The following is a 53527-nucleotide window of genomic DNA, read 5'->3' as shown; positions in this document are numbered from 1 at the left end:
ACGTTGGTATTAAATTTTTGCATCTGAGCTCCAAGAGTGTGCGGCTCTCTTTTATTTTTATTACCATGCCTCAGGACTACCTGGCATGATGACTCCTTGCTGTCCACAGTCCACCTGGCTGTGCTGCTTCTCCAGTTTCAACTGTTCTGCCTGCGGCTATGGAATCCTGACCTGTTCACCGGATGTGCTACCTGTCCCAGACCTGTTGTTTTAAACTCTCTAGAGACAGCAGGAGTGGTAGAGATACTCTTGATGATTGGCTATGAAAAGCCAACTGGCATTTACTCCTGAGCTGCTGACTTGCTGCACCCTTGACAACTACTGTGATTATTATTATTTGACGATTATGGTCATTTATGAACATTTGAACATCTTGGCCATGTTCTGTTATAATCTCCACCCGGCACAGCCAGAAGAGGACTGGCCTCCCCTCATAGCCTGGTTCCTCTCTAGGTTTCTTCCTAGGTTTTGGCCTTTCTAGAGAGTTTTTCCTAGCCACTGTGCTTCTACACCTGCATTGCTTGCTGTTTGGGGTTTTAGGCTGGGTTTCTGTACAGCACTTTGAGATATCAGCTGATGTACGAAGGGCTATATAAATACATTTGATTTGATTTATTTGGTGGCATTGCCTTTAAATTGCTTAACTTGGGTCAAATGTTTTGGGTAGCCTTCCACAAGCTTCCCACAATAAGTTGGATGAATTTTGGCCCATTCCTCCTGACAGAGCTGGTGTAACGGAGTCAGGTTTGTAGGCCTCCTTGCTCGCACATGCCTTTTCACTTCTGCCCACAAATTTTGGATTGAGGTCAGGGCTTTGTGATGGCCACTCCAATACCTTGACTTTATTGTCCTGAAGCCATTTTGCCACAACTTTGGAAGTATGCTTGGGGTCATTGTCCATTTGGAAGACCCATTTGCGACCAAACTTTAACTTCCTGACTGATGTCTTGAGATGTTGCTTCAATATATCCACATAATTTTCCCTCGTCATGATGCCATCTATGTGCCAGTCCCTCCTGCAACAAAGTACCCCCAGAATATGATGCTGCCACCCCCGTGCTTCACGGTTGGGATGGTGTTCTTCAGCTTGCAAGCGTCCCCCTTTTTCCCCCAAACATAATGGTCATTATGGCCGAACAGTTCTATTTTTGTTTCATCATACCAGAGGACATTTCTCCAAAAAGTACCATCTTTGTCCCCATGTGCAGTTGTAAACCGTAGTCTTGCTTTTTTTATGGCGGTTTTGGAGCACTTTTGTACTTGTTTCCTCCAGCGTCTTCAAAACGGTCCTTTGCTGTTGAACAACACTTCTCGCACCAGTACGTTCATCTCTAGGAGACAGAACGCGTCTCCTTCCTGAGAGGTATGATGGTGTTTATACTTGCATACTATTGTTTGTACAGATGAACGTGGTTATCTTCAAGCATTTGGAAATTGCTCCCAATGATGGACCATATGTTTTTTTCAGAGGTCTTGGCTGATTTCTTTTGATTTTCCCATGATGTCAAGCGAAGAGGCACTGAGTTTGAAGGAAGGTCTTGAAATACATCCACAGGTACACCTCCAATTGACTCAAATTATGTCAATTAGCCTATCAGAAGCTTCTAAAGCCATGACATCATTTTTTGGAATTTTCCAAGCTGTTTAAAGTTACAGTCAACTTAGTGTATGTAAACTTCTGACCCACTGGAATTGTGATACAGTGAATTATAAGTGAAATAATCTGTCTGTAAACAATTGTTGGAAAAATTACTTGTGTCATGCACGAAGCAGATGTCTTAACCGACTTGCCAAAACTATAGTTTGTTAACAAGAAATTTATGGAGTGGTTGAAAAACGAGTTTTAATGACTCCAACCTAAATGTATGTAAACTTCCGACTTCAACTGTACGTTTGGTAAGTAGGCTTCAGGGGTATCCATATTTTCATATTGTCATTGCTGGCATAGCACACAAGGGGGATGCTAAAAACACATGAAAAGCCCATTGGGCCTCTATTTACCAGAATGCTAACAACATTAGCACAAACTAATAGCTAAATCACAGACGCTGTTAGCTAAATGTTAACGTGCGAAAAGTAACATAACTAATTGCAGAGACAGGCAAATCCATCTCATAAAGTTATTTACGCATAGCTAGTGGCTACTGCATGTCCTTTTCGTTGTGTGGACATTTACGATAAATTGTGCAAATGAACAAAGTTGTGATGCATGCTTTTTTGAAGGAACAGCAGTGTGTACACAGAGCAGAAGGGAGAAAAAGGGAGGAGAAAAAAACGCTAGTCGGAAGCACAGGGGAAAAAATGGCAACTGTACAGCTAAATCATCCATAGTACTTTGACTTCTTGGAGAAAGCCATTGTAATATATCTGATGGTAAACATTTAGTAGTGAATTGCATACAAGTGTAACTTCATCACCTCATGTGTGCCTCACAGAGACTCACCGATAGATATAGAATGCTATGGACTCACCAGCTCCTGCTTGCTCCCGTTGTGGGGAACTACGGTAAACTTCATAATGTCAAAGAATATATCAGGTGAAATGAAGAATGCAATCTGCTTGATCTCCTAACGTATTGCACCGGTTGACTGCAGGTATTAATTTAAAAATATCTACAAATATTCAAATGTATTGAAAAACTTCAAATAAATAGTTGATGTATTGATGATATTGAAAAACCCTCCTGTGGATTTTTCAAAAACCCCTTGTATACGGTATACCGCCCAAGCCTATTGAAAAGCACACTAAATCCAATGTTATGGTGGACTAATAGACTAAAGCGTTCCAGTTCCAATTTGAATGTGCTCTCTCAGTAATCTGATGCAGTAACAACATAAAGTAAGATTAGGGCCAATATTGCTATATTGTAATTACTTTGCCACTATGGCCTATTTATTGCCTTAACTCCCTTATCTTACCTCATTTACACTCATTGTACATAGACTTTTTGTTTTCTTTTGTTCTACTGTATTATTGACTATGTTTTGTTTATTCTATGTGTAACTGTGTTGTTGTATGTGTCGAATTGCTATGCTTTATCTTGGCCAGGTCGCAGTTGCAAATGAGAACTTGTTCTCAACTAGCCTACCTGGTTAAATAAAGGTGAAATAAAAAATGAATTAAAAAACTATATATCCTGTGGAGGGTTCAAAGAAATCACAACCCAGGAGGAGATTATTTTTATTTTACTAGGCAAGTCAGTTAAGAACAAATTCTTATTTTCAATCAAGGCCTATGAACAGTCAGTTAACTGACTGTTCAGGGGCAGAACGACAGATTTTGTACCTTGTCAGCTCGGGGATTTGAACTTGAAACCTTTCGGTTAATAGTCCAATGCTCTAACCACTAGGCTACACGGCTACACTGCCACACCGATTGCAGACCAGGCAGCGTGTGTAAAAGGACACCATTCACAGAGGTCTTCGCAGTAGAGCTGCCTGCCTGCAATTCAGCCTCATGTTAGTTTGGCCAATTGGAAGGTTTCTCATTCTCAACGTGGTTTAAGCCTCTTTTACCTACTTTCAAGACTGATGAGAGATGGGGATTCTGCCCCAGGCCCAGAGAAAGTTAATGACATTTCTAGATGGATGGGAAAAAAGAGAAGCACAGCAGAGAAAAGCGCTAGAATAGGTGATCAGTCAGACTGCAATATGTCAGGACCTGATAGAAAATGTGGTTTCACTTTTGAGGCTTTGAAATAGAATAACATCATGAACATGCTGCAACAAGCCCACCATGCTGGAGTCAGGAAGTGGAACAGAAGGTAAGAGGGCTAACACATTTGAATTGAGATGAGTAAAAAGAGACTCACCCAAATTATGATGAATGAAGAAGATCTCGCCGATGTTCTTATTCACCTATTTATTGCAAATATCCTGTCCTAATATTCAGACTTTATTTTTCTAAAACACCAAGAGGTGAGACTAACAGACAGTATTTCAACCGAATGAAATAAACCCCTTGATTTTGAAGAATATGACCTACCTTAGAGATTAGTACAACGGTTTTAACCTTGGTCATATTCTTAGGACCTATGACAGGATGCATTTGCTCCCTTGTTTACATTTTGCTGGTTGGTCCACTTGGTAGTATGCTATTTTTTGCTGGTGTTAGTATTCAGTGTTTCCCCTATATTCATTTAGCAGTGCTGCAAAAAAACATGTATACAGTGCTTTCGGAAAGTATTCAGACATTTGACTTTTCTCACATTTTGTAACATTACAGCCTTATTCTAAAATGTATTAAATCGTTTTTTCCCCTCGTCAATTTACACACAATACCCCATAAAAAAAACAGGTTTTTATACATTTTTGCAAATGTATTTCAAATAAAAAACTGAAAACACATTTACATAACTATTCAGGCTCTTTACTCAGTAAAGTGTTGAAGCACCTTTGGCAGCGATTACAGCCTCAAGTCTTCTTGGGTATGACGCTACAAGCTTGGCACACCTGCATTTGCGGAGTTTCTTCCATTGTTCTCTGCAGATCATCTCAAGCGCTGTCAGTTTGGACGGGGAGCGATGCTGCACAGCTATTTTCACGTCTCTCCAGAGATGTTCGATTGGGTTCAAGTCCGGGCTCTGTCTGGGCCACTCAAGGACATTCAGAGACTTGTCCCGAAGCCACTCCTATATTGTCTTGGCTGTTGTTATGATGGAAGGTGAACCTTCTCTCCATTGAGGTCCTGAGCGCTCTGGATCAGGTTTTCTTCAAGGATCTCTCTGTACTACTCTCATCTTTCCCTCAATCCTGACGAGTCTCCCTGTCTCTTCCGCTGAAAAACATCCCCACAGCATGATGCTGCCACCACCATCCTTCACCGTAGTGATGGTGCCAGGTTTCCTCCAGACGTGACGCTTGGCATCCAGGCCAGAGTTCAATCTTGGTTTCATCAGACCAGAGAATTTTGTTGCTGATGGTCTGAGAGTCTTTAGGTGCCTTTTGGCAAACTTCAAGCGGGCTGTCATGTGCTTTTACTGAGGAGTGGCTCCATCTTGCCACTCTACTATAAAGGAATCTCCACAGAGGAACTCTGGAGCTCTGTCAGAGTGACCATCGGATTATCCGTCACCTCCCTGACTAAGGCCCTTCTCCCCCAATTGCTCAGTTTGGCCCGGGCGGCCAGCTTTAGGAAGAGTCTTGGTGTTTCCAAATTTCTTCCATTTAAGAATGATGGAGGCTACTGTGAGCTCAATTTCGAGTCTCATAGCAAAAGGTCTGAAAACTTTTTAGTTTTTCCTTTTTAATACATTTTCAAACATTACATTTTTTTTCGCTCTGTCATTATGTGGTATTGTGTGTAGATTGATGAAAAATGTATAATTTTTATAAAAAGTTGTGTTGTGACATGGTAGGGGTGGTATACAGAAGATAACCCTATTTGGTAAAATAACAAGTCTATATTATGGCAAGAACAGCTCAAATAAGCAAAGATAAATGACAATCCCTCATTACCTTAAGACATGAAGGTCAGTCAATACAGAATATTTCAAGAACCACCACTAAAGGACACCAATAATAAGAAGAGAATTGCTCAGGCCAAGAAACACGAGCAACTAACATTAGACCAGTGGAAATTAGACCTTTGGTCTGATGAGTCCAGATTTGAGATTTTTGGTTCGAATCGCAGTGTCTTTGTGAGACGCAGAGCAGGTGAACGGATGATCTCCGCATGTGTGGTTCCCACTGTGAAGCACGGAGGAGGTGTGATGGTGTGGGGATGCTTTGCTGGTGACGCTGTCAGTGATTTATTTAGAATTTAAGGCACACTTAACTAGCATGGCAACCACAGCATCCTGCAGCGTAACACCATCCCATCTGGTTTGCACTTAGTGGAACTACCATTTTTTTTCAACAAGACAATGACCAAACACACTTCCAGGCTGTGTAAGGGCTATTTGACCAAGAAGGAGAGTGATGTTGTGCTGCATCAGATGACCTGCCCTCCACAATCACCCGACCTCAACCCAATTGAGAAGGTTTGGGATGAGTTGGACCGCAGAGTGAAGGAAAAGCAGCCAACAATTGCTCAGCATATGTGGGAACTCCTGCAGAACTGTTGGAAAAGCATTCCAGGTGAAGCTGGTTGAGAGAATGCCAAGAGTGTGCAAAGCTGCCATCAAGGCAAAAGGTGGCTACTTTGAATAATCTCAAATATATTTTGATTTGTTCGCTATTATTATACAATGTAAAAAAAAATAAAAAAATCCTGGAATGTGTAGGTGTATCCAAACTTTTGACTGGTACTGTAAGTATTCAGACCCTTTGCTATGAGACTCAAAATTGAGCTCAGGTGCATCCTGTTTCCATTGATCATCTTTGAGATGTTTGTTCAACTTGATTGGAGTCCACCTGTGGTAAATTCAAATGATTGGACGTGATTTGGAAAGGCACACACCTGTCTAGATAAGGTCCTACAGCTGACAGTGCATGTCAGATTCAAAACCAAGCCATGAAGTTGAAGGAATTGTCCATAGAGCTCCGAGACAGGATTGTGTCAAGGCACAGATCTGGGGAAGGGTACAAACAACTGTCTGCCGCATTGAAGGTCCCCATCATTCTTAAAATGGCAGAAATTTGGATCTACCAAGACTCTTCCTAGAGCTGGCCGCACGGCCAAACTGAGCAATCGGTGCGAAATGGGTCTTTGTCAGGGAGGTAACCAAGAACCCGATGGTCACTTTGACAGAGCTCTGGAGTTACTCTGTGAAGATGGGAGAACCTTCCAGAAGGACAACCATCTCTGCAGCACTACACCAATCAGACCTTTATGGTAGAGTGATCAGACGGAAGTCACTCCTCAGTAAAAGTCACATGACAGCCCGCTTGGAGTTTGCCAAAAGGCACCTAAAGACTGAGAAACAAGATTGAACCCTAACCCTAACCCTAACCCTCTCTAGGAAACTTGGCACCATCCCTATACTCAAAAAAATTAGAGGTTCAACAAGGGTTCTTCTAAGATCCTCAAAGTTCTTCGAATAATCTTAGGGTTCTTGGCATTAAAATGGCGCCCAAAAGGTTCAACCAAGAACCCGATAGGAGGTGGGGTTCATCGAAGAATTTCATTAGTTTGTAGGGGGTTCTTGCAAGAACTGAACTGCCCAACTGAAACATTTGGATTTGAAAGGACAGAAGGTGCAAGCACTTAACTGAAAAATGTAAAGATCTCCTCAATTTCAGGTAAGGTTTATCCCTTGTATGATCCACATTTATATTGTTTTATGGTGATACCATCACTTTTCATAATTCTGCCAATCTTTCTAAAACAGAAAATGGACACAATTCAATGGATATCAAATCAACAAAGAGGTAAGAATATGTTGGGCTATAAGAATTATGTTAAAGGCTGGCTGTATTGGGTGCAGATGACTGAACTGCTCCCTTTTGTGTCTGCAGGTATACAGACAAGGAGATATACACAGGGTGTCAATTGGTATTGGTATGTTACGCAGATCACATGTACCATCCACCATTACCTCTTCAATGAAAATCCCATAGGTCTCTACATTATGGACAAGGTATGTGTATGAAAACCATTATCGAAACATTCAACACAAAAACCAAGGTATTAATTCTGTTGTGGGCATGTTTTGTTAATCATCTGTATTTACTATTTTTAGATTCAGACTCACCCTCTCTACACCTCTGAATATAACAGGAAACCTGTTCGCTCACCATACACTGCAAAATCATTTTGGCTATGGATAAGGAGAACATCAACCCGCCAGAGGATATATCCATTGGACCTGGGGCTCTACTGCGAGTTTACCTCATTTAAGACCTTTTTATTCTGCTTTGCCACTAAAATCATAATAAACACTGAACTAAAATATTATTGTTATGATTATTATTAATAATAGGGGAGGGGGGTAGTTCAAAAATTAACACCAAAAGGTTCTTCGAGGATCTATTAAATGGTTATTCAAAGAACTTATAGGGGTTACCCCACATATTCAATTTTAAGAACCCTTAAATGATACTCCAGGGACCTTTTCTTTTGTAGAGTGTACGGTGAAGCATGGTGGTGGCCGCACCATGCTGTGGGCATGCTTTTCAGCGACAGGGACTGGGAGACTCGTCAGGATCAAGGCAAAGATGAACGAAGCAAAGTACAGAGATCCTTGAAGAAAACCTGCTCCAGAGAGCTCAGGACCTCAGACTGGGGCAATGGTTCACCTTCCAATAAGACAACAAACCTAAGCACACAGCCAAGACAATGCAGGAGTGGCTTTGGGACACGTCTCTGAATGTCCTTGAGTGGCCCAGCCAGAGCCCGGACTTGAACCCGATCTAACATCTCTGGAGAGACCTGAAAATAGCTGTGCAGCAACACTCCCCATCCAACCTGACAGTGCTTGAGGGGATCTGCAGAGAACAATGGGAGCAAATCCCCAAATACAGGTGTGCCAAGCTTGTAGCGTCATACTCAAGAAGACTCAAGGCTGTAATCACTGTCAAAGGTGCTTCAATAAAGTACTGAATAAAGGGTCTGAATACTTATGAAAATGTCATATTTCAGTATATTTAGTTTTGCTAAGATTTCAAAACATGTTTTTGCTTTGTCATTATGGGGTATTGCGTGTAGATGAATTAGGGGGGGAAACTATTTAATCAATTTTAGAACAAGGCTGTAACCTAACAATGTGGAAAAGGTAAAGGGGACTGAATACTTTCCGAAGGCACTACATATTGCAGCTTTAAATCTACTTAAGTCTATGGCAAGACCTGAAAATGTTTGTGTAGCAAAGATCAACAACCAATTTGACAGAGCTTGTAGAATTTTGAAAATAATAATAAGTCTTAGAGACTTACACAAAACAGACTCACAGCTGTAAGCGCTGCCAAAGATGCTTCTACAAAGCATTGACTCAGGGGTGTGAATTTATGTAAATTATATATTTCTGCATTCCATTTTCAATAAATTTGCAACAATTTCTAAAAACATGTTTTCACTTTGTCATTATGGGGTATTGTATGCAGATGGGTGAGAAACATTTGACAATGTAAAACATTTTGAATTCAGGCTATGACACAAACAAATGTGGAATAAGTCAAGGGGTATGCACTGTATATATTCTTGCTGAGGCGGACTTTTTTGGCTCATTGACTGGAAGTCTATGGGAACAGCTAGCTAACGCTAGTGGAATTCGTAATATATCATACAAATTTTAATTCGTAACATATCATACAAAATGGATGATGGGCATCCACAAATCAAGACATACCATATGAACTGCAACACATGATACTAAATGGAGTGAGACAGATTTACATTTCCTATGTTACGTCTACCCCTGAGTCCAGGTTGTTTGAGTGGTGTTTTGGGAAACGTGTCACATCTTCGGCAGTTGTCGTCAATGAGCCAGACTCCCAAATTGGGGTCATCAGGCTAACTTGGGAAGACAATGTCTCTGTGATTTTTTTGAAGATCCATGTCCCTAGAGTTGGAAAATGTGTGATAGCTGGTGCTGCTATAACTATTTTTTTTAAATCGCCCATATTGTGCCATTGACATGAGAATGTTGGCAGCTTAGCCATAGAATGCCATGTAATGGGGCAGCTATGTTTTGGGATTGTACAGTCGTAGCCAAAAGTTGAGAATGACACAAATATTAATTTCCACAAAGTTTGCTGCTTCAGTGTCTTTAGATATTTTTGTCAGATGTTACTATGGAATACTGAAGTATAATTACAAGAATTTCATAAGTGTCAAAGGCTTTTATTGACAATTACATGAAGTTGATGCAAAGAGTCAATATTTGCAGTTTTGACCCTTCTTTTTCAAGACCTCTGCAATCCGCCCTGGCATGCTGTCAATTAACTTCTGGGCCACATCCTGACTGATGGCAGCACATTCTTGCATAATCAATGCTTGGAGTTTGTCAGAATTTGTGGGTTTTTGTTTGTCCACCCGCCACTTGAGGATTGACCACAAGTTCTCAATGGGATTAAGGTCTGGGGAGTTTCCTGGCCATGGACCCAAAATATCGATGTTTTGTTCCCGAGACACTTAGTTATTACTTTTGCCTTATGGCAAGGTGCTCCATCATGCTGGAAAAGGCATTGTTCGTCACCAAACCGTTCCTGGATGGTTTGGAGAAGTTGCTCTCAAGAGGATGTGTTGGTACCATTCTTTATTCATGGCTGTGTTCTTAGGCAAAATTGTGAGTGAGCCCACTCCCTTGGCTGAGAAGCAACCCCACACATGAATGGTCTCAGGATGCTTTACTGTTGGCATGACACAGGACTGATGGTAGCGTTCACCTTGTCTTCTCCGGACAACCTTTTTTCTGGATGCCCCAAACAATCGGAAAGGGGATTCATCAGAGAAAATGACTTTACCCCAGTCCTCAGCAGTCCAATCCCTGTACCTTTTGCAGAATATCAGTCTGTTCCTGATATTTTTCCTGGATAGAAGTGGCTTCTTTGCTGCCCTTCTTGACACCAAGCCATCCTCCAAAAGTCTTCGCCTCACTGTGCGTGCAGATGTACTCACACCTGCCTGCTGCCATTCCTGAGCAAGCTCTGTACTGGTGGTGCCCCGATCCCACAGCTGAATCAACTTTAGGAGACGGTCCTGGTGCTTGCTGGACTTTCTTGGGCACCCTGAAGCCTTCTTCACAACAATTGAACCGCTCTCCTTGAAGTTCTTGATGATCCGATAAATGGTTGATTTAGGTGCAATCTTACTGGCAGCAATATCCTTGCCTGTGAAGCCCTTTTTGTGCAACGCAATGATGACGGCACACATTTCCTTGCAGGTAACCATGATTTACAGAGGAAGAACAATGATTCCAAGCACCACCCTCCTTTTGAAGCTTCCAGTCTGTTATTCAAACTCAATCAGCATGACAGAGTGATCTCCAGCCTTGTTCTCGTCAACACTCACACCTGTGTTAACGAGAGAATCACTGACATGATGTCAGCTGGTCCTTTTGTGGCAGGTCTGAAATGTAGTGGAAATGTTTTTGGGGGATTCAGTTCATTTGCATGGCAAAGAGGGACTTTGAAATTAATTGCAATTCATCTGATCACTCTTCATAACATTCTGGAGTATATGCAAATTGCCATCATACATACTGAGGTAGCAGACTTTGTGAAAATATATATTTGTGTCATTCTCAAAACTTTTGGCCACGACTGAACATTTGGTAATAGAGGCACCAAATTATGCACACACTGCTGGAACTGGTTTTTAGAAATATTTGTAGATGCAGGGCTTTCGCAGAATTCACCCAAACAACTCAATAGGGTCTATTGGAGGATTTTTCATTACCTTACCTGTATGAAATATAATTGTAGTATGCCCAAAAATATCTGAAAATGTTCATAATGATTTAGAATACACAACATTTCAGAACTTGTCAAACAACGCTTAAAACGTATCAGGGTTTTCTTTTTAAAGCCATTTATACAGGTCATTCTGATATGTACCCTAGAAGTCAAAGTTCCCCTGAACATTCTGAAAATATGTCTGATGGATAGCTTTGAATGTACATTTTCCAATGACACCTGATTAAAGGGTAGAATTGAGCAATATCTTGTATACTGACATTGTTTGACATAGGGCAAAATGTATGGGATGGGGGGATGAAAGAAAGAGTGATAACACAGAGAAAGTTATCATTTCTGCACTGCTATCACACATTTCCCAACTCTAGTGACATAAATCCATCCCTCTGATACCCCTGGCTCATGGACTATTAAAACGGGCCCAGGACAGTAAGACTACAACATACGAAAGACAATGCAAAAAAAATGGTTAGTAGTCTACATATTCATGTATTTCGCTTACGTTTCCGTGCATATATATTTATGTGCCCCAAAGTTAACAGGCAGAAGTTGTCATACGTGGAGTCATCTGGCACATAGTAGACTAAACAAACTTACCTTAAGTGTATTCAGATTCACCGTTCAAAGAGGTTTAGACTTTAGAAAACTAACAGCAAAATGCTATATATTGTTTTCAAGTAGATTTTTAGCAAAGACCTTGCTATAGTAAAAAAAAAATCCTCCCTCCTTATTTATCTCCCCCTCCCCCAAAAAATATATTGTCCAATGGCGTTATAGAGATTTTGAAGCTAAACCACGCCTAATTTCTACACTAACCATGTTTCCATCATACTTTTTCAAGCGGATGAATTACCTGACTCATTAAAAGTAACGACTGGGATGATGGAAACGTGGTTAGTGTAGAATAAATAATACAACCGAATAAATAATACAAGTAAAATGGGTTTCCATCGCATTTTCAACTGTACTGATGATTTAAAAAAAAAATAGTTGTCCTATATAGAGAGTGTGCCCACTTTAGTATCTGCATGTGCGATCTAGGAAACAGGGTTCAGGGGCAATCGCGCTGTTGGCTGGAGCGCAGAGAGGCTAAAACGTTACAATGTATCACGTATAGACTGTCATGGATGAAAGCGCAATATTATTTTTATTTGTCAAACGGCAGCCAAGCGTCGATGGTCATGTCACCAGAGTAAGACCATCGATATTTATTGGAAGGGAGCATCACGCTCACCACTTTGCACTTCAACCATCATGTGAAGTTCATCACTTATTTCATCTGTAGCCTACACCCTGACTACACCTAAATAAAGGTAGGAATCTATGTTATTCAATTATTGCACCCACACTGCTCCCGTGCGCATCAACAAGCGTCTGCGTTGCCAAGGGCTAAAATAGAAGTCATTCCTATTTCTGATGCAGATCTCGCTGCAAGTCCTGCCTCTCCCACCTCCTCATTGGTTTATAGAAGCAGGTACCCATGTGCCATCTCCTCATTGGTTATACCCACGTGGGTGATTGAAAGAGGAACTGTTGCAGGTTGTCATGGTAATACTATGAAAGTTTAGATGTCAATCACCATATAAGTTAAATGATGAAAAAGCCTGGAAGGAGGAGAGATGATTCAAAATTATTCGGTTGACAGTTTTTATGTGTGGATTAATTGTCGGAGTAGAGGACCTTGTGCATTTCAGGTAAAATAATAACCTAATGTTTATATCCCAGGACAAATTAGCTAGCAACAGCAAGCTAGCTAAATAGGACAAATTAGCTAGCAAGTGCAAGCTAACTAGCTAAATTGCCATAAATGTTTAATGCTTTTCAACCTGTCCCCAAATTAATGTCATTCAGAGTTTGTTTTGATATTTTAACCTGCGTGTCGTGATCATGTTTGGTGTAGGGGGACAAAATAAATGTATGCACGATGGCGCACGCACGCAGCCGGTTTGGGTTCCGTAGCCTAAACTGCTAGCCTAAACTGCTAGCCTAAACTGCATACTTCCCTGACGAGTCGTATTGGGAGGACCACACAACATTGCGTGACTCCAAGTTACTTCGATAAGATGATCATTAAATACAGTACCAGTCAAAAGTTTGTACCCACCTACTCATTCAAGGGTTTTTCTTTATTTTTACTATTTTCAATATTGTAGAATAATAGTAAAGACATCAAAACTATGAAATAACACATATGGAATAATGTAGTAACCAAAAAAGTGTTAAATCAAAATATATTTTAGATTCTTCAAAGTAGCCACCATTTGCCTTGATGACAGCTTTGCACTCTTGGCATTCTCTCAACCAGCTTCATGAGATAGTCACCTGGAATGCATTTCAATTAATAGGTGTACCTTGTTAAAAGTTCATTTGTGGCATTTCTTTCCTTCTTAATGTGTATGCCAATCAGTTGTGTTGTGACAAGGTAGTGATTCTAAATAAATCACAGACAGTGTCACCAGCAAAGCACCCCACACCATCACACTTCCTCCTCTAACCGAAGGTCAATAGGGGGTGCACTAGCACTGCATACCACAGAAGACAGGCTGTGTGGCCAAGTGGCCAACACCCAACAACATGTCCCCTTACCTACATTCACTTTCTCTTCACTTAAAGATCAGACTTTACCCTTCCATCATACATATCCTTTTGTATAATACAAGTGCTGAAAATATATAGCCTATACAAGCCAATGTAATGATTCATCTCCAACAATCAATGGACACAATATAAAACATGGCTGTGATACTGCATTTTTTTTGGTGAGTGGCTAAAAGTAGGGCAGATTTGATATATAAGCCTCATATCCTCTGAGGGGGGGGGGGCAGCAGCAGCATTGTCTCTTTTTCAGGTATGAGAACCCTTTGTTCACTCAATACCCATGTCCCTCAGACAGAAAACCCTGCTGCGCTTACTGCCTTCTCTATAGAACCTCTGCTTCCTTTCTGTAGCAGCCCACTGGAGAGGATTGGCTTTGAGTACATGTGCTGCAGAGGATCACATTACTGTTGTTCTGATTAAGCATTCTGATCTGTTTCTTTGTCTTCATTATACAGATGCTTCATACGTCTCCTCAAAACCTCCCAATCGCCAGTATCACCCTAGATAACTTTCTATTATTGATGCTATTGGTGATGAATCATACATGTTTAAAAAAAATATATATATATATATATATATGAGTGTTTCAGTAGATGACTCTAGAGCAGTGGTTCTCAATCCTGTTCCCGGGGACCCAAAGAGGTGCACATTGTATTTTGAATAAGTGGGGGGGTGTATGTGCAAAGTGAGTATCACTCCAAATAATAATCAGACACCATTGAACCATGTCGGCCATTTATTCATCAGCAGTTCAATACAAGAAAATGTAAATAATCTATGACAAAATAAACAGTAATGGAGGGGAGAGAGGATTTAGCTAGCAGCAGACAGACAGTGCTTACATCATATGTACATTATCTTAGCTCCATATCTTTTTATCCAAATTACATCTCTAAGCATTTCTCAGAAGCTTTCCAACATGGAACATTGAGTGTTTTAAAGTGAGAAAAAACAGGGTGCATCTCAAATGGAACCCTATTCCCCAGCAGTGCACTACATTTGACCAGAGCCCTATGGGCCCTAATCAAAAGTAGTGCACTTTTTATGGAATAAATGGTGCCATTAGAGACGCACACACACACAGATTTGATAAAAAGGTAATAAATGCACTTTAGTGTAGGGCACAACGGTTATGTTACAAATATGCACCAGGTTCCAAAGTTAAGTATTAATAATACACATAGCTATTGACTAAACTCTAGAATATGAATTCCCTTCAGTCTTCCATTGATGAAGTTGAGTGCTCTGTGCCCAGGATTGGGGGAGGGTGTTATGTTTGGGGAAGGGGTACGGGGTGGGTCACTCCTTCACTATAGTAAAGGTCTCCTTGGTGGTGGTTGGTTTACTCAGGGCCTGAATATCGTCGAGGAGCTCCATGGGGGTCACAATGTGGGACGATCCTGGAGAAGTAAAAAAAATGACGTTTTTAAATAACAAAATAAAAAGACACACAGATGAAGAACATTCTGTAGTGTTACTTTGCCTGACACTCAAGACCAGGGGTGCAACTTTGGTTTTAGAAAAAAAAAAATATATATATATTTTTTTTTATCCAATCGGATAAACACTCCAAAACAGTCTACCCAGTTGCCCCATTTTGTATCACATTCCAATTATAAAACTGGGTGAGACAAATGCAATTTCAAAATGTGGCCCCCGTCCCCAGTGAAAGATGTACCCCTGCTCAAGACTGAACCATACTGTACAGCATTTATTTTTTCATTCATTACCTCCTGTTTTTGTACTACCATTTATTTACAGCAGGGGGTGTAAAGCAGTCGTCCAGTTACTAGGCTGTAGTTAAGGACAATGAGAATGGTTGGTTGAATCTACAAAAGTCTTCAATTCTTTGTGTTCGCTCTTCTTGCAATGGAGAAGATCACATTGGAGGCGATGAGAGAAGATGCAACTAACAAGAGATTGAGATTCACCAACGCTGCCCTGCAGCACAGCACGTAGAGTTGCTGCTGTTGTTGTTACACACCTATGATGACCTCACAGGACTTGACGGACTGTGTGACCTGGTAGGCACTGCGCATCTCTGAGTAGCTAATCCCTCCGATGACAAAGATGATGAGCCTGGAGCCACTCCTCCGCTCATCCTGTGTACTGGCCTTGTGTTTCTGACGGGCACTGGGAGAGGAGAGAAGGAAGGATGGATGGTGTGTGTCAGTGTGAGCCATCATTAATAATAGTTACGTTATCATATTTTTTCCATTAGTTAATCAGATCTGTATATGTAAGTGTTGTAATTTATAACAGAACCATATCCTAGACCGAGACGATAAAGAGATCAGCTTGTGTAACTGACACGCAGTAACGATTTGGACCAGTCATTGTGACATCCAGTCATAACACACCCCAGGGATGGGAGAAGCCTCTGAATGGAGTTCGGTGTGAGTGCCAACGCTCCTTCTGTAACAGCCATAACCCATTTCCTCAAACCCAATCCATCCTTTGGGTTGCAATTAGTCTATGAATGTCAATCATGGGCACTTTTTTGTTACCACCCTTTACCAAAAGCAAATACTACCAACTGCAGTTGTGTGACAAAGAATGTTGACTCTTACCTGACAGCCCCAGAGCCATTCCAGGCTGCTGGGCACTCTGACTGGTGTGGCCATTCCCTGGTCTCCAGCTTGTTCTCCACAGCATCCTGGAACACCACACAAAAAGTATTCTTACACTATAACTCATTCAGTCATCATGATGGTGGGGAGGCAGTTACTGGACAATGGGCCCAGGACGTTTGGTCACTTTATTTTTTTATTTTACCAGACAAGTCAGTTAAGAACAAATTCTTATTTTCAATGATGGCCTGGGAACAGTGGGTTGACTGCCTGTTCAGGGGCAGAACGACTAGGCTACCCTGCCGCCCCAGGTCCAAGGCTGGTTGTGTTGCTTAGCTTTAGTTCATAATAGTTATACTTAGGCTGGTATCAGCCATTAGGAGAATTGATCCTGAATCAGTTGTATTGTTATGGGTCGCGCTTGTAGAGCCTCGATCCACTGTTACACAGACACCATTGACAGAGTTAAATAGCACAGTGACTCAGAAAGGGACTGTGTACTGGGTGACGATTGACATATCATAGGCCTTCCCTCACCCATCCCATTTCCTTCCTAATCCCACCACCCTCCTGTAACCCTAAGGTCACCCAAAAACCTTTATCCCCCTCTGTTCCCTACATCCAAAACAGACTGCATTGACTCACCCATCCTTAACATTCAGGGAATTTCTGTTACCCAGAACACCACAACATATCTCAGAGTAGAACAGCTGATCTAGGGTCTGGTCCACCCTGTCCATGTAATCTACATCTAAAAGGCAAAACTAAACCTAGATCAGCACTCCAACTTTGTGAATATGAGCCCTGGTTCCCATCCCTTCCTGTGACTCCCTCCCCATATGACTCCCTCCCTACCCCTGTCCCTGAGAAAAGCTAAGTGACACAGTTCTGTTCTGTGAGATAAGGAAACGGTTTATCATTGTTATCATTAACACTGACCTCCATCACGTCTTTGATGACAGGTGTCCATCGGGACAGGCTGTATGTCTCCTCCTGAGTGCGGTCCCTTCGAGATGACCTACGCATTGGGAAGAAGCTCGGCTGGGTGGAGGGGGAGAGAGAGAGAGTGAGAAATAGGAACATAACAATAACTAAAAGCCCTATTTAAAGGTAAGAAGATATAAAAGGAGAATTGAAAGAAAGTACACAACCACATAAAACTAGTGAAGTGCCACACTACTATACAATGCACACTGATAGTACTATAGAATCCACCTGGGCTATGAGCCAGCTAAGATCTTGCAGACTATGTACAGTATGCCCTAGAAGTCTCACTTACCGAAGATATGATGGGGACTCCCAGTTCTCGCCAGTTCAGAATGAACTCTCGATCCTCCTCGATCTTAACGTGCTGGATGAGTTTGTTCAGGTTTTCCTCTGTTGTTCCTGTTCAGAACCAAAAAGAAAATGTTTTTAAAAAGAGTATTTGACTAAAGTTCAAATTAAAAGAGATTCTATTGAAAGAATATTCCTATAGCTGAAGCTCCAACAGTACCTTAGTTAAGGGGCAAATAAGGATTTAATGACTTTCCATTTTCAAACCGTAGACTCATTACAATTTCAATATAATAGATGCCATATAAAAATGACTAAATGATCACATGTAAATATAAAGACAGACTGTGAAGCCGGAGGGTGAGTCAGAGCAGCAGACCCACCATTGAGACTGAAGATGTAGAGGAGAACAGCTCTGATCTTGTCATAGGTACCATGGGGGTGCAGCAGGACAGGGAGCAGTGTCCTCATGGGGTCCTTCACCTTCACACCCTCCACATCAGACCCTACTGCCAGGTCCTATAGAACAGCGAAGACATAACATCACTCAGAAAGCACAAGGTCATACATAAGGGACATGTACAGTACAACAGTAGCATTTTGGCCATACATATGAGATAGCATAAAACATACCTGCTCAGCTTTGCAGAGTTTCTCCACGTTCTTCTGGAAGTGGTTCATACAGTCTTCAGTCAAATTCAGATGGACCGTTTTCTGTGGTTGACATTGAAACATGGCTGATGTTTTTTATTCTAAAAATCACATTGCAGTATAAGTGAACAGCTTTAATTTCCATATAAACCCAGCCACCTAATTGGGGAATGATCCGTTTCCACAATATTGTTTCCATAAAGACCTATCGAAGAAAGCACTACATGACACTGGGCCTCAAAGGCATCACACCCAATCCCATCAGACCAATCAGAATGAGCCAACCATAGCGGACCAGATCACCTAGCGCTACGTACCTGAGCAACCTGCTTGCGGAAGTGGGGCATCTTCTTCATAAGCTGGGATAAACCGCTTATTGTGATCTAGAAAATATTTATAATATTGATGAGAAGAAAATAATGATGGGAACTCAATGGAGGGAGAGGACAAACCCAGATACAGAAAATCTTTCTAGTTTCATGTAGAACAGAGGTGGAGGGAGAACCTAAAATGGCCACCTACCTTTCCATCTGGCTGTTTTTTGTTGGCAGAAATTTCTTTCACCAGTTTAGGTATTTGTCTAGAATATAAAGCACATAGTTAACAAATTATCTTCAGTATAACTATTTCAGAGGTTTAAAAATGTCAAACAAAAATGGATACTTACTCTGACACCTCAGCAATGTGCATGTGTCTGAGTCTGGCCCACAGCTGGTCATCCTCATTCAGCAGGGCCTCCTTCTCAGAACCATCTTTAGACTTATATCTGGACAGAGAAACAAGTGAACGAACAACGTTTGTCTTACATCATCATGGCGGTGGATTATATGTATGTCTATGTTTACAGTATACTGCACATAGAAAAGTACATAGCCAGCCAAAAGAGACATTACTTTGTGTCTACTGTATAAATGTCTTAGGCGCAGCTACTGTGCAGCTATCCTCTAAATTAATACAGAAAGTCTGTCATATTTCTTTTGACCCATTCAGACATTCCAGAACAAGTGAGAACAAGAAAACAGAACACAAGGCAGGGGTTCAAGGGAGAGTAGACCACGGTCGCTAAGGGAGAGTGAACTACAGCAAGACTAATGGTCGCTAAGGGAGAGTGAACTACAGCAAGAAAATATATATATATATATTCCATTCAACAGACGCTTTAATCCAAAGCGATTTACAGTCATGCGTGCATCCATTTTATATATGGGGAGCCCCGGGAGTCCAACCCACAACTCTGGCAGTGCAAGTGCCATGCGCTACCTGAGCCATACAGGACTATTGGTCACCAAGACATCATCTACTGGGGATCTGAATATAAAAAAAAAACTGTACTGGGACTGAGCTGGGTTCTCACTTGTAGGTGTCGTTCTTGATTGGGACAAGGTCGTAGGCCATGGCCTGATAGGTCAGCTCATGTAGGATGGGGGTCACAGGGTCAAAGCCCCTCTCTACGATTAACAGCTGGGCCTGGGTCTTTCCCTGAGGGGAAAACACAACACACTCAGAAAGAGGTATCAATTATTTTGTAGTGTCGTACTATTATAGTATGTGTCTGGCCTCACTAGCCTCACAAACTAACACAAATGACCATGCTAACCTTCCAACTAAACACAACGTCTAGGGCAATACCATTAGTCTTAATGTAGGCTATTGGCTGGTGTCCGTCATCTCTAGCAATTTTCATATATTTTGTAACGCTCTCGGTTAAGTCCTTATTTATTGTGTCAACTCCCTGCTGACAACAGGCAAGGTGTCCGCCTCACCTTTTTCTTGCTATTGTCATCCATATCGTAGTGCTTAGTCAGTTTGTAATCCACCAGTGCTGCTAGCTGTTTGGCGTTATCCAGAGTGGTGTTCTCCAACACGGTCTCCCTGACAAAATACATGGTTATGCATGAGTTATATACATTATGACCATCATAGACGGTAACAATTTGTTTTTCTGTTACAAATGTCGTGTGTGACTAACATGCAAACAAACGTACGGCGGCAGGTCCACAGTCACCTCCCCGATTTAATTGTGGGGGACAAAGTGTATGATGATTATTCATTCAAATGTTGTGGAAGTCAGTGACTGACTCTTTCCTATGAGTAAACAATTAAGGTGTGGCTACAGAACACTTTAGACATTTATAGTAAAAATATTATATCCGACAGTTATATAATGCAATTCCTTTCGGTCTTTGTAATACATATTCCCATAAAGAATCAAAAACTCAGAATGTGCTTGGGGGCTGAGGAGAACGAGTTGTGTCAGAAGTGGTGTAAACTGAGAAAGCAGAAGCTCTTATCTCCTCTCCCTGACTAACTTCTTGTATCTGACCCCTGGGTTCTCGTCCAGCGTGGCACAGAGAGTGACGATCTGGGCTGCCAAAGTCTCCAATGTCTTCACTTTGTCCTGACTACAGTGAGGGCTGTAGATACTGCGGAAGGCTCCTGGGTTATCACAAGTGAACACCTGAAACATAAAGGATTGCTATACACCAATCATATGTAATGCAGCCTTATCTACATATTCTGATCAGATATTCCAACAAGAACATTCTCAATTTGGACCAACATTTTGAGTAGCACCGATTCTTTGTAAATTAACGTTGTATTGTGGTGATTTGTTTCTACTCAGATTAACTTAATAATAGGATTATTATGATGTTACACATGGATGAGAGGAGCATCCAGAAATGTCATTGTGTGTGTGCCATTTATGAAGGCCAAGGTTTTTTGAGTTCATTGTGTTCAGTTTCACTCTCAAATACTATGTGCCAATAACACACAATAACTGACTAAATCTTCCCATAGTCCTCCATTCTTAACTGATAAACATCTAACTGTCACGCCCAATAAAACAGGAATTTTGAATATAATGAAACCTACAAGTGTTACATAAGTCAGATTTTCCGTTAGAGAACCATAGCGTTGACAGATTGCCTCAGCGTATTACATCATAAAGGTTTTCAAGTAATGCCCTTGCAGGGTTTTGTGATCCCTTTCTTCCCCTACTGACGTCCAGCACCAGCAGACACTCACAGACCAACAACCATGAATAATCTAACCAACATGGTAAAAGTGATTTTGTAAGAGTCAGTGTCAGGAATAAAACCAGATAATTACTAGGCTACCCTGGGGCGGCAGGGCAGCCTAGAGGTTAGAGCGTTGGACTAGTCACCAAAAGGTTGCAAGTTCGAATCCCCGAGCTGACAAGGTACAAATCTGTCGTTCTGCCCCTGAACAGGCAGTTAACCCACTGTTCCTAGGCCGTCACTGAAAATAAGAATTTGTTCTTAACTGACTTGCCTTTTAAAATAAAGGTAAAAAAAAAAAAAAAAATAGAAAGCCTGAGAAGAACAACCACTTACCTGTGACTCCTGGGGCAAGAAGGAAATGTTTAATTCCTTACAGACACGTATATACTTTCCACAGTACAGTTTCATTTTGTTGAACAACTCATCCGAACAATCTGGAGAGGAAAAAAAAAAGAGTGCCAGAATTTACAATCAACTCATGAAATTGGTCTACCTTTTTCTAATGATTTGCATCAAAACTAAATTCTCCTTTCTACAGTATATACTTACAGTCAGTGAAATAAACGTATGCTGCTTTGTACTTGGGTTTCAACTTGAAGTCACCAATGAAGGCATCCACACTCTAAGCACAGTATGGAAATATTTAATTACAAATACACATTCACAGCACTGTCAAACCTAGTACACATGAATAACAGTTGTATTGTGTTGTTTGTAATGATGATCAATGTAGACATTTCAATATTGAAGTGGGGTATGGTGTACAGATATCTAATGTCAAACCTTTGCTGTCGGGGTCATGAAGTAGATAGCCTTCATTTCTAGTACAGGCTCTCTGCTTTTGTAGAGGTCCTCCACAACTAAGAGAAAACTCAGTTTAATTTCAGGTCATGGTGCAGATATCAATAATACCACTTTTAACTGTTTTAAAGGTCCTGTTTTAATCTCAATATGAAATAATTTCTGGGTAACAATGAAGTACCTCACTGTGATTGTTTTCAATTAAAATGGTCAAAAGGACACAAAAATAGCTTCTCAGCCAAGGGCAATTTCTCTTACATTAAAAGGGCATTAATATAATTTTCACAATTTTACAGTATTATTAAAAAATAAGTGTGGAAATACTTTTTTTATTATTACATTTTTGACTGAACTGGGCCTTTAAAACATATTCAAAGTTGCCTTGGGCTATTTGTACATAAGCAGTTCTACACTAACGATATGTTAGTTATTCTTATGCTGTGGTGGGGACACATTCTTATATTCATCTTACACATAAACGAAACACAGCCTTACAGGGATCTAATAGTTTCTATACCCCCACTCCATGAAACAGAAGTGTCACTTTGATGTGTGAAAACTTCCACCACAGGCAATGTAGTTCTCCAATTACAACCAAAGTAATATTTATGGTTTGAAATCATAGTTACAATCCCTAATGACGGAAGACAAGGCCAAGCATTAGACATCTATGGAAATTATAATTTCAATTAGTGCGACATACTGGTAATTCCCTCCTGCATCAAGTCGGACATTTTGCAGCATGACGACAGAAGCTTGGTGGTGAAGTGGTCCAATATCAATATCTGAGAAAGAAAAGATGTTATGACCTTGATAATGAAGACACCTTCTGATTCAGTCAGTGTTGTACGTGGCACATGAGACAAGAGAGATGTACGTCATCAGCACAGCATACACTTCTGCTTGAGAATGTATTGTATCAAAACAATGACTGGATAGTATGCTGTCGGGAATACAGCACTTAACCCATTACATGGGCTTTATGTAACGTGATGGAATGCAGTCAATGTCTGCAATAAACAGATCCAGTCCTCATACCTTCCATATTTCTGACTTCTTGCAATCCTCAATGATCGTTTCCTTTATTCCTAGTTGAAAGAAGAATGGCAGTTCGCAAATACTGTATAGTTGACAGCCCCTTGGCTACATTATTATAGACTGTCTGAAAGCTGCCCCCTCCCACAATGATCTAACCGGCAAAACAATTACATATCTTATGTCTCATATCTAAAGCCAACCCACACAGACATTTTATTTTCATATTTGTTGACAATGCACTGACCAATAATGATGTGTATACAATGACCTAGCCGTCTGCCCAGAACAGCTGCGGCTACTAACTAGCTAGGTATCGCTAGGTAGTTAGCAGGTTAGCTATCTGGCTAACATGGCTGGCTAACGAACCAAATTGGATGGGGTTCCCCATTGCTATTCATGTGCAAACAAGTTATATGGTATAACTAACAATCGCAGTTGTAATCACCAAGTAGATAAACACCCAAAATTGAACACACTAAAGTTCATTTCGGAACTCTTTGGCCACGGACACATGGCTAGTTTGCAAACTTCCGTATCAGAAGTTATGGCTAGTTGACATTCCATTGACAGAGAAGAACAACACAACCTTGCAAAAGTTCAAGTGAATAACATAATTTAAGTAGCTATTGTTTCGAAATAAGCCCGATACTTTCAGTAGCTAAACGTTGCCATAATCAGTTTCACTTACTTTGCCAAACTACTCTTTTTAGCCCGTGCTCTGAAACAGTTGCCATCTTGTTTCTTTTTTCCAATTTCCACTGGCGCTTGCCCTGTCCCGTACTTTGTGCGTCATCAGTGTCGACAACTGCGCGAGAGTAGTCTGTTGTAGTCCGAATTATGAGAAATTGAAGTTTTCTGGGTTCAGAATTTTATTTATTTCACCTTTATTTAACCAGGTAGGTAAGTCGAGAACAAGTTCTCATTTACAATTGCGACCTGGCCAAGATAAAGCAAAGCAGTTCGACACATACAACAACACAGAGTTACACATGGAGTAAAACAAACATACATTATTGAATAATACAGTCGAAAAATAAGTCTATATACGATGTGAGCAAATGAGGTGAGATAAGGGAGGTAAAGGCAAAAAAAGGCCATGGTGGCGAAGTAAATACAATTTAGCAAGTAAAACACTGGAATGGTAGATTTGCAGTGGAAGAATGTGCAAAGTAGAAATAAAAATAATGGGATAGTGAACAGTAAATGTAGCAGTGGCGTAAATTACTTAAGTAAAAATACTATCAAGTACTATGTCGTTTGTGGGGGTATCTGTACTTTGCTTTGCTATTTATATTTTTGACAACTTTTACTTTTACTTCACTACATTCCTAAATAATTTACTTTTTACTCCATACATTTTCCCTGACACCCAAAAGTACCCAGTACGTTTTGAATGCTTAGCAGGACAGGAAAAGGGTCCAACTCTTTTTTTAATTTATTTTTTATTAACAACAAATCAATACTGTGAGTACATGAGGGAATGCAAGTATATATAGATTATACACAATGGACAATTGAGCTAGGGGGTAGAATATCACATTACACAAAGACCTTAAGGAACATACATATGTTTTTTTGTTAGTAGAGTATTTCATTTTCTTAAAATACAGTTACATTTATTTTTGTAGGGTAAGAATTATTTTTTTTTTTTCGTTTGTAAATTTACATTTGTGAATATGAGGAATATCAAGGAATATCCTTGTCTCATCGCGCACTAGCGACTCCTGTGGCGGGCCGGGCGCAGTGCAGGCTAACCAAGGTCGCCAGGTGCACAGTGTTTCCTCCGACACATTGGTGCGGCTGGCTTCCGGGTTGGATGCGAGCTGTGTTAAGAAGCAGTGCTGCTTGGTTGGGTTATGTTTCGGAGGACGCATGGCTTTCGACCTTCGTCTCTCCCGAGCCCGTACGGGAGTTGTAGCAATGAGACAAGATAGTAACTACTAACAATTGGATACCACGAAATTGGGAAGAAAAGGGGGTAAAAAAATATATAAACAAAAAAACATAGAAATTACATAGAAATGTTTCAGCCTATCATAGGTAAAGAATCCAAGCAGTACATCTCTTCACAATAGATCTTCATAAATGTGTTCAATTATAAATCTACTGATCTACAGTTTTCTTACATGAATACAATGCCAAAAAAGATGCAACACTGTTTCTGGGTGGTCATTACAAAAGGAGCAATTTGAGTTGATGTTTTCCTTAAACTTCTTCATATAGTGTTTGGCAGGATAATATTTATGAATAATTTTAAAGGAAATTTCCTTCATTTTGTTAACAAGTAAGTATGTGTGTGGCAACATCTAAACTTTTTTCCAACAGATATTATCAATAAATCCATTCCAATAAGGCATGACAAGGTATAGATACAACATCCTGCTGAAACAAGGTTCGTACCGCTCTGTTGTTGAATGGACCAAAAGAGAAACAAATCTTTCCTACTGATGAGTCAACAGGGTCAATAGAAGGTAGGCTCTGAGGGTCAGGTCTTGACATGTTCCTGAATAATAGAGCAACACCTGAGGGAATGGCATTTAAAACAATTGCAAAATCTTTAGGTGTTACAGGGACCTTGTAAAGTGATAAGAATTCCTTATAACTGAGTAAAAGACCCTCTGCATTTACCAGTTGGCTCACCAATAGGCTATTATTTCGGAACCAATATTATAAAAACAAAGAAATATTTTTATACGATATATCCCGATTATTCCTATATATAATATCTGTGTGGAGAAAAATTGTGTTTATAAATTAAGGACCATGACAAGAAAACTTGCCAATGAAAAGCAGAAAGTTTCACTGAAACATTGTCAATATTATAATTGCAAAACAACATGAAGGCCACCAAAAGTAGAGAAGACATGATGAGGAATATACTGTAATTCAAGATAAAAGTGGGTCTTCTTAGGAATTGTTTTATCCAATTGATCTTAAAAGTATTATTTAAAGTAGTAAAGTCCAGAAAATTCAGTCCACCATTCTCCTAAGTGTTCATTACAACAGTATTCCTAATGTAATGGGTACGGTTTCTCCACAGAAAGTTGAAAAGCATCTGGTCTATCTCCTTGCTTATTTTACTGTCAAGATATAAAGATAGAGTGCCATATGTTAGTCTAGAGATACCTTCAGCCTCGGTTATTAGGACTCTACCTTTTAAAGATAAGTCCCTCTGTCACCATTGATTTAGCTTCTTCTGGGTTTTTTTAATAAGAGGGTTAAAATTTAGTAAGCCTCGAAAAGGGTCCAACTCACACGTTTATCAAGGCAACATCCCCGGTTATCCCTAACGCCCCTGACTTGGCGTACTAAATAAACACACATGCTTCGTTTGTAAATGATGTGTGTTGGTGTGTGCCCCTGGCTTTCTGTAAATTAAAAAAACAATAATATGGCTGCATCTGGTTTGCTTAAGGAATTTCAAATTATTTGTAATTTTGATACTTAAGTAATTACATTTACTTTTGATGCTTATTATTATGATTTTTTTATTTACCTTTATTTAACTAGGCAAGTCAGTTAAGAACAAATTCTTATTTTCAATGACAGCCTAGGAACAGTGGGTTAACTGCCCGTTCAGGGGCAGAACTACAGATTTGTACCTTGTCAGCTCGGGGGGTTTGAACTTACAACCTTCCGGTTACAAGTCCAATGCTCTAACCACTAGGCTACCACTAGGCTACACTGCCACACTGACACTGCTTAAGTATATTTTAAACCAAATGCTTTCAGACTTTTACTCGAGTAGTATTTTACTGGGTGACTTTCACTTTTACTTGAGTCATTTTCTATTAAGGTATCTTTTACTATGACAACTGGGTACCTTTTCCACCACTGGAATGTAGCATATGATTAAAACCCATTTATAAGAATTTAATACCAATATGTTGACTGCACCATAAAAATACTTATTTGTTGATGTTGTTGTGCCCGTTTTAACCATCAGCCTATGTGGCATTGTCACCAAAGCAACCTCTATAACAGATCTAGCCTACTAACAGGTACAGCTGCCTGCAGGTAACTGTTCTGGCCACGCCAATGATTGGGTGATTCGCTGCAGCGGGAGGTGACACATAGGTACAGTATTTTAACCAACACAGAATCTGAAGAAGGCCATTGAACGCTGAACGAGCGAGCGTTGCACCTTTTCCTGTCCAATGATGTCTACACATTTTTAGGTTGCACCCCTACTCACGTTGGTTGAGCACCCTCTACCTCTTTCCAGCCAACACAGATCAGAAATATGTTAAAGAAAAAAGTATAACGTGAAGCAGTTCCCAAATAACTTCTCTCAACTATTCGAGAGAAACACCAGCACTACTACAACAGAAAAGGATAACATCAAAGAAGAGAAAGACAGAATGGGAGCTATCAAGTGGATGGTGAATTTTACCTTGCTGGGCATTGGCTCTCAGGTCATTCCAGCAAAACATGGATAGTCTTTTGGAGGAAAAGGAATGAGCTATTTAGAGAGAACACTGGCTCATTGACTGGCATACCTTTCACCAGGTATACTGTAAGATTAACCTTGAGTAGGGCACACTCATTCCACAAAAGTGCTTGTATGAATTTTATAACATTTCTTATGGTATGAACATTGTTTAATGTTATTTGTTTCACATTCTCTTGTAGTAAAATATTTTTTTTCTTCTGTTTTCACTTTCAGAGGTCAACTTTATCAGGTAAAACATTTACAGTGCATTCGGAATGTATTCAGAACCCTAGACTTTTTTTCTACACATTTTGTTACGTTACAGCCTTATTCTAAAATATAGTAAATAGTTTTTCCCTCATCAATCTACACACAATAACCCATAATGACAAAGCAAAAACAGGATTTTAGATTTTTTTGCAAATGTATTAAAAAAAATCACATTTACATAAGACCCTTTACTCTACTTTGTTGAAGCACCTTTGGCAGCAATTACAGCCTTGAGTCTTCTTGGGTATGACGCTACAAGCTTGGCAAACCTGTATTTGGGGAGTTTCTCCCATTCTTCTCTGCAGATCATCTCAAGCTCTGTCAGGTTGGACGGGGAGGGTCACTGCACAGCTATTTTCAGGTCTCTCCAGAGATGTTCGATTGGATTCAAGTCCGGGTTCTGGATGGGCCACTCAAGGACATTCAGAGATTTGTCCCAAAGCCACTCCTGCATTGTCTTGGCTGTGTGCTTAGGATCGTTGTCCTGGTGGACGGTGAACCTTCGCCCCCAGTCTGAGGTCTGTCGTGGAAATTCAGTACTGAGAGAGACTTGGTTATTTCTTCAAACAAATCATCTTAATTTAATTTTGATTAATTATTGCAATAATGAAACCGTCAGCCCAACAGTCTTGTATACCCTTCACAGACAATGCAGTTTATATAGCTAATACCCAGAATGCTTGGTTCCACCCCTCCCATATAGATTGGGGAGCCACTTTGGGTTCATCCTCTGGTCATCTGCCTTTGGTGTTGTCTCCCAGATGCCAGGATGTCTAAGAACCATTGAGGCTATCTCTATCTCATCTATAGCATGCAGGCCCAGTTTGACCGGAGACATATGTCGTGTCTTTAGCATCATTAAAGTGAAGACTGTTATTTTATCAAATCAATTCTCTGTAATTATTATTATTTGGTTAAACTAATCATGTAAATGCAATTAACTAGGATGTCGGGCCACCAAGGAAAATCTTCAGATTACAAAGTTATAATTTTCCTAATATAACTTTTCAGATATTTTTATATACGATCAATTAGTCTTCTAATTAAGGAATTATTCTTTACCTCATGTTAGTCTCATTCCAAACGTCGTAAGTTGTTGGTTATCTGCACAAACCCAGCCTACACTATGAATAATCCGTACATCAATTGTCTTAATCATTTATTTACTAACTAACTAAATAATCACAGAAATGCATAAACAAACAAACAGTAGGTATAGTTACAAGGAAATGATAGGGAATGTTCCCTAGTGGGCTAAGCCGATATGGCGACTTGGTAGACAAAGGGAAGTGGGTGTGGACTGAGAAGGGTGCGAAAGACAAAAGTCACTACACAGTTGATAATTATATTGATTGAAATGCTTATCCTTTGCACATGAATGCTTACTCTTTCGGGAATAATTGCAATTAATATATCTTTACGCTCAGTGGGTCGTCGTGATCTCTGTTGGAATCGTCCGTCTTTCTGTTGGACAGTTCATCTGATCGTCTCTGCTCCCATGAAGTCTCTCGTGGTTAGAATGGATACTTCAGAGTCCCATTCAGAAATGTTCTTATATAACAGCTGTTTCTGCATTTGTCGGACTTCGCATTTCAGGTCGACATAACTTCTAGTTGCAGACTAGTAATTAGTATCGAAGATTTGCTCTTATTCTGTTGGAATCGATAGTCTCAGAGTTTCAACAACCATTACAACCTTAGCTTATACTGAGGTTTTTATGATCTCTACTCAAACCTTCGCCCCCTCCGTGATCAAGGTTTGCCTGAAGGGAATTCCTTCAGGTGAGGGTTATATTCGTAACAGTAGAAAAGGGCTGTCCCATGACGCCAGATCAATGTCTGTGCTCATGGGGCGGGCCAATGACTTAGTTAAACTTTAAAGGGAATACAATTCTTTCACATTAACGATTTAAAATCACATTACACAATTTCACAAATACTTTTATCTTTATTCATTCATTTTATACAATAATTAGATGCAAGCCTCATAACGGAGGCTCCTGTATAAACAGAGTAATGGTAATGTGTCTGTATTGTCTTTCCTGAGGTCACAATCATTAAAAAAAACGGAGTGGTCGTAGCTGGTTTCTCCCCCGACCATTTACACATTTACCAAAATATGGATATTGTTCAGTTCTCAAGTTCTGTGATGTAGGAAAAAAAATATTTGTTCTACTGTGAAGCTTTCTCTCTCTATACTGCATGAGGGAGAGAGTCTCCTCCAGGAATTCAAGACCTGAGATATCTCCTCCAGGAATTCACGACCTGAGAACCTGGGTGTAAGAGGGAGAGAGGGAAGGCACTCGCTATACCCAAAGAGGGCCACGTCATGACACATAAGTCTCACATGCACCAATAATGATAGACTGAAATGTGGCTGTTTGTTTTTTTTTATCACAGAGACATTAATCAGCAGCTTCAAGCTATCTCTAGTAAAAACCCATGTCCTCAACACCCAGACTAGCTGCAGGGTGCTAGAGTGGACACCATAAAAACTTAGCATTAGCAGGCCAGTTTTACTCTTAGTTAAATATATAACCGTTTACTATTAATATCAAACAAATCAGGTAAGTATGTAATTTTTCCTGAGGGCCTGAATGTTCTGGAGTAGGTTTTCATCAAGGATCTCTCTGTACTTTGCTCTGTTCATCTTCCCCTCTCTCCTGAGTAGTCTCCCAGTCCCTGCCGCTGAAAAACATCCCCACAGCATGATGCGGCCACCACCATGCTTCACTGTAGGTATGGTGCCAGGTTTCCTCCAGACGTGACGCTTGGCATTCAGGCCAAAGAGTTCAATCTTGGTTTCATCAGACCAGAGAAACTTGTTTCTCATGGTCTGAGAGTCTTTAGGTGCCTTTTGGCAAGTCTTTAGGTCTTTAGGTGCCTTTTGGCCTGTCATGTGCCTTTTACTGAGGAGTGGCTTCTGTCTGGCCACTCTAACATAAAGGCCTGATTGGTGGAGTGCTGCAGAGATGGTTGTCCTTCTGGAAGATTCTCCCATCTCCACAGAGGAACTCTGGAGCCATGTCAGAGTGACCATCTGGTACTTGGTCACCTCCTCGATAGATATACAGCCCTTAGCCATGGTATATTGGACATATACCACAAACCCCTGAGGTGCCTTATTGCCATTACCAACATAATAAGAGCAGTAAAAATAAGTGTTTTGTCATACCCGTGGTATACGGTCTGATATACCACAGCTGTCAGCCAATGAGCATTCGGGGCTCATAGCACTCAGTTTATAATATTTTGTAATTTGATCCAGATATGAGTACAGTAACTCTGATTCTTTCTCTCTCCTCATATACAGTGGGGCAAAAAAGTATTTAGTCAGCCACCAATTGTGCAAGTTCTCCCACTTAAAAAGATGAGAGAGGCCTGTAATTTTCATCATAGGTACACTTCAACTATGACAGACAAAATGAGAAGAAAAATATCCAGAAAATCACATTGTAGGATTTTTAATGAATTTATTTGCAAATTATGGTGGAAAATAAATATTTGGTCAATAACAAAAGTTTATCGCAATACTTTGTTATATACCCTTTGTTAGCAATGACAGAAGTCAAACGTTTTCTGTAAGTCTTCACAAGGTTTCCACACACAGTTGCTGGTATTTTGGCCCATTCCTCCATGCAGATCTCCTCTAGAGCAGTGATGTTTTGGGGCTGTTGCTGGGCAACACGGACTTTCAACTCCCTCCAAAGATTTTCTATGGGGTTGAGATCTGGAGACTGGCTAGGCCACTCCAGGACCTTGAAATGCTTCTTACGAAGCCACTCCTTCCTTGCCCGGGCAGTGTGTTTGGGATCATTGTCATGCTGAAAGACCCAGCCACGTTTCATCTTCAATGCCCTTGCTGATGGAAGGAGGTTTTCATTCAAAACCTCACGATACATGGACCCATTCGTTCTTTCCTTTACACGGATCAGTCGTCCTGGTCCCTTTGCAGAAAAACAGCCCCAAAGCATGATGTTTCCACCCCCATGGTTCACAGTAGGTATGGTGTTCTTTGGATGCAACTCAGCATTCTTTGTCCTCCAAACACAACGAGTTGAGTTTTTACCAAAAAGTTATATTTTGGTTTCATCTGACCATATGACATTCTCCCAATCTTCTTCTGGATCATCCAAATGCTCTCTAGCAAACTTCAGACGGGCCTGGACATGTACTGGCTTAAGCACGGGGACACGTCTGGCACTGCAGGATTTGAGTCCCTGGCGGCGTAGTGTGTTACTGATTGTAGGCTTTGTTACTTTGGTCCCAGCTCTCTGCAGGTCATTCACTAGGTCCCCCCGTGTGGTTCTGGGATTTTTGCTCACCGTTCTTGTGATCATTTTGACCCCACGGGGTGAGATCTTGCGTGGAGCCCCAGATCGAGGGAGATTGTCAGTGGTCTTGTATGTCTTCCATTTCCTAATAATTGCTCCCACAGTTGATTTCTTCAAACCAAGTTGTTTACCTACTGCAGATTCAGTCTTCCCAGCCTGGTGCAGGTCTACAATTTTGTTTCTGGTGTCCTTTGACAGCTCTTTGGTCTTGGCCATAGTGGAGTTTGGAGTGTGACTGTTTGAGGTGGACAGGTGTCTTTTAAACTGATAACAAGTTCAAACAGGTGCCATTAATACAGGTAACGAGTGGAGGAGCCTCTTAAAGAATAAGTTACAGGTATGTGAGAGCCAGACATCTTGCTTGTTTGTAGATGACCAAATACTTATTTTCCACCATAATTTGCAAATAAATTCATTAAAAATCCTACAATGTGATTTTCTGGCTTCTTTTTCTAATTTTGTCTGTCATAGCTGAAGTGGACCTATGATGAAAATTACTCTCTCATCTTTTTAAGTGGGAGAACTTGCACAATTGGTGGCTGACAACATACTTTTTTGCCCCACTGTATACATCACAGTGTTGATATTCAGGGTTACATCTAAGAGTGTGACAGTGTGATGGAGTAGATACTCAGGAACCAGTTCCTACAAGATCAAAGCGATCCCCAAGAACTCCCTGGATGTCTCAGGATGGTAAGTTGGTGGTTGAAGATATCCCTCTAGTGGTGTGGGGGCTGTGCTTTGGCAAAGTGGGTGGGGTTATATCCTTTCTGTTTGTCCCTGTCCGGGGGTATCATCGGATGAGGCCACAGTGTCTCCTGACCCCTCCTGTCTCAGCCTCCAGTATTTATGCTGCAGTAGTTTATGGGTCGGGGGGCTAAGGTCAGTTTGTTATATCTGGAGTACTTCTCCTGTCTTATGTCCTGTGGGAATTTAAGTATGCTCTCTCTAATTCTCTCTTTCTCTCGGAGGACCTGGGCCCTAGGACCATGCCTCAGGACTACCTGACATGATGACTTCTTGCTGTCCCCAGTCCACCTGGCCATGCTGCTGCTCCAGTTTCAACTGTTCTGCCTGCGGCTATGGAATCTTGACCTGTTCACCGGACGTCCTACCTGTCCCAGACCTGCTGTTTTCAACTATCTTGAGACAGCAGGAGTGGTAGAGATACTCTTAATGATTAATGATATGAAAAGACAACTGACATTTACTCCTGAGGTGCTGACTTGCTGCACCCTCGACAACTACTGTGATTATTATTATTTGACCATGCTGGTCATTTATGAACATTTGAACATCTTGGCCATGTTCTGTTATAATCTCCACCCGGCACAGCCAGAAGAGGACTGGTCACCCCTCATAGCCTGGTGCCTCTCTAGGTTTCTTCCTAGGTTTTGGCCTTTCTAGGGAGTTTTTCCTAGCCACCGTGCTTCTACACCTGCATTGCTTGCTGTTTGGGGTTTTAGGCTGGGTTTCTGTAGAGCACTTTGAGATGTCAGCTGATGTACGAAGGGCTATATAAATATATTTGATTTGATTTGATGATGCCTTTACCCAGTTCGGTGCCAACTCTGTGATGGGCTGCATCAACTCTCTGACCCCCAACATCGTGTACATTATTAAGGCTGAGGAGATGGAAAATGGCCTGACTGTTTAGAGCCAGGCTGAGGTTGGAGAGACCATCGATGAGTCAATGTCTCCTACGAGACCTTTCGGTTAAGTTAGTGAAACAATAGGCTATACATTATGTTGTGATGTCATTACATTCTGTTACTAATCTCTGATCCAGGGCCAGTTCTGTTTTTCTTTCTCATCTGAGCTACAGTATAAGGGAAGATAGAAAACCTGTCCTTTAGAGCGACTCTCATGAGAAATACACGCTGAGTGTACAAAACATTAAGAACACCTTCCTAATATTGACTTGCCCTCAGAACAGCCTGAATTTGTTGGGCATGGACTCTACAAGGTGTCGAAAACGTTCCACAGGGATGTTGGCCCATGTTGACTCCAATGCTTCCCACAGTTGTGTCAAGTTGGCTGGATGTCCTTTGGGTGGTGGACTATTCTTGATACACACGGGAAACTGTTGAGCGTGAAAAACCCAGCAGCATTGCAGTTCTTGACACAAACTGGTGCGCCTGGCACCTACTACCATACCCCGTTCAAAGGCAATTAAATCTTCACCCTCTGAATGACACACATACACAATCCATGTCTCAATTGTCTCAAGGCTTATAAATCCTTCTTTAACCTGTTTCCTCCTCTTCATCTACACTGACTGAAGTGGATTTAACAAGTGACCTCAATAAGGAATCATAGCTTTCACCTTGATTCACCTGGTCAGTCTATGTCATGGAGAGAGCAGGTGTTAATCATTTTTTGTACATTCAGTGTACAGTATATCTTGACAGTAGGCTTACAGTGAAAAATGTGATTTTCCTGTATGAAAACATTATTGTGGTGGAACTGGTTACACTCATTACATTTGCATGGGTGTAGCTCCTGAATTGAGTCTTAATAATCCCACCCTTTTTTACATTTACATTTACATTTAAGTCATTTAGCAGACGCTCTTATCCAGAGCGACTTACAAATTGGTGAATTCACCTTCTGACATCCAGTGGAACAGCCACTTTACAATAGTGCATCTAAATCATTAAGGGGGGGGGTGAGAAGGATTACTTATCCTATCCTAGGTATCCCTTGAAGAGGTGGGGTTTCAGGTGTCTCCGGAAGGTGGTGATTGACTCCGCTGTCCTGGCGTCGTGAGGGAGTTTGTTCCACCATTGGGGGGCCAGAGCAGCGAACAGTTTTGACTGGGCTGAGCGGGAACTGTACTTCCTCAATGGTAGGGAGGCGAGCAGGCCAGAGGTGGATGAACGCAGTGCCCTTGCTTGGGTGTAGGGCCTGATCAGAGCCTGGAGGTACTGCGGTGCCGTTCCCCTCACAGCTCCGTAGGCAACTCTGTAGCTTCTGAGGTGCCCACTACAAACATGGCAACATGGCAACATGAAAGCAGAGTGAGAGCTGTGGAGTTCACACAGGTGACAGGAGCTATAACGATTGTCCTCCTCCTCTTCTGACGAAGAGGAGTAGTAGGAAGGATCGGAGGACCAATATGCAGCGTGGTAAGTGTCCATTTTAATATAGAAAACTGAAAAATACAAAAATACAAAATAACCACGTGAATGAACAAACGAAAATCGAAACAGTCCCGTGTGGTACAAACACCGACACAGGAAACAATCAGCCACAACTCAAAAGTGAAACCAGGCTACCTCAGTATGGTTCTCAATCAGGGACAACGATTGACAGCTGCCTCTGATTGAGAACCATACCAGGACAAACACAGAAATCCCAAATCATAGAAAAAGGAACATAGACAACCCACCCAACTCACGCCCTGACCATACTAAAACAAAGACATAACAAAATAACTAAGTTCAGAATGTGACAGGAGCCTCCTACTACATTCTGCGGGCTGAGAACACCGACCTGTCCTTCCCCCGAGACCGAGGTGTCCTCTTCCCCCGGGACCATGCTCAACCTCCAGGCGTACACCGACTACACTCTCAGTGTCATATCCGTCATCCACGGAGGCAGGAGCCAGCCTTCCTTCCCTTCAGTAGCAAAGACAGGTATTGTCCCTTGGACCTCACATTAACTGACTGTTGGGGAAAGAAAGAACAAATGAAAGCTAAGAAAGGAGAGTAGCTGCATACCTGATCTTAAAGCCCTAAGGGTGAGAGTTATCTATCCTGTATCCGGGGTAATTATATCTGATCCCTCTCCATGAACACAAATAATAAACTTAACTGGGTTGAGCACTGAGTTAGTCAGCCTATCGGGTTTCTTCATGTACCAAAACAATACAGCAGCAGTTTCATCCATTGTGGTTTAGTGGTTTGATGTTCTTTAGAGGCAGAAGAGATGAAGAGGGTCAGTCTCAGATCTCAGTCACGTAGTACATTGTAATTACACTCGCACAGTACCATCCCGCCCAAAAGAAAATATGCACTTTACAGTTTTGTTATATGAAAGTACACAGAACAGAAAATAGTACACTTTTTAAATTGAAAGTGATAAGTAGGCTATCATACAATTAAAATTTAAACCATAAACATCCCAACACTGACAAACAAATACACATCTCAAATAAGATGTCTCTTTGCTGTCTCTCTCTTACAGCGGTTGCAGCGCCAGAGCTCAACTCCACCTCACCCAGCAATGACACCATCGTGGTGGGGTGGGAGCCAGTGGTCCACGCTGTCCTGTATACAATCAGCATAATCAAGGAGGGCTCAGAAAGCAGGGTGAAGCTCAACTCCACCGACACCAGCGTCACCTTCCCTGGTCTGGAGGCTGGGACTACTGCATCAAGGGCAACTCCCGGGGCCCTGAGAACAGACAGGGAGACAACTTCACTGTCTGCCAGATCACACGTAAGGAGGGGATGGGGGGGTTGGTTAGCAAGCACACACATTTTCTTCAGGAAATGCATCTTATCTAGTTTGATTTAACATTAATTTAATCAGGCAAGTCCCTTGAGGTTGAAAATGAGACCTGGTGATAGGGATAGGGTGGATGGAAAGAAATAGCACCAAATTGAACAGTATATTTGTCAACACATTTAGGTGTCTGTATTAATCAGTCCAACAACACCTGCACCCCTCCCCTCAGTGGCAACACCTGTTACGTACTGGAGATCATGTGTGGAGACATCTACAAATTAGTGCTGGCCCCTCTCACCTGGGACGAAGCCATAGTCCAGTTCTGCCCACAGAGGATGTACTCAGGTACTGAATAGAATACCATTCAGGAGTTCTACATAGATAATCTAAAAGCAAAGGAAATGTATATCAATGAACTTTATCCAGCTTTGTATTGCACCATTATAATAGAGATTGAAAATATAATAGATAGCATAAAGGCAAAAAATGAACAGAAGTGTTTTTGGTTAAATTCATATTCTTGTCTTTTTTCAGTTTCCTGCTCGGGAAGCAATGTTGGAATGGAAGTGTTTGAGTATTTCCAATCTGTACTGATTATTCTTGCAATGCATTGTGTAATTAAACACAAGTTGGCGGCAGGGCAGTTTTGCTGAACGTGTTGTGACACACTGTTTGTTTCAAGTGTTACAAGTTTTTATTACTTAGCAAAACCGTTATATGCTGTGAGAGTTGTTATTAAACAACGGGCAAAATCTAAAATCCTACAGGATCAAAGCTTTAAATTGGCATCTGCTGGTTTCTACACAATGAGATGAAGCCGGTGTGGTGCCCTTCCTGAAAGCCGAGAGAGAATACATCTGTGCTGTGACTGACGACCTAGACACGTTGGGCCGACTAGCCTTGTATACTCCTCAACGGTCAGGTTTTTATCAGTGTTTCGCCATTCTACCGGAGTCTTCTGACTCCGCTTCTGCCCCGCAGAACGTGGAACGTTCCAACAGGAATATGTTCCAAGAACTTCTTAAAGTACAAGGTTGCTAACAAACAACGCATACAAAGTAGCATAATCAATTCATCTAGCTAACTAGCTGCCGAATAGGTATCAACTCACCACATAGCTTATTGTTAATGTTTGAGAGACATTTTTCAGAATTAACGTGGTGAGTGAGAACTTAATGAAATAGCCCCCTCCCTACCCGGAATTTTATTCGGCCGCTAGACAACTTTGTATGCGTTGTTTGTTGGCAACCTTGTACTTTAAGAAGTTATTGGAACATATTCCTGTTGGAACGTTCCACAAATTATACCCACCCTCTAGATGCGCTAGGCTTCCTAGCCCAGGATACCCCTGTCAGGTGGACTAGCCACCAGTGATTAGCCGGTGTACTGGGCCCGCTTTGCCTCACTGTGCGGTCTGGACTAGCAGAAGGTACGTAATCATACAACCTCTCATCCGTTTAAATTCACAGCAATTGAAACTGAAGTACACAATCCAAACATACTATACATGCATTTACTGTTATGTCCCAAAGTAGCTCCCTGTAATGTAAATGAGAAGCTGAATAAATAGCCATTGAGTGGCAGTGGATCGAATTAGAACAGAGCATGTGCAGAACTGAGCAAAATTCATAGATGAAGACTTCCAAAAGTCTTGTGATGAAATTATTTATATTAATGATATAACAAATGTATCGGCAAGTTAAAAGAGAACAATGATGGCATTATCAGTGAATTCTATAAATATTTTCAGGAGGATATTATTGAATTTATATTTCATGTTTTTAATGAGGCAATTGATTTAGGGGTCCTGCCTGTTTCCATGACACGTGGCCTAATTTCTGTAATACCCAAACCAAAAAAAGATTCTATGATGTTAGAAAATTGGAGACCAATCAAATTAATGAACAATGATGGAAAGATACTTGCATCCATCTTTGCAGAAAGACTTAAAAAATCATTGACGATATCCAGTCTGGTTTTATGAAGGGCAGACACATATGTAATAATATTCTACTAGTATTGGACTTGATATACTACAATGAGCTTATTATGGAAGATAGCTTTATTTTATTTGTAGACTTTTACCAGGCATTTGATACAGTTGAACATTATTTTATTTTTGAAACTCTTTGATTTTTTTGGTTTTGGTCAATATTTTCAAAGTGTAATTAAGATACTTTACAATAATAGTAACAGCTCTGTTAAATTAAGATGAAGTCAAGAAAGCTATTGAGTGTATTAATGCCTTCTCACATGTATCAGGTCTCTCTGAATATTAGGAAATGTGAATGATTTGCGTTGAAAAGATGTGACTTAAACTCAGTATGTAATATCCCTGTAAAATATGTGATCACATATCTTGGTATTACAGTTAGCAAAGATCAGAAAGAAAGGGCCAACTTACATTTCTCTCCTATTGTAGAGAAAATTGGAAAGAGATTTAACTCCTGGTTATTAAGAAATCTTTCTTTATCTGGACGAGTACTTTTATCAAAATCTGAAGGTCTGTCCAGATTAGTTTACACCACCCTTCCCTTGGATGTTCCTCTGTCAGTAACTAAAATGGTTAATACTAAATCATTTAACTTCATATGGAGGAATAAAGCTCATTATTTAAGAAAAGCGGTAATATGTAGCACCCAAGGTGAGGGAGGGTTGAATGCTCTGGATTTTAAAACATCTAATATAATATTTAAGATGAATTGGATATAAAACTATTTAAGAAATAAGGATTGCATCTGGAATATCATCCCTAATTTAATATTCCAACATATTGATGGTCTAGAATTCTTACTCATATGCAACTTTGATATGGGTAAAATCCCTATTAAGCTTGCAAACTTTCATAAACAAGTACTTCTAACTTGGAACCTCATGTACAAACACAATGTTTCCCCTCATAGGTATACAATCTGGAATAATAAAGACATAAAATACAAAAACAAGTCTTTGTTTTTCCAGAACTGGTTTGACAACAACATTATTTAGGTTAAACAATTATTGAATAATGATGGACAACTGTATGATTATCCAGAACTTATTAGAACACACAATATTACATTCACTCCTGAGGAGTATCAAATTGTTGTTCGAGCTGTCCCTAAAGGTGCTATTCTTCTTTTAGGAGAATGTAACAGTACTCCAAGTGCAACTGTTGAGGATTTTGTAGCCTCAATACAATTAGAAGGAATTGACATTTTAAACTATAATGGGGCGGCAGGGTAGCCTAGTGGTTAGAGCGTTGGACTAGTAACCGAGCTGACAAGGTACAAATCTGTCGTTCTGCCCCTGAACAGGCAGTTAACTCACTGTTCCTAGGCCGTCATTGAAAATAAGAACTTGTTCTTAACTGACTTGCCTAGTAAAATTTTAAAAATTAAATTTAAGGAAACTATGTCAATATGTTACTATTCCCTCTGCTAAAATGTACTGGAATGCAGCTCTAAGACAAGTGAACTGGAACAAAGTTTTGTTGTTATCTGGTAAATATTGTATATCTAATAAGGTGAAAGAAGTATCATACAAACTCATTCATTGAATCCACCCTGTAAAGACCTTTATTATACACAGATTTAAAATAGCTATTGATAACAAATGTGTATTTTGTGATTGTGACCCAGAGACTCTTGACCATTTATTTTGGGACTGCTCTTATGTCAGAAGATTTTGGAGTGAGTTAGAAGATTTTATTTTAAAAGAAACAGCTATTAATTTTAATTTGAGAGACTCTGATGTTGTTTTATTTTGAACCAAATGATATGGACCCTGATTTAACTTTCATTGTTAATTTGTTTATCTTTCATGGAAGATTCTTTACCCATAAAATGAATGGGGCAGAGAACAAACCCCTCTTCACATGATTTAAGATCGAATTGGAATATTATTTTGAAAAGATCAGTAAATGTAAAAACAAAAAAGCAATCCGCACCATAAAAGTATTTAACAAACTGAAAATGAGTCTTGATATGTAATACCCCTGTCTGTTAGGTTTATGTACTCTTGTTTGTATATTTCTGTTTTTTTGTATGACGAGCGGACAAGGTACAGATCTGTCGTTCTGCCCCTGAACAAGGCAGATAACCCACTGTTCCTAGGCCGTCATTAAAAATAAGAATTTGTTCTTAACTGACCTGCCTAGTTAAATAAAGGTAAAATAAATGTGTTGTGTTCATAATAAAATAAATTAATATTAAAATGAGAACAGAGCATAACAGGAAACATTATTCTGGGAATTTGGGGGTCAATAAAAGGCTGAATAGGTTTTCAGCCATAGACCTTTACACTTGAAGTAACCGTAACGTCACAGGGGAAATGACACTTTCTATAAAATTGATGGTTGATATGAAACACTATTTCAGAATAAAATACTGACTCAAGCTAGGGAGATGTAAGATGGCGGACGGCGAGAACGCGATGCAGAAAGAAGTGTGTGAGGTTCAAACCCAAAACTGACATCTGTGAAAATACAAGCATAGTACTTTATCCTTTGAGTCAAGTACAGGAAAGATAATTACACGTTATGCCCCTGAAAACCCTGAGCAGTCGACAGATGGTGAACTCTCAGAAAACCTGACAGAAGTGAAAAGGAAGAACCTGCGCCCACGGTGTTAGTACTGTTTTTAATATACCATTTTGTTGTTGGATTTGACTGTTTCTTAGAGCTAAAGTTAGTAGGCTAGCCCCGTGCTAACTAGGTTACCTGGCTGTCACCGGCAAAGCTTGTCTCACGTCGCTGTTGGCTCTTGTAGCGGGGATGGCTGTTTCTGACTCGAGTGTAAGCGGACTCTTCTCATTTGGAGTCGGAGATGGACAGTGAAGCCATAAAAAGTGAAATCTGTTATCATAGTCATGGAAAGATGTTTCGGGATGGGGTGCGGCGGTGGTGTGAAAATGTGTTGCCGGCACTATAGACGGCTATATTGGTCCGCTAGTGAAGGCCCTGTGCGCTGCTTGTGAAAAAAATATAAATGATGTCCCACATTAGACAGGGGCGACAGGTAGTTTAGTGGTTAGAGCGTTGGGCCAGTAACTGAAAGGTTGCTTGTTCGAATCCCCGAACTGACAAGATAAAAATCTGTCGTTCTGCCCCTCAACAAGGCAGTTAACTGGCTGTCATTTTAAATAAGATGTTTTTTTTCTTTATTGACTTGCCTAGTTAAATAAAATAAAAGACAGCTATGGGTCCGCTAATACAGGACAAGTAAAGGCCCAGTGCACTACTTTTAAGAGGAAAAACATTCAACAAAAAAACAAGAGGGCAGCACTCAGCACCCCTACCTCTTGTGGCTATTGTATGTTCACCATAGTGAAAGAGGATGAATTTAATGACATATACACCTGTCAAAAGTGTAAACAACTCATTGCCTCAAAAGACCGGATCATTGAACTACTAGAGGAAAACAGGTTCCTAAAAGAATGTCTCGCTCTGGCTAAGGAGACTTCAAGACTGAATGCACATCTGAGGGTGTAGATGTGAGTCCAATGGAGTGTATGGCTGCAATGGCTCTCTGAATTAACAGTAGCAGTTTCTCTCTTCTGGTCAAAAACGGACATTGCATACAAGCCACATATTCGAGCTAAATCACAGTGGAATCTTCACTTGAATCTTCAAACCTAGTTTTAATGTCTATACTTAAACATGCATCATTTATGAGATGTTTTGTATGTTATTCTCTGCTTTCACAGTTTCCAGTCCTGTAGATTTCAGGAGCAGCAGAGATCTTACTCCCCCAACATGTATTCCCTGATCGCCGATAGGAAGTGAACTTGTCTACTGTCACGACTTCCACCGAAGTCAGCTCCTCTCCTTGTTCGGCCAGCGTTCGGCCGTCAACGTCACCGACTTTCAAGCCATCGCCGCTCCATTTTTTATTGATCCATTTGTTTTGTCTTGTTCCCTGCACACCTGGTTTTCATTCCCCAATCACACTGCATGTATTTATTCCTCTATTCCCCCTCATGTCTTTGTGTGAATTGTTTGTGTTACGTGTTAATTGTTGACGCACCAGACTGGTTTCCTTATACCGTGTTGTTCACGAAGATGTTTCTTGTTAAACATAAATTATTGTGACTGTTTTGCGTGTTTTGCACTTTTGCCTATGGGCTGGAGGTTTTGACACAGTGGCATCCGTCTGTTGGTTTCTCCTGCCTCAATAAACTCTCTGCTCTCCTGCACCTGACTTCGCTACCAGTACGCACACACCTGACATCTACAAAATATCCCTGTCTAAATTATAGTTTATATTTTTTAGTAAGACCTGTCGTTGGGATGTGTAAAAAAATCTAAAGCTACTGATCTGACCAAATATACTGAGTTACATTTTTTTTGTCTGGAAAAAGTAGATTTTTTTAACACCTCCATTATTATATGAACTGTTTTCACCATTGTTCTTAATGAATGACAAATTAAGGAAATGTATTGGGATATATGTCAGCAAAATGCAATAAAAAGTACAATCATGACATGTAGTTAGATATGAGGTGAAATGTTCCATATTTAAATCTATATAATGATTGTACATCATGCACTGTAACTGAAACAAAAGTGTTGATTATTCATTGGAAATGTAACAAACAAATATGAACAACAATTAATAATTGAAGTAGATTGGGACCTTGTTCGTCAAGAGGAGCAACCCAGCAGACACAGAGCAACCACAGAATGTTGCCACAACATTGCCTCAAAGTTGTGTGGTGGCTGTATAGTATTGCATATTGCATCTGTCATTGTAAGCCCTCCGTGTTCTGTAATTTTTTCCCCCAGAATAAACGGTAAGAATAAAATGGTTTGGAATATGTATTTGTTTGGTTGTGTAAAACTGTTGCAATTTCCCTTCACTAAAACACATGCATTGCATTAATTCTTATTTTTTTATATTTGTAATATAATTTGAGAGATTGATAAGAGGTCAGACTCAGGGACTGTTATAGAAAATTCCCTTCCAAACCCATCCCGCTTTACTTCCAGCGCCACATTCCTTAACAATTCAATCACCACTCACTTCCCTTACACAGGACTTCCTCTGACACTACCTGCAATAAATTGACACATTTCAGAAGGTCCTATGGGTACTCCACTGTGAAGCTCCACAGCACAACCTGGTTGCAACCAATTCCAATATGTTCCTACCCTGTTGTTCTTCATACGGCTCGAACTCTATCGCTTTTACATATTAGTCTAATCAAATGCCAATGAGCATTTTGTACACACATGAATGCAATAACTTCTAAGATAGAGTACTCTGACTTAAAGTTCAATCAGATGAATTCAGCATCTCTCAGGGCCAGTAACCAGAGGGTTGTCAGTTCAAATCCCATGGCTGACAGGGGAATTTGTCAGGAGTGAGCTGGCAACCAGAGGGTTTCTGACATCAGAATCTCATGTGCCACCTGCTGCCGTTATGCCCTTGAGCAAGGCACTTAACCACTAACCTGCTACAGGGATGATGTTCTGCTGTTTATTTTATGCTACCTTTAGCCTGGTGTGGTACCCATGTGTTGGAAATAACTCACATTGGACAATAAAGGTGTATTCTTGGATCTAATACAATGCCAACCCATTACAGAAGCATCAAAAACTGAAGTATGCTGGGCACAGAGGACCAGTCATTTTGTCTACCATCCCAGGAGGAACATGTGCTGCCTACAATTGTTTTATGAATTAAGCTTCGATTGACGTGGTTCCCACGATGTACAATGGGAAACAGTACTGATTTGGATCCCTAATGCACAGTAAGAAATTATGCACAAGGTATAGACCCCTCAAATTAAACTCTGGACCTCAAAGCCAGTTCCACTGCATTCTTTACTTCTTTCCCTTTAATCAGGGACTGATTTAGACCTGGGACACCAGGTCACCAGGTGTGTGCAATTAATTATCAGGTAGAACAGAAAACCGCCAGGCTCCGGACCTCGTAGGGTAAGAGTTGAGTACCCTTGATATAGACTTTCATGTTGATACCAACAGAGGCCATTCAGAGAGAATACAGGAACACAAGGCAGTAGCAGCAGAGTGGTATCTCTTTATGATCATCATCGAAGCCACAGTACCACGTCCACACCCATATCTGGAGATCCACTGGAACCGGATATAACGCCCTATCAGAGAGCTCAGAGTTCTCTCTATTCTAGAGAGTAAGCTCCTATCCAGAGGGTGTACTTGTACATCAAGCTGTCTCATGCTACAGAAACAGGAGATAGGCTCCTTCCCTATGGGACATTCTGGATCGGACAAGGATAACATACTTATATTGTTCAAAGGGCAGCTCTGCCTCTAAGGCAGAAATTAATGTGACTGGTTATGTTCAGGCAAGTCATTTTTATTGGGATGGGATTTGAAACAGCCTCCATGTTACGCACGCTGTCAACCACCACCACCCTGCCATCTAGAGAGCCTTTTGTTTATTTCACTCATCTTTCAGCCGTAAGATTTATGATAAAATCACCGTAAAATAATAGTTACCCTCTAAAGTTATGCCCTTTTTAGGACTTTTCCAGTTATTTCATACTATTTTACACTGAGTACAGTTCTTGACACAAACCGGTGTGCCTGGCACCTACTACCATACCCCATGCAAAGACAAATGTTTTGTGTTGCCCATTCACCCTTAATGACTCACATACACAATCCATCTCTCAACTGTCTCAAGGCTTAAAAATCCTTCTTTAACCTGTCTTCTTCTCTTCATCTACACTGACTGAAGTGGATTTAACGAGTGACATAAATATAACTCTGTGTATAAGGGACGTATGGTAATAAAATATAGGACTTTTGTGGAGTTTTATTATGACAACCATTAATAATGAAAACAATATTGTTGCATCACAGACATTCACTATGAGACCCTACACTGTGATCCATACTGGTGCCTATAGCAGGACGGGACAACGCAAGCTCATAAAATAATACAGTGGGAAAAAAGCAAGGTGTTAGCATCACTTGTCCTTATTCACGATTCTTGGAAATTGCCCATTGTATACGCCTGGGTTTGAGTTTCTTTGCTGGGTTTGTGGGACATATCCCCTTTCATGTTGACATCCTTATTTCTTGCGCACAGTCAGGAACTAAGAGGTGATTGCCCTTTATTCTCTGGTGATAAAATATCCCTTTCAACACAACAAAAGACACCCTGGGGGATTACATTTTAGTCATACAAAATCAAACTTTACTAAACTTTGTATCAGAAATAGCAACATCACCGTCCATAGCCGGTGGTGAAATGAGTTGCCATAAAGGCACAGATTGACTGGCAATCCAAAGACCTGATTTGTTCAATCCTGGCAAGGTGACATACATTGTCAAGTTATCTGTTTGCGAGGAGTCCCAATTCCCAAGTTTGCCTACTTTCCTTGGGTTTCACCGGCACCTGTCTCCTTTCTAAACCTGGCCCCTCCCTCTGCTTTATCTCTGTGTTGCAGATCAGCCTCTCTGTTCCCATGTATTGTTTCCTGGACGAAAGAAACAACACAGGATAGAAAACAGGGCCAATGTGAATTTAGAGCCATACATTCTTGCTTGAGGTGTTAGAGCCTATATATATAGAAGATAGCCCTTTTTGGTAAAAGACCATGTCCATATTATGACAAGAACAGCTCAAAAAAGCAAAGAGTAACGACAGTCCATCATTACTTTAAAACATTAAGTTCAGTCAAAGAAACACAAGCTATGGACATCTGTCCTTTGGTCTGATGAGTCCAAAGTAGAGATTTTTGGTTCCATCCGCCATGTCTTTGTGAGACACAGAGTAGGTGAACAGATGATCTCCTCATGTCTGGCTCCCACCGTGAAGCATGGAGGTGTGATGGTGGGGGGTGCTTTGCTGGTGACACTGTCTGTGATTTATTTAGAATTCATGGCACACTTAAACAGCATAGCTACCACAGCATTCTGCAGTGATATGCCATCTGGACAATGACCCAAAACACACCTCCAGGCTGTGTACGGGCTATTTGACCAAGAAGGAGAGTGATGGAGTGCTGCATCAGATGACCTGGCCTCCACAATCACCCGACCTTAACCCAATTGAGATGGTTTGGGATGAGTTGGAACGCAGAGTGAAGGAAAAGCAGCCAACAAGTGCTCAGCATATGTGGGAACTGTCAGGATTTGGCCAGGGTTGTTCCGGTTTTTGGTCACTAGATGCCCCCATTGTGCTTTTTGACCTTTTGCTTTCCCTTGATCCCCATTATTATTTGCACCTGTGCCTCGTTTTCCCCTGATTGTATTTAAACCCTTAGTTTCCCTCAGTTCTTTGCTCTGTGTTTGTATGTTAGCACCCAGCCCTAGTATTCTGTGTACTCTTGTTGATCCCGGTGGACACTCTTGTGGAATTCTGTTTTTTGTTCTTGTTTATTTATTTTTGAGTATCTTTTGAGGCTTTTTATGCTTTACCTACCACCTTGTGGATTTACCTTTTGTCTTGGAGGATTACCTTGTGGATTACCTTGTTCTTGTGGAATTCCTTTTGAGGTTGTGGAGTTACATGTTTTCCTGAAGGACTTCACTTTTTACTTTATTAAATACACCGTCTCAAGTACTGCTGTGTCTGCCTCATCTTCTGGGTTCTGCTGACTATTCGTGGCTCAGTTGGTTAAGTGACTGTTTCTCACTCCGGAGACCTGGGTTCGTAACCGGGTCCTGACAGAAACACAGAGCCAAAAATGAACCCAGAGGCAGCCAGTTCCCAGGACCTTGTTGCCATGCTGTCCCACCACCAGGAGACTGTCCAACGCCACGAAGCCGCCCTGGTTCAGCAAGAGGCCTTAATGGCTAGACATTCTCATCTTCTGTCGGAGATGCTGACTTCCATAAAGCAGATATCTGATCGACTTACCCCGGCAACAGTTCCCGTCCCAGTACCTCAGATTCACGTACCCATGGCAGTTAACCCCCTGGCTGAACCTCGTCTTCCACCTCCCCAACGGTTCTCAGGTGATCCAAGTGCTTGTAAAGGGTTTCTCACCCAATGTTCTCTCTCCTTCGAGCTGCAACCCTCGTCTTTTCCCACCGACCGGTCTAAGATCGCATATATCATCACCCTGCTGTCAGAAAAAGCCCTGGCCTGGGCTACTGCTGTGTGGGATGCCCATAGTTCCTGCTGTGCCAGCTACTCTGCCTTTGCTGAGGAATTCAAACGAGTGTTTCAAGGCCCAAGCAGTGGTCCTGACTCAGCCAAACAGCTCCTGACTCTCCACCAAGGTCGGCGCAGCGTGACGGACTATGCCATCCAGTTCCGCACGGTGGCAGCAGCGAGTGGCTGGAACAACGAGGCGCTCACGGTGTGCTTTCCGAAAGGCCTTTCTGACACTATCCAAGATGAACTGGCCACTCGGGAACCACCGGACAATCTCGAGTCCCTGATCAAGTTGGCCTCACGCATTGACCAGCGTCTGATAGAGAGAGAACTCAACCGTAGACCTCTAGCCCCTATCAGTCCCAGCTCCGAGTCCCCACCTTTATCCTCGCTGGCTCCACCGGAACCCATGCAGATTGGACGCATCTCCCAGGCTGAGAGAGACCGCCGGATGAGGGAGCGATGCTGTCTATATTGCGGCAAACCGGGCCATTTCCGTTCCACGTGTCCCGGGCTCCAGGGAAACGCTCTGTCCCGTACAGACCGGGAGGAACTGTAACGGGAAACATAACCTCCTCCCATCCGTCCAACTCCTGTCTGCTCATTCCAGTCACCCTTTGCTGGGACAACCACAAGCTTCACCTTCAAGCCTTGGTAGACTCTGGAGCCGCAGGTAACTTCATGGATGGTGTCTGGGCGAAGGAGAATAGCGTTCCCTCTGAACCTCTAAGTGACCCCATGAGGGTTACTACATTGGATGGAAGCCCTTTGGGATCTGGACTTGTCACTCATGTCACTACCTCCTTGCGACTTTCAGTTTCACAACACCAGGAATTGATGAACTTTCATTTGATCTCCTGTTCCGAGTTCCCTCTCGTCCTTGGATACCCCTGGCTTCACAGCCATAACCCTCACATCGACTGGTCTGTGGGCACTATCAAGCAGTGGGGTCCTACGTGCCAAGCTACTTGTATTTTCCCGAATTCCCCGAGTTCTACTCCCGAGTCTTTAGAATCCATCGACCTGACCCAAGTTCCCGAGTGTTACCATGACCTCAAACTGGTGTTTAGCAAACAGAGGGCCACCATGCTACCACCCCATAGACCTTATGATTGCCCCATCGACCTGTTTCCGGGCACTTGCCCCCCCAGGGGTCGGATCTTTTCCCTATCTCCACCCGAACGAGCTGCTATGGATACCTACATCAAGGATGCTCTGGAAGCAGGCCTCATGCGTCCATCCACCTCCCCGGGGGGAGCAGGGTTTTTCTTTGTGGCCAAGAAAGACGGTGGATTACGTCCTTGCATCGACTACCGGGGACTCAATGCCATAACCGTCCGTAACCGTTACCCGCTACCCCTTATGGCCACAGCCTTCGAGCTGCTCCAGGAAGCAGTTGTTTTCACTAAGCTTGACCTGCGGAACGCATACCATCTTGTGCGGATCAGACCTGGTGACGAGTGGAAGACCGCTTTCAACACGCCTACTGGTCACTATGAATACTTGGTGATGCCCTTCGGCCTGACCAACGCCCCAGCGGTGTTCCAAGCGCTCATAAACGATGTGCTTAGGGATATGCTTAACATATTTGTTTTCGTTTACTTGGATGACATCCTCATCTTTTCGAGCTCCCTTCAAGAACACACAAAGCATGTCAGACAAGTACTCAAACGCCTCCTAGACAGCCATCTGTACGTTAAGCCGGAAAAATGTGAATTCCATTCATCCCGAGTACAATTCCTGGGATTTGTAGTGGAACCCGGTCGAGTCCAAATGGACCCCAGGAAGGTAGGGGCGGTAGCGGATTGGCCCACTCCCAAATCCATTAAGGAAGTTCAGCGTTTCCTGGGATTCACAAACTTTTACCGCAAGTTCATCAAGAACTTCAGCTTGGTGGCAGCCCCTCTCTCAGCTTTAACCAAGGGTGGCAATGCAAGGTTTTTGTGGGGAAGAGAAGCTGAGACGGCCTTCCAAGGACTCAAGCAGCGCGTCCTCTCTGCTCCCATCCTGATACTACCGACTACAGATGAACCGTTTGTGGTGGAGGTAGACGCATCAGAGGTTGGTGTTGGAGCTGTCCTGTCTCAGAGGGGTGAAGACAAGAAGCTTCATCCGTGCGCTTTCTTCTCACACCGGCTTACCCCGGCTGAGAGGAACTACGATGTGGGGGATCGTGAACTCCTAGCGGTTAAGATGGCATTGAAGGAATGGATACACTGGCTCGAGGGGGCTTCTCACCCGTTTCAAGTGCTTACGGACCACAAAAATCTGGAGTATATCCAGCAGGCGAAGCGGTTGAACTCTAGACAAGCTAGATGGTCTCTCTTCTTCAGTCGATTCCAGTTTATCCTCACCTATCGGCCCGGGTCGAAGAATCTCAAACCGGATGCCCTGTCCCGAGTCTACGCTCCTGCCATTCGAGATGATACGGACATGCCTGTCCTTCCTGCTACTAAGATCGTCGCTCCGATCTCGTGGCAAGTTGAGGATACCGTGAGACGAGCTCAAGCTATCGAACCGGACCCAAAAGGAGGTCCTGCCAATCGGTTGTTTGTCCCCAAGGCAGTGAGGACTCAGGTCCTTCTGTGGGGGCACTCCTCTCGCCTCACCTGTCACCCGGGCGTAGGTCGCACCTTGGAGTTCATCCAGCGTAAGTTCTGGTGGCCTACCATAAGAGAAGACGTTGCCACTTTCGTCAATGCCTGCCCCGTGTGCTGCCAGGGCAAATCTTCTCACCTCCGCCCTCAAGGACTCCTTCACCCTTTACCTGTTCCCCACAGACCCTGGTCCCATATCTCATTGGACTTTGTTACTGGCCTTCCTCCATCCCATGGCAATACTACTATCCTAGTCATAATCGACAGGTTTTCAAAGGCGGCCAGGTTCGTCCCTCTGACTAAGTTATCTTCTGCCAAGGAAACGGCTGAGTTGGTAATTAATCATGTGTTTCGAGTCTTTGGCATTCCTCAAGATATGGTTTCTGACAGAGGTCCCCAGTTCGCCTCAAGGTTTTGGAAGGCCTTCTGCCAACTCATGGGAGCTTCTGCCAGTCTATCTTCAGGGTACCATCCGGAGTCCAACGGCCAAACAGAGAGAATCAAGAGCTGGAAACCACCCTCCGATGTATGACTCGTAACAACCCGTCCACATGGTCGTCCTTTATTGTTTGGGCCGAATACGCGCACAACACCTTGCGCTCCTCCTCCACTGGTATGTCCCCGCACGAGTGTCAGTTTGGCTATGCCCCTCCATTGTTCCCGGACCAGGAGGCAGAAGTCAGAGTGCCTTCAGCCTTGAAGTTCGTCAGACGCTGTCGGCTTATGTGGAGGAAGACCCGTCTTAATCTTATGCGTTCCTCACAGAGGTACCAACAACAAGCCAACAGACCCAGTTTCTTATCGCCTACACTTACCCAGATCCCTTAAGATTAATCCCACGTTTCACATTTCCTTATTAAAACCTGTTGTTTTTTCTCCCCTTGTCCCGGCAGACAGACCTCCCCCTCCGCCTCGTGTCATTGGAGGCCAGCCGGCTTATACCGTCCATCGGATACTGGATTCCCGCCGGGTGCAGCGGTCCTGGCAGTATCTGGTGGACTGGGAAGGCTACGGTCCCGAGGAGCGCTCCTGGGTTCCTGCCAAAGACATACTGGACCCTGACCTCATTCGTCAGTTCAGGGCCCTCCACCCCGAGAGAGCTGGTAGGAACGTCAGGAGCCGTTCCTAGGGGGGGGGGATTCTGTCAGGATTTGGCCAGGGTTGTTCCGGTTTTTGGTCACTAGATGCCCCCATTGTGCTTTTTGACCTTTTGCTTTCCCTTGATCCCCATTATTATTTGCACCTGTGCCTCGTTTCCCCTGATTGTATTTAAACCCTTAGTTTCCCTCAGTTCTTTGCTCTGTGTTTGTATGTTAGCACCCAGCCCTAGTATTCTGTGTACTCTTGTTGATCCCGGTGGACGCTCTTGTGGAATTCTGTTTTTTGTTCTTGTTTATTTATTTTTGAGTATCTTTTGAGGCTTTTTATGCTTTACCTACCACCTTGTGGATTTACCTTTTTGTCTTGGAGGATTACCTTGTGGATTACCTTGTTCTTGTGGAATTCCTTTTGAGGTTGTGGAGTTACATGTTTTCCTGAAGGACTTCACTTTTTACTTTATTAAATACACCGTCTCAAGTACTGCTGTGTCTGCCTCATCTTCTGGGTTCTGCTGACTATTCGTGGCTCAGTTGGTTAAGTGACTGTTTCTCACTCCGGAGACCCGGGTTCGTAACCGGGTCCTGACAGGAACTCCTTTAAGACTGTTGGAAAAGCCTTCCAGGTGACTACCTCATGAAGCTGGTTGAGAGAATGCCAAGAGTGTGCAAAGCTGTCATCAAGGCAAAGGGTGACTACTTTGAAGAATCTCAAATAGGCAGGATCATAGGATACACACAAAGGAAAACACAAAAAACTATAATCATAAAAAACAACCCAGTTCCTCATTGAAGAGATCCTCTACCAACAATCTGAATTGCCCAAAAGGCAGCAGTGCATCCAACTGAGTATTCTGAAGATTGTTCCATAAGTGAGGTGCCCTGAAACTAAAAGCTATAGGCTCAAAATTGTAATCCATTGTGCTAAATCAGGTATTCCCAAACTGGGGCACGTGTACCCGCAATGCCGTCAGGGGTACGCCAAATAAAAATGTGATTCACATTTTAAAAAATATGTAGCCAAACGTAGCAGCTGCTCATTCCGTTTGCTCGAAAATGTATTCATGGTTAAAAAAAGTAAGGCCTGTGTCCATAGAGACACATACCAGCTCTACTGGTAGTACTGCTACTACCAGCAGTACTACACCTGCACCTGTCGACGACACAAGTTGTTCTGCTTCCACGAGCACATCCAATGCTAACATCAGTAATTCTACCTTTGTTGTTAGCCCAGCTAGCATGGACACTGACAATTGTGAATCTGATGCAGCCGAAGAGCTACTGCCCCCTTACCCGGAAAAGCACCGAACAACAGACAGGGACATTAGACCATCGAAGAGGCGCAAATATGATGAGAACTACAATGATTTGGTGTTCACTTATATTGGGAGTAGTGCCTTTCCTCAGCCTCAGTGTGTTATATGTGCAAAAGTAGTATCTCACAACCTTCACTATTGGGCAGACATATAGAAACATAACATGCCAATTTGAAAAATGAGCCACAGGAGTTTTTTGAGCAAGAATTAAGACGACTTTTGAATAGTAAGACACTTATAAAAGCAACAGATACCATTAACAAGAAGGGTAGAAGCGTCTTATATGGTGAGCTACCAAGTGGCGAGGACAGGCAAGCCCCATACTATTGTGGAGGACTTCATTCTTCTTGCTTTAGCGGATATGGCTGGGACAATGCTGGGGGAAAAGGCCCAAAAAACTATACAGACAATCCGTTCATCAAACAACACCATTTCACGACACATCAGTGACATGGCAGGAGACGTTTTGAAACAATTACTGCTTCGCATACAAGCCAGTGAATTCTATGTGTTACAGCTGGATGAGTCAACAGACATGGCGGGCTTGGCACAGCTCCTGGGATATGTCCATTACGTTTATGGGGGTCAGTTAAGGAAGACATCCTCTTCTGCAAACCACTGGAAACCAGGACAACAGGAGAGGATCTTTTTAAAGAACTGGACAGCTTTGTGACATCAAATGACTTTGGAGGTCAAGATGTGTTGGTAT

General features: G+C 41.8%; 1 protein-coding gene across 1 annotated transcript; it reads right to left on the bottom strand.

Moving 5' to 3' along the window:
• Positions 1-14610: 14610 nt before the first annotated feature.
• stxbp3 (syntaxin binding protein 3) lies at positions 14611-24028 on the bottom strand. The gene is made up of 19 exons (XM_064935893.1): positions 23939-24028; positions 23251-23300; positions 22916-22997; positions 22195-22271; positions 21961-22033; positions 21745-21845; positions 20698-20846; positions 20152-20260; positions 19743-19867; positions 19056-19154; positions 18911-18968; positions 18706-18771; positions 18371-18451; positions 18121-18256; positions 17742-17848; positions 17402-17503; positions 16463-16548; positions 15877-16025; positions 14611-15292 (listed from the first exon to the last, which is right to left on the bottom strand). The coding sequence occupies exons 1-19, from the start codon at positions 23982-23984 to the stop codon at positions 15192-15194; spliced, it is 1797 nt and encodes a 598-aa protein (XP_064791965.1). The 5' UTR covers positions 23985-24028; the 3' UTR covers positions 14611-15191.
• Between the last annotated feature and the right edge of the window lie 29499 nt (positions 24029-53527).

Source organism: Oncorhynchus masou, chromosome 24 (genome assembly GCF_036934945.1).
Source record: "Oncorhynchus masou masou isolate Uvic2021 chromosome 24, UVic_Omas_1.1, whole genome shotgun sequence".
In the NCBI taxonomy this organism is placed as follows: domain Eukaryota; kingdom Metazoa; phylum Chordata; class Actinopteri; order Salmoniformes; family Salmonidae; genus Oncorhynchus; species Oncorhynchus masou.
This window is presented reverse-complemented; position numbering and strand designations above follow the sequence as displayed.

What these genes read in the sequence shown, in the direction of transcription:
- stxbp3 (XM_064935893.1), bottom strand. Translation starts at nt 23,984, where the DNA reads ATGGCAACTGTTTCAGAGCACGGGCTAAAAAGAGTAGTTTGGCAAA. An exon ending in AGAAGTCAGAAATATGGAAG is followed by an intron (nt 22,998 to 23,250) that starts GTATGAGGACTG and finishes TTTCTTTCTCAG; the next exon opens with ATATTGATATTGGACCACTT. An exon ending in AATGGCTCTGGGGCTGTCAG is followed by an intron (nt 16,026 to 16,462) that starts GTAAGAGTCAAC and finishes CTCCTCTCCCAG; the next exon opens with TGCCCGTCAGAAACACAAGG.